The sequence below is a fragment of the Nyctereutes procyonoides genome, unplaced genomic scaffold, assembly GCF_905146905.1.
Source record: "Nyctereutes procyonoides isolate TBG_1078 unplaced genomic scaffold, NYPRO_anot_genome, whole genome shotgun sequence".
Taxonomy (NCBI): Eukaryota; Metazoa; Chordata; class Mammalia; order Carnivora; family Canidae; genus Nyctereutes; species Nyctereutes procyonoides.
In genome coordinates, this window is record NW_026575046.1 from 59015463 (window position 1) to 59084720 (window position 69258).

Genomic DNA, 69258 nt, shown 5'->3' on the forward strand with positions numbered 1-69258 from the left:
CGCAGAGGACGCAGGAAGGAGACCCAGAGGAGCGCCAAGCCGAGCGGGAGCGGATTGATGAGGCCGGGGCGGCCCGGGGCTCCCGCAGGCTCCGGGGGGCGGGGCCCGGGAGGGGCGGGGCCCGCGAGGGGCGGGGCCCGCGAGCCGCCGCGAGCGCCGACGAGCCCCGCTTCTCCGCTCGCCCCGCCCCGCTGCTCCATATTCAATAAGGCAGCCAATGGGAGGCGAGGACGGCGCCGAAGGGGGCGGGGCCTCCGTGGACCCCGCCCCGGGAGCGGCCGCCGGAGGGGTCAGCACTGAGGCAGATAGCGGATCCCGGCGGGGCGGGGCGGGGCGGGGCGGGGGCGGGCGGGCGGGCGGAGGGGGCGGGCCCAAAAGTTTCCTGCCCAACTTTCGCTGCCTCCTTCCTCCGCCCGCGCGCGCCCCGGCTGCAGTCGGGGGAGGCGGCGGCGGCGGCGGCGGCTGCGGGCGGCGCGCGGGGCGCAGGCACCGGCGATCAGCGGCGGGGCTCGGGCGGCGGGCAGTGGGCGCAGCTCCCCGGTGCCCGCCCCTCCGCTGCGGGGGGGGGGGGCGCGAGCGGGCGGCCGGGGAGGGGCCGGCACCGCCGCCGCAAAATGAGCCTGCTGTCGGCCATCGACACGAGCGCCGCTTCGGTGTACCAGCCCGCGCAGCTGCTCAACTGGGTCTACCTGTCGCTGCAGGACACGCACCAGGCGAGCGCCTTCGATGCCTTTCGGCCCGAGCCGCCCGCCGGCGCCGCGCCCCCAGAGCTGGCCTTCGGGAAGGGCCGCCCGGAGCAGCTGGGCTCGCCCCTGCACTCGAGCTATCTCAACAGCTTCTTCCAGCTGCAGCGCGGAGAGGTGGGTGCCCCCGCGCGCCCCCGCCCTCCGGCCACCGCGCCGGGCCTCCCCCTCTCCGCCCCGCTGTCCCCGGCCCGGCCCGGCCCGGCCCGGCTCCGTGGTGCCCGGCCCTGCTTGGCTTGGCCCTGCTCGGCTCTGCCAAACTCGCCGCCCGATGTCCCCGGGGCGCCGGGAGCGCGTCACCTCCCGGCTGAGCGCGGCGGCGAGCAGCTCGGGCGCAGGCGGGGCCCTCTTGCTCCTTCTCCCGGCCCGGGGCGCCCAGCTGGAAGCCCCGCTGGTGGGGGGAGCCCCGCTGGGTGGGGGGCTCCGGATTCTCTCCAGACAGCTGGGGCGCGGCCGGGGCGGGGAGCCCCTTCCAAGTGTCCTTCCCACGCCCAACCCCATCCCCCCCTTGGCCAGGGCTCGCTGGGACCGGGAGTGCAGACTCTGCTCCGGAGCTCCTCAGCAGGGGCCTAAAATCTTTTCTCCTGCGACCTCGGGGGAGGCTGACCCGAAGGGCACCCTGGAGAGCAGGGCTTTTCCTGCTGTTCCTGCACAGGGACCCCCAGATACATCCTCCAGCTGCGTGCCCTCCCCCAGCCACATAGGAAGTGGTTTTTGAGGGCTTGACCCCACAGACTGCGCTGTCCCCCCGCCCCCCCCCCCCCCCCCCCCGCCCTCCCAGCCTGGAAGGAAATGAAAGGGAAATCCTCTTGAGCTCTTGGGAGGGGGGCTAGCCCGGGGGAGAGCTTTCAGCTGCCCAGTGCCTTCTCCAGAAACCTGGGCTGGCTGCTTTGCAAAGTCTGCCTGTTGGGTGGATTTGGTTACAAAGTGGAAGGGGCAGCGCGCATCTCCGCCAGCCAGATAAATACACAGATTGCCAGGACCTCCCAGCCCCTTCGCAGAGGTCTTCTCCAGAGCTTTCCTAGATACCACTCCTCTCCCCTTTCAGCTGGACGACTCCTCCTCCTCCTCCTCCTCCTCCTCCTCCTCCTCCTCCTCCTCCACTCCTGCCTCTTTTGGGAATTACAGATACCCTTCTGTGGCCTTCACTCATCCATCTTCTGGCCGCTCTCCCTGCAAAAGTGCAGGGGGATGGGGTGGAGGAGAGGACACCCTCGAGGGCTCCTTTTTCTTCTTGACCTGAGCCCAGCAGTTAGTTTGAGGAGAGTCAGAGTTCTGAATGGGTCCGGGAGAAGGGCCTGTGTACCTGTGAGTGTGCTAGGGACGAGAGGGGGAGGCAGAGGGTCTCCCTCTCTGGTCCCATAATGTGTTCCTCTCTGCCAGTACTGACGAGGGGCAACGTGGGCATATAAAGCACTGGCCTGAGGCCTCAAGGCGGGCCAGTACCCGGCCAACTGAGAGGAGGACTGGCTGACCTGTGCTGGGCCAGTTGGGCAGAGTGGAGGGCAGTGAGCCTGCAGGGCCACCCCTTGGTGCCAGGCGAAAGTATTTGTATACCACAGCTCTTTGTAAACTGTAAAGCACTCTCTCCACGGGAGGCATTATTCTTGGCTGGAAATCTTTCTTTCTTACACGAGACCCTGCCGCCTCTCTTCAGGGAACCGGCTTCAGTGACCAGTGACTTCGGAGGACAGTTTGCGAGTGCCTGGGTCTTTTACATTGTAATCGTGCCGAACATTTGTTGAGTTCCTTGTGGCCGCTTAGGGAATCAGGGACAGGCCAGTGGGGGCCCCAGATCAGAAGACAGACAAGATGATACGATGTGAGTGGGAGGTGATTTCACGGGGCGCTGTGGGAATCCCCAAGACGGTGACCGTGACCTGTATGAGCCCTCCCCTCTCACGGGTCAAGTGGGGGGTCCCTCATCAGCCTCTACTGGCCTCCCCCACTGCTCTGACCCTATGGTGGCCTTCTTCCCCGAATGTGGGACCCTGCTGAGAGGCATGGGAGTTTAGGGCCATTCACAGTCTTCTCCAGGAGTCGGATGTGCCCTCTCTTGGAGATGTCTGACAATCCAGGATCCCAGCTGGTTCTCTGGGAAACCTGTCTCCCATCACTACTGCTGACCCCAGTTACCCCGCGAAGAGGTGTGTTCCCTCTCTGGAACCACTGTGGAAGGAGCTGTTAAAGCTCTGCAGAGCAATGGTAGAAAAGTCTCTTATGACCTGAGTTGGGGGGAACCCCCTTCCCTGTCTCCATCTGGGCCTCAGATCACATATTCGTCGAATTTAGTCTCTGCTGCCCCTTAAGGTGTTATGTATGGGCCTGGGATTTGAGAGATACGCACACAGACAGGCTGCACTGGGGGAGCTAAGAGGGGCTCCTCGGATGCTCACAGGCCAGTAGTGGCTTCCTTGGAGGGGCTGGAGGGCTGCGCCTGCCGACTTCCCAAAGGCTTTCTTGGCTTTAGACCCACTCACTCTCACCCCTCACCCGCTTCGCCTCCTAAACCCTCTTGGAGCCCCCGCCGTGCTCCTGGGCTTTCCTGCGTCCAGGGCTTAGCCAGTGACCTAATATGTCTCCAAAATAGCAACTGGCTAAGAAGGCGTGAAAAAATGCCCCCCACCTGAATGCCACCAAGGGGCTGGTTGGAGAGGCAGCAAATCATATGTGGGCCGGAGGGGACTCGACGAAGGGACCCAGGGACTCAGGAGCATCGCCATTCTGTGCAAGGCCTGGCAGGCCTGGTGGCAGTGCCTGCGGATGTGACTTGCATGCTGACCGCTGACCACGGCCTGTCTGCACCAGTTCGTGTGCCAAGAGCCCACCCCCTCCCGCACCACCCCCGGGCTGCTCCCACCACAATAGCAAAACACCATGAATGCAGCTGGGATTTGGGCGGGGGGGTTGAGGACATGGGGCCACAGAAGCCCATTGTGCCCCTGGAACCTCAGCTCTGGAAGCTGAAGATAAGCCAAGGGTTCTGAGTGGAACACTGGCCCTGGGAGCAGAGGGAGATGCAGAGTTCGTGGGCAAGGGCAGGAGCGAGCACCACGAGGTGTCTTGGATGCTGGTGGGGGCTATTCAGCTTGTCCGCATGTGGTAAGGGTGCCAGGCCAGAGCAGGCACAGACACTTTGCGCCGTTTCTGCAAAGGCCTCGGTCTAGTGTATGGGCCCTGGGAGCTTCAGTTTCACCCCTGATCCGTGGCGACAACTCTGTGTCTTTGGAGAGAAACTCCTGGGGCTCTTGGCTGAGCCCCTCTTCTGTCCCTGTAGGTACCCAAGGAAGGCTGTTCTTGGGGTAGGGGTCTTCCCTGCCGAGTTTAGCTTGGAATTTAAATTCACAGCAGCGTGGGGGCGGTGGGACTCCACCTCCAGAAAGGGAGAGGTACCCCTCTTGGTCGAGCATTAGCTCTTGGGCCTCTGAGAGAACCCCAGAACCCCTCCTGGGTTGTGCCTGTGCTCCCTCAAGAGGAGATAGGGCTGTCCTGCTCCAGGTCAGAGTCCCAGGGCAGCCGTTATCTTACCCTCTTCCTCCAGGGGGAGACGGATGTGGCCCTGTAGTCCAGTGATGGCTTATGGAGGTTGGGGGAAGGGCTTTGGGTCAAATATGTTTGGAAAGCAGAAGACCATCCTTCCCTTGGAGAAACACAATGCCCCCAGCGAAGGCTCTGAGCAGGCCTGCAGCATGCAACCTTTCTTCAACCCAGCGTTTCCATCAGTATTTGACCCAGAGAGCGTTGTGGGCATAGAGCATTTGACAGTGTGGATCTGAACACCTCCAGGCCCAGGGACTGCTCCGTTGAGGCACACCTCTTCCTACCCTTGGGAGGGTCTTCAAGGGGCTGTTAACCCAGGCCCTCTCCCCAGCCACCCCTCGTCCCCGCCTTGTCCTAGCGCCATCACCTGCAGTGCTGAAGACCCTCTCCCCTCCACTGCCCAGGTGTGTCCCCTGGAGGTTGAGAACAGCAGCAGGGGTGTCACAAGGCTCTGTGCACAGGGCTTCAGCCCTTCTGCAGACAGGGCTGTTAGACCCTTAGAGGAGCCACTAAGGTGTCCTGCTTTAAAGGGCCCCGAGGTCTTGACAGTCTTCTGAAGGTTTTGTATGTCACCTGTGCCATCCCCAGGTGTAGATGAGCCCAAGCTGCCTGGCCAGGGTGGATGTGCAGAGTAAAGCCATGTATCTGTGTGAGAGTAGAGGTGTGCCTCAATGGGGCAGGGAGTCGGCTTCTGGGGCTGGAGTTCGTTCCTAGCAACTTTTGGGGTCTGTGCAGGTGTGGGAGGGGGCAGCGCCAGGTCCTAGGAGGAAGGGCATTCCAGCCCGTAGAGCTTGGGAGGCTGCCCGGCTCCCTCGGCCAGCCCTGGGAAGCCGAGCTCTGACTCAGGCAAGGAGGACCGTCATCCGAGGGCCTGTAGGCTGAGGTGGCCCGGTCCTCCCTCCATCAAATTAAGTTGACTGGGCAGGCCTGGACTCAGAAGGGAGGCCGCAGCCTGTGGACCTTCTGAGTCAGGTGGGAGGGGGAAAGCAGGCAGGATTCGTAATTTGTAATTAGCAACGGCAGAGAGCCAGGCTCCGTCGGCACCCAAAGGGGCGCCTTGCAGAGAAGACGGCCCTGACTCGCAGTCCCTTCCTCCTGGGTGGTGCTTTATCCTGCCATCTCCCATTTTACAGAAGAGAAAACAGGCCTGGCGAGTCACCCAGCAAGTCAGGGGCAGAGCTACATCTGGAACTCTTCCACACTCCGACTGCAGTTGGCTCTGTGGCTCCTCATGCTGGCTCTCACCTGGATCATTCTCTGGGCCCCGGGGCAGGGCAGGCCATCCCCAGGGACGTTCTGTGGAGCTGCGATGTCTCTGATCTCAGATCTTTTGAGGAGTGGTGGGCATTGGCGCATTGATCGCAGGTACCAGGTGTCCTGCTGTGTCCCTGTTCCAGCCACTCCCTAGGAACCTGGCATGGGGCTCCAAGGGATGCAAGTCCAAGGATGGCCTGGCTTGGGAGAGTCCAAGGATGGGAGCTGAGCACGTGCTGGCACTCTCGTCTCATACCGTAGCCTGCGTGCAGCGTCCCCACTGTCCAGGCTCTTCAGGAGGGGGATGATACAGCCCGGGCACCAGTGGCATGACCAGGGCTCCAGCCTGGGTCTCAGGAGGCTTGGTCTGTGCTGTGTGGGTGTGGGCCTGGGCATGGTGGCATGTAATCATTTATCCTGTCCTCCTCTGGCCATACCGTGAAGCTTCATGAAGACACAGCTTTGCAGTCGCCGTTGCTTCTACATCAACGCTCTTGCCTGCCCTCAACAACTGGCAGAGGCCAACTTCTTTCTGGCACAAGAGGCTCCCCCTTCTCTGAGAGGCTTTCCCCAGCTGCCATGGGGGAGCACACCTCCCTCGAGCGTCCGTGGCCCATGGAGGAAGGCTGTGCATGCTTCTGGTGAAGCGTGTCATAGCAATTGCTGTTGCTGAGGAATGTACGCTCTCTGTGTGTGTGTGTGTGTGTGTGTGTGTGTGTGTGTCGACAGCTATGTGGTCAGCACACCGAGAGTGGAAATCCTGCCTTTTTCCACCTGCAAGTCCCAGCTGCTGTTGCTTGGGCAGTGCCTGGGCCTTACGAGGTGCTCAGCGACTACGTGGACGGGGGGGATGGCTGACTTGACTGCCCCGTCTCCTCCCGTCTTGCTTCTCCGGGGTTGTGACTCCACGAATGCTCTCCCCAGGCTCGTACCCCATTTCCTGTTTCATCTCGCAGGAGGAATGTGTGTGGATTGCTTGATTGTTTGGGAGATAGTAAAGCCCCATCCCTAGAGGTGTCCCAGCAGAGACTTAGGTGCGCTCATGGTTCTTGAGCGTCTTTGGTTAGGGACCTCTTTGAGAATCTGAAGACTGCGAGAGTTCTCCTCCGCGCTCATGCACAGAGCACAGGCAGACGTGCCCACACAGACACACGCCTTTACACGCGACTTCCAGGGGCTCATGGCACCCCTTGCATCAACAGCAGAGCCCAAGCTGAGGCCCCCTGCTACAGGGGCTGCAAACCTCAGGGGTACCCCCGTAGTGGCTGAGTATTAGAGTCCCTTTCAGCCCTCAGATTGTCAAACTCATGCTTTCTGCTTTCATTCAACAACCACATCCTAGAGGTGAGAGGCAAGCGGTCCCCAGTGCTGTGCTCTACCTGGGCAGAGGGCATCTGGCCGTACAGTGTGAGCACCTGTCGGGTGAGCGGTGAGCTGGGTGGGAGCAGGAGGGATGGAGTCCAGGGGGAGGGTCTCGCTGGGTCTTCTCTGCTGTGTCCCGGTGCCACCCAGCTCCTCCTTCTCCAGGTCTGGTCCCATTTCTCCCCACCTCCTGCTATCAAAAGGACTGCTTGTTTAGGGTGCAGTCTTTCACTGAGCTCTGGCTGCATGCAGGGAATTGTGTTTGGCCCCCGTGGGTGAATGGGCCTCCAGGAGGCCGTGGCGCCCCTGGGGGTCTTGGGCCAGGGGTTGCTGCCTCTGGCTACGGTTCGCCCTGCCACCTTCCGGGACCCCGGAAACAGGAGCAAAGCTGGGCTCTGACCACATCTTTAGTTGAGGTGTGAGTTCACTTTCCCATCAGCCAACTCCCTGCCCAGCCAATAGGTTGTCTCCTTCTCTCCCTGAGGGCAGCACACATCCACCTGTTCCTGTGTGTGTGTGTGTGTGTGTGTGTGTGTGTGTGTGTGTGACTCTGGGCTGGAGCCCCAGACAGACCCGAGGGGTATAAGAAGTGCAGATCCCCTTGGAGAAGGGGTGGAGTCATTTGTGAAATGAATGGTTTCTTGTCTTAAAGAGAGGGGTGTGGGTGTGTGGTGTGCACATGTGCGCGCGCGTGTCTGTGTGTATGGAGGGGGGCGTGGGGCGACTTTTTGGGATAAGAAAGCAGTTGTCCAGCTGATGAAAGAAGAGTTGGGGACTAGGATCAGAGATCCCCGCCGCCTCCCCTGCCTTCAGGGCCATCTCTGGCCTGGGGGGCGGGGGCAGGATGCCACCTTTGCTCCGGCCACGCGTCCTCGGATGCTCCCCTTCTCGTGGCCTTGCCCACTGCCGTGTCCTTCCCTGCGGGTGTGCTTCCATCTCTGCTGGCTGTCCCTCCTCTCTTCTCGGCCCTGGTCTTCCTCCCCAGGGGAAGCCTCTCTGCACTTGCCCTGACTCCTGTCTGTCCCCTGCCTGCTGTGCCCTCTTACTGTCTGGGAGGGGCACGGAGGCAGGGCAGCATGGCAGGCTGAGTCAGCCCTGGAATCTCTGCCTCCACACTCTGGGTCCCTTGCAGAACCCCCAGCCCGAGGGCCCAGACCCCTCACCCGGCCCAGACAAGGTGGGGGCTCATCTTGCCAGGGCCGGGGGGCTTGGCATTTATGAAGTCACAGGCCCCAGGAGGCTGGTCCGCACCTGATGTTTTCCTCTGGCTCTTTACTATAGGAGATGCCAAGACTTGGAGGCCCTGGGGAGCTGAGATATAACAGGCCGACTGACCAGGGTGCGACTCTCTCCTTAGGCACATGCTGGCTGTTTTATCTTGGGCAAGTTACTCAGCCTCTCTGAGCCTCAGCTTTCAGGTCTATGAAATGGAGCCAATAATGCCCATCCAGATAGTGTTCTTGTAGGTAAAAGAAAACCAAGAAAGGGAAAGGATCCAGTCAAGTCTATGACACAGGCAGGATCAGAATAGATTTCAGCGTCTTCCCCTCTAACTTTCCCCGGCAGTCAAGCCAGAGCCTTGGAGAAGTTCCAGCCATGGGCAGGCGACGGATGCTCTGTCCCCCAGATATTGTACAAGGACCCCACACTTCCTGCTAGCTTCTGGGAGGATGGGGGAGGGAGAGATGGTCTCTTCAGGCTGTTGTTTTGTTCCCAGTGGCTTCCACCCACCCCAGTAGTGGGGCTGCCCTCAACCAGTGCCCAGAGCAGCTTAATCTGCGGTGAGGGTTCCTATTGACTCAGTCCATGGCAACTCAGAGACTCTCCAACCTAAATCTTTAAGATGTTAGGGCGTTCATTACCTTGTCTGTCTCAGGGTTACCAGGCCTTTCCCCGCCTGTGATTATCTGCACCCAGGACAGTGGCAGGTGTGAGAGTGGCAGGTCTGGGCTCTGGGGGTGATGGAACGTCGCAACATCTTTGCCTTTGTCCAGCTTGTGGGGGAAATGAAGAGACTGCAGAGCTCCTTCAGTCAAGGGCAGCAGTGTCACGGGTGATCCCCACCCAGCCTAGCCCCGATGCACAGGGCTCTGACTGTGACATCCAGGAGGCCCCTGGAGGTGGCAGGGACACCTGAGGCCAGAGGGGCCTCCGGAGCACCTGAGTCTGTGCTTCTCCCACTGCCCCTTGGAGCCAGAGGCCTGGGTCAGAGGAAAGGGTGGGTTCGAGGCCACACCACTAGAGTTATAACCAGATTGGGAGCCAGGTACTGGAGGAGGTAGGATGGACACAGAGGGGATCCTGGGGTTGGGGGCAGCAGGCACAGAACTAGAGGGGGAAAAGCAGGTGCCCCGTGGGACACCAGGAGGAGCAACGTGGCTATTTGGGACTCAGGAGCAGACTGATGAAGGGCCTCACCCTCCAGCTCTAGGCAGTAGGACTCGGAGCAGGTGGTGCCCGTGGTGACCAAGTGCCCTCTGCGTGGTGGGCTCTGGGGTGCTTTCAGTAGCTGGTGTCTGGACCTTCAGAAAGCAGGGATCATCAGTTTTGCCCTCCTTCCCTGTTTGCATTGTGTTGCATTTCGCAGATGGGAAGCCCACGAGGCCAGGCCTTCCTCCGCAGCCAGAGGGGGGGCACTGCGTGTCCTGGCCCCTGCTCTGTCCAGTTCCCACAGGCCGTGGAGAGGGCTGAGAGGCAACTTGCCTTTCACCTCTATGGCTGGAGCTCCTCAGGGCTTCGGAGAGGAAACAGCTTGCTGCCCCACCCGCCCCTTTAGCCAGCTGGCAAGCGGGACCTGTGGTCCTCGGGCCTGGCTGCATGCCCTGGTCTGTGCCCCGGGCCTCTCTGGGCCTCAGTTTCTCCATCTGGACCGTGCGAGTGGTTGGGTCAGCTGTTTGCTCCGTCCTTTCATCCTGAATCGGGGCTAGGGGAAGGGAGCTGGGGCGGCCAGGAGGGACAGGCCGGAGCACTCTAGGGAGGGAGAGGCGGTGAAGGGGAGAGCTCTGACCTAGCTTCCCTGACCCGGAGCTGCCTGCACCACAGAAGCTGTGACCCTCCTGGGGTGGGGGGTGCGGGGGTCGGGCTGCCAGGGAGAGGACAAGCCGCTCAGAGGCCTCTGGAGGCCCAGGGATGCCTGAGGGGTCTCCCGTGGGCAGTGCAGTGTGGCCACAAGATGGGGGAGAGGCTGTTCAGGGTGTAATTAATGCGCTTTTTGGCACCCACTAGACTTCCCCTTCCTCTTGACAGTTTGCTGCCAAAACAGTCCCGATTCCTGTGAACTTGCTTAAATCTTATCCAGAAAAAAGAAAAAAAAGAAAAGAAAAGAGAAAGAAACAAGCAAAAAGAAAGAACGGGGGGGAAAAAATGAAGAGGGTTGTTATTTGTGAAATTGCATTTCCCAGCCATGAGGGTGAGTCACACCATTTGGAGCTTGGAGTTTCTTGTTTGGATGAACTTTTCTCTGGGAGGCTGTCCTCCCTCAGGCCAGTTTGGGTGGGGAGAGGCCTCCAGTCAAGCTAAGGAGAGACCTCGGTGGTTGGAAAGTCCAGGTGCTCCCAAGGCCAGGTAGGGCTGGGCCAGTCTGGACAGACTGCTCCTGGGAGCTTTAAATTGCAGATCCGGGCTGGGGGGGGTTGAGAGGGGAGGAGATTGGAGGGAGCGGGGGAGGGTTAGTGTTTCATGGGGAGAGGGTTTCAGTTTGGGACGATGAAAAAGCCCTGGAAGCGGGTGGTGGTGATGGTTACACAGTAACGGGAATGTATTTCACGACACAGAACTGGACCCTTAAAAAAAAATAAACTATTAAAATGGTTGATCTTATGTGACGTATTTCTTACCACAATAAAACTGTAGGTTCCAGGCTCTTGGTCCCAGGTGACTGCTTGGGTAGGTCTGAGGTTGGGCCTAGAAAACTGTCTTTGTTAGAAGTTTCTCAAGTCATTTGATACAAGTTTGAACATAGTTGCCTCATCTGTAAAATGGGGACAGTGACTCATAGGGGTTGGGACGAGCATCAGCTCTCTTCACGCGTGTGCAGTTTCTAGTGCCCAGGACATCGTAAGTGCGCGGTAGATGCGACTGGTGTCATTGAATCCCATTGCCATTGGACCCCTCCACACGCCCCCGAGGGTTGGCCAGCATCGGCTCGCACGCCTCCGGGGATGGGGGACCCTCTGCCCGTCGGGGTGGACCACTCTGTCTTGGCTCATCCGTGAGCTGGAGAATCACCCTCACCCTGAATGCAGGCTGGTGTCGGACTTTCCACTGGTGCTGGCTTTCATGGTAGCACTGGGCACTGGTAGAGCAGAGATGGTCAGCAGGAGGCCTCGAGTTTTGCGCCCAGATGTCATGGGCTGACTGTGTGTGTGGCCTGGGCTGCCCTGGACGTGTGTCTGTGTCTTTTTTTTTTTTTTTTTCTTTTTTTCCCCCAGATCCTAGGATCTAGTCTCCACCTATAGGAGAGGGAACAGAGGCCCAGAGAGGGAAAGGATGGGCCACAGGCCACATAGCAGGGTGTCCAGGCAGTCGGAAGAGTGTGGCCCCCAGATGGTGAGGGCTGTGTCCTCTAGGAGGGAATGCCAGACCCCCAGAGAGGGAACAAGTGGGGCGGCTGAGGTGTGTGAGGGGTGCGCTGCTCTCTGCCCCCCTCCCTCCCTGCCCACACTGGGGACACGGAAAGGACTGTGCCCGCTCTGAGCCTCCATCTGCCCTACCTTCGTAAGGGACCCAAGGCAACTTCCTCGTGGTGGGGGAGCTCTCTTCCCCTCGTGGCCTGGGGACTTCCAGGAACAAGGCCGCCTCCCCATGAGAGCCAAGGCTCCCCAGGGTCTATGGTTCACCCCCCGCGTCCTTGAGTGCCTGCGCTGGGACCAGAGGATGCCCAGGCCCCATGCCCAGGTTTGTCATTGGCCCTCCTGGAGAAGCTGCCTCCTGACAGCCTTGGCCTTGCACCAGGAAAAGGCGACCATGGCTGTCCCCTGCCAGCCTCCCCACAGGCCCCACCTTTGCTAAATTCCAGTTGGGCCTGGCCGCCCAGAGCCCGTGACTCCTATAAATAGAGGCTGTATGCACCAGGAGGGGGCCTGGGCCGCGTCTGCTTTGAAGCCAGGCAAGACATCTGGTTCCTGTCAACTGGAGGTGGGAGACGTGGGGGAGGTGGGCCACTTCCGCCCGGGCTCCCCCAGGGCAGACCCGGGTGGCCTCGGGCTCCCCGCATGCGGCGTGCGCAGGCCTCGAGCCACAGGACACCGCGCGGAGCCCCGAGCCTCAGTCTTCTCTCCTGTACAATGGAAACAAAACTCCAAGCCGATGCGCCTCTTTCTTGTAAGATGGGGAAACTGAGTCAGGAGATAACGTGACCTCACTGTAGCCTCCCCCTGGAAACCCTAGAGGTAGCTGACATGGCTCCTGTTTCCCGGATGGGGCCGTGGCCCGGAGAGGGAATGGGCTCGCCCTTGGAGGTGGGGTGTGAACTGAGCAGGCGGGAATTCCCGGGTGTGCTGTGCACGCGTGTGCCCGAGGGCGTTTCCTGGGGGAGCCCTCACGCCTGTGTCCCCCGCAGGCGCTGAGCAGCAGCGTGTACAAGAGCGCCTCGCCCTACGGCTCCCTCAACAACATCGCCGATGGCCTCAGCTCCCTCACCGAGCACTTCTCGGACCTGACCCTCACCTCGGAGACCCGCAAGCCCAGCAAGCGCCCCCCCCCCAACTACCTGTGCCACCTGTGCTTCAACAAAGGACACTACATCAAGGACTGTCCCCAGGTAAGGCAGCCGCCTTCTCTGGGTGGAAGGCGTGCGACGGCCCCCGCCCCAGGGCCCCTGCCACGAGCACGTGGCCGCGTGGCCCCCTGGCCTCCACGTCTTTGTCCCTCTGGTATTTCCGAGGCTGGCTGGTGGGGATGGGACGGAGCCCCAGCTTGGGGCTGCGCTGGCTAGTGAGGGGCCCTGGGCGAGGGGCCCCCAGCCCAGGTTCGGGGCCCTCACATCTCCACCAGCCTTCTGCGGGGTGGGTCCTGTTACAGTGGGGCAGGATGGGGGCCAGCGGCCTCCTCGCAGCTCTCCCGAGAGAGACCCCATCTCCTCACACTCACAGGGAAGGAATGCGGGCTCTGGGCCAGGAATCCAATGTGCACCCCCTCCCCCAGACCCCACCTCTCCCTCCTCTGTGGCAGTGCTTGCTCGGTCTCCTGCCTGTGAGGGAGGAGGGGAGAGGGCCTTGCCCCTGACTTTGTGCCCCCAGCGTAGGTCTGGGTGGAGGCCTGAGGCGCCGCAGGCCGGGCATCTCTCTTGGGGTGGGAAGGGGGCCCCGTCTCCCACCCAGTGCTTCGTTCTGACGGGGTGGGGCTCCTGGGGGCAGATCCCCTCACTCGGAGATAACCCCTGACTCTGACAGATGTGGCCTTGGGATCCTGGGGAGAGAGGTTAGGGCTGTTTGAAGTACAGTACAAGATGATCGGGGATTCTTTTTCCTGTTATTTTTTCATATTTTCTGATGTTTTTATAATGTGTATTTTTACTTTTATTTTACGTATGTAATGGAAATGGGATCCTGGAAACTCAGAAAATCCATGTAGTCGTACCCTCCAGATGTTACAATCCCAGGGTGCGGTTGGGTGGGGCTGGGTGCCTCCGGGCCAATGGAAGGCCGAGATGTGCTCGTTGCTCATTGCTCTTCTCAGAGCTGGCTGTGCCATGCCGCAGGTCCTCCTCGCTGCATGAAGTGTGGCCAGGCACAGCTGCATCAGTGTCGCCTGGGAGCGTGTTAGAAATGCAGAATCTTAGGCCCAACCCATGACTGTGTTTTAGTAAAAGTCCCAGTGATTTGAGTATACCGGTGATCTCAGCCTCCCGCCACCCTCGGTCAAGAGAAGCCCGCCCCCGCCCCTGAATGCGGGAGCTGGCCCGCTGGAAGCCGTCCTCCAGACCCACACCCCAGTGGGCCACGTCTGCCCTCGGTGTAGGTGCCCGGAGATCTCAGCACAGAGAAAGGCCCCCAGCCCCCAGGGGTTCTCTGAGTGGGATGAGAACCAAACAGGCAGCTAAGCATCTGGTTGGTCCTCAAGGATGTGCCCCTGGCCCACCCAGGCAGCAGCCCCTTGTACCATCCCCGGCTGAGCCCCCGCGAGGGGACTCTCAGTCATCTACCATACCTTGGAAACGTCCCTTGTCATCTCCTGCCTGTCGCTTGTGGGAGTCAGGTACTCGCACAGGCCCATTGAGCCAGTCCGGGGAGGAGCTGGAATTTTAACCCTGGCTGGCAGGTGACACTCAGACACCCGCAGTGGCTCTGGAGGCTCCGAGGAGGTGTACCCATGCCGAGTGGGCAGCCTGGGAAAGCCTCCAGGAAAAGGAGGGCTTGAGTGGGCTTGGCAGGTTGCTGGAAGAAGGGTGGCCAGTCTCCGGAGGCAAAGGAGGATGAGGCAGAGGAGGAGGGGTGGTGAGGGTGAGTGTGTGAGTGTGCACGTCTGGTCAGCCCTCTCTCCAGAAGGGGTCAGAGCTCTTTTAAATGTGGGGGCAGAGGGTCCCTGACCTCAGTGCCTCTCAATTTCCACCATGGTGCAAACCTCGGTTCTTCCTTTATGTGGATTCCATAGCGGGTTCACTTGTGCCGAGCTCTTCACTCTGCTGCAGAAGGAACACCAGCCCCGTTTACAGGTGAAGACACAGAGTCTCAGAGAGCTGAGTGCTGGCGAGAGGGAGGAATGTCTGTGACCCAGGCTTGGGACTTCAGTGCCCTTTGCATTCTTGAGCATCCATACCAGTCCAGGCTGAGACGCCCATGGCCGGTGGGGCCTCAGTTTACCTCTGAAGCTGGTAGAGGCCCTCTTCCAGCTCCACTGCAAACCTGATTCTATCAGAGACTCCTGTGGGCCCAAGGGCCACCCTCCACCTTTCATGAGGGTTTCATCATCTGTAAAACTAACACATAGAATTTATTGTGAGGATTCAAAGAAGTAATGCATGGAAAGTGCTTAGCACGGTGTCTGGCATACAGTAAGCACTCAATAAATGTTGGCTAGCATTATTTTTTTTTTCTCCCTTGGGTAACAGTGGAGAGTGTGCCTATTTGGTGAGGTACTAGGCATTTTGGCAGGCTGGAACGTAATTAGATGTTCCCCACCCCTCACCTGACCCCGAGCTCCAGGGGCAGGTGCTGGCCTAGCTTCATCTCTGTACCCCGCATGCTGGCTCAAGATACGGCACACAGCGGGTGCTCCGTATAAAGTTTTCTGGAATGAAGGAATGGACAGACAGGGCTTTTATAAGCCATGGAAACCTCTGTTTCAAATGAAATATGAGTTCAACATATATGATAGTTAAAAGTAGAGAGGGAGGGACGCCTGGGTGGCTCAGCAGTTGAGCATCTGCCTCCGGCTCAGGGCATGATCCTGGACTCTCGGGATCTAGTCCCACATCGGGCTTCCCACATGGAGCCTGCTTCTCCTCCCACTGCCTATGTCTCTCTGCCTCTGTCTGTATCTCTCATGAATAACTAAATAAAAGCTTTAAAAAGAAAAGTGGAGAGGGAATGCTTGTTTTGAGATATAATTCACAGAACACGTGATCAACCCATTTGAAGTGTGTAAGTCAGTGATTTTCGGTATATTCTCAGAGCCACTCAACCATTACCTCAGTCAACTATAGAACATTTTTAAAAAAGATTTTATTTAGTTAAGTAATCTCTACACCCAATGTAGAGGCTTGAACTCATGACCCCAAGATCAGGAGTCACATGCTTTACCAACTCGGCCAACCAATTGGTGCCCCAATTGTAGAACATTTTTATCACCTCAGAGAGAAACCTCATACTCTAGCTATCACCACCCCCTGGCTCCCCAACCCCTAGCAACCAATAATCTACTTTCTATCTCTATAGATTTGCCTATTCTGGACATCTCGTATAGACAGAACCATATAACACGTGGTCTTTTGTCCCTGGGTTCTTTTTTTAATATATTTTTTAATTTTTATTTATTTATGATAGTCACACACAGAGAGAGAGAGAGAGGCAGAGACACAGGCAGAGGGAGAAGCAGGCTCCATGCACCGGGAGCCCGACGTGGGATTCGATCCCGGGTCTCCAGGATCGCGCCCCGGGCCAAAGGCAGGCGCTAAACCGCTGCGCCACCCAGAGATCCCGTCCCTGGGTTCTTTTATTTAGCATATTGCTTTCAAGGTTCATCCATGTACAAGGTAGCATTTAATCGGTTCCATGATTTGGGAAGTGTTCCATCCTGTTCTATGTCCTGGAAGAGTTTGTGAAGAATTAATAATTCTTCTTTGAATATTTGATAGAATTCACCCATGAGGCCATCTGTACTTGGGCTTCCCTTTGTGGGGTAGATTTCTAAAATTATGAATTCAGTCTCTTTTTGTGTTAGAGGTCTATTTGGATTTTCCGTTTCTTCTTGGGTCAGTTTCTGTCGTTTGTGTATTTGTAGAATTTGTCTGTTTCATCTAAATTGTCAAATTTATTGGCATGCCGTTGTTCCTAATATTCTCATAATCCTTGTCATTTCAGTAAGGTTGGTTATAATGCCCCCCTCCTTTATTTCTGATTCTTGTAATTTGAATCTTCGCTCTTCTTTTTCGTGGTCAGTCTAGCTAACGGTTTGTCAGTTACGTAGAACTTTTCAAAGAACCAACTTTTGGTTTAGTTGATCTCTTGCACCCGTTTTTGGTTCTCCATTACGTTAGTTTCCACTCTAATCTTTTAAAAAAAATTGTGGTAAAACATGTGCAACATGAAGTTTACCATTTCAACTATTCTTACATGTACAATGTAGTGGCATTAAGTACAGTTGACTCTTGAACTACATTGGTTTGAACTATGTGGGTCCACTTGTGCACAGATTTTTTTTTTCAGTACAATAACTATTTTCTTTATGATTTTCAAAATAACATTCTCCCTTTTCTAGCAAACTTTATTATATAGAGCATAGAATACATGTAATATACAAAATATGGGTTACTTGACTATTTTTGTTATGGGTAAGGGTATTAGTAGTTAAGTTTTGGGGGAGGCAAGAGTTATACACACAGATTTTTGACTGCTCTTGGTGGGGGTTGGTACCTCAACCCCCATATGGTTCAAGAGCCAACTCTACATTCACATTGCAGGGCAACCATCACCATCATCCATCCATGAAACTCTCTTTATTTTGTGAAACTCTTTACCCATTAGGCAATAACCCCCTCTCTTTCCCTTCCCTAGCACCTGGCAACTACCATTCTACTTCCTGTTGCTATGAATTTCACTCCTCTAGGGACCTCATATAAGTGGAATCACACAGGATTTGTTGTTTTGTGTTGGCTTATCTCACTTGACATGTCCTCAAGGTTCATTCATGTTGTAACAAGTTTCAATTTTTCCTTTCTTTTTTTAAGGCTGAATAATATTCCAGAGAGTGTGTGTATGTGTGAGTGTGTGTAGACCACATGTTGTTTATCTTTGTCCATCAGTGGACAACTGGATTGCTTCCACCTTCTTGGTGTTGTGAATACTGCTGTTAGGAACATGGGTGTGCAGATAACTCTTTGAGTCTTTCTTCCAGTTCTTCATTCTCATCTTTTATTATTTACTTCCTTCAGCTTGTTTTAGGTTTAGGTTTGTTTGCCGTTTTTCATCCAGTTTCTTGAGATGGAAAGTTAGGTCACCTATTTTACATCTTTCTTCTAGAGGTATAAACTTTCCTCTGAGCTGCATCCCATAATCCTGTATGTTGTATCTTCCTTTTTCATTCATCAGAGTATTTTCTGATTTCCCTGATGACTTCTTCTGTGACCCACTGGTTATTGAGGAGTGTGTTGTTTAATATCCACAATTTTGCGAGTTTCCCAAATATCTTTTTTTTTTAATATTTTATTATTTATTCATGAGAGACACACACACAGAGAGGCAGAGACAGAGGCAGAGGGAGAAGCATGCTTCCAACAGGGAGCCTGATCCCAGGACTCTGGGATCATGATCTGAGCCGAAGGCAGATACTCAACCACTGAGTTGCCCGGGCATCCCTCCCAAATATCTTTTTTTTTAAATTACTTTTTTTCCAAATATCTTTTAAAAATGATTTCTCCTTGGGGCACCTGGGTGGCTCAGTCAGTTAAGTATCTGCCTTCGGCTCAGGTCATGATCTCAGGGTCCTGGGATCAAGCCCCACATCAGGCTCGCTGCTTGCTCACTGGGGAGTCTGCTTCTCTCTCTCCCTCTGCCACTTCCCCTGCTCGTGTGCTCGCGCTCTCTCTCTCTTTCTCTCTCTCTCTTTGTCAAATAAATAAGTCAAATCTTTTTTTTTTTTTTAATGAGTTCTCCCTTTATTCCATTGTGGTCAGCGAACATACTTTGTATTATTTTGGTGCTTCTAAATTTGTTGTGGTTTGTTTCATAGCATTTGGGCTCTCATCGAGAATGGTTCATGGGCACTTGAGAAGAGTGAATTATGCTGTTGGTGGTTGGAGTGTTCCATAGGGTCTGTTAGGTCTAGTTGGCATACGGTGTGGTTCATGTCTTCTGTGCCCTTGGTAATGTCCTGCCCTGTTCTCGTAACCATTACCATAAGTGTGGGAGTGTTGAAATCTCTATTATTGTTCAATTAACTATTTCTTTACTTCAATTCTCCCAGTTTTTGCTGCATGTATTTTGACGCTCCTTTGTCAGCGACATCTATGTTTATACTTGTTGTATTTTCTGGTAACTTGATCCTTTTATTGTTCTAAGTGTCCCTGTTTATCTCTAATAACAGTTTTGGTTTTAAAGTCTAATTTCCTTGTGGTTACTATGTACGTAAAAGATCTTTATCTTTTTACTTTCAATCTGTTCATATCTTTAGATCGAAATCGTGTTTCCTCTAGACAGCATATAGTTGGATCTTAGTTTGCCTTTTATTCACTCTGACAATCCCTGCCTTTTGCTTGGATTGTTTGATCCATTCATAGTATTGATAATGCTATTGTTAATGCTCTTCTGGTATATGTGATTATTGATATAGTTGGATTTAGGTCTGCTGTTTTACAAATTATTCATGTCTCTTTTGTTCCCCTGTTTGTCCTGCACTGATTTCTTTTTCATTAAAGGATACTTTTCTAATGTGACATTTTGATTTCTTTAATGATTTTTTTAAGCTATTAGTAGCTGCTCTGGGACTTGTTTTACATATCTTAACATATAAGATCTATTTCAAATTTATACTAACTTAATTCCAATGAGATATAGAAATGTGACTCCTTTATAGCTTGATTCTCTTTTCCTGATTTTTGTGGCATTATTGTTAGACATGTTACATCTATGTATGTCGCAAATTCAACAATACTTGTTATAATCATTACTTTATAAAATTTTATGTGTCTCAGAGAAGCTGGAAGAAGAAAAGAGAGCAATCTACATCATTGCTTTTTGCATTTTAGCCCTTATTTCCAGTTTCTAGCTATCTTCATTTGTTCCCATGAACTCAAGTTACCACCTGGAGTCATTTCCTTAGCCCAAGACAGATAGGCTTCCACTTGACTCCTCTGTGCTATTATTGGTAAATGTCTTACATTTCCAAATGTTATTGGACAGGCAGTACAGTTATATACATGTTGTTTTATCCATTTTCTTTTCTTTTTTCTTTCTTTATATTTTAAAAGATTTTATTTGGGGCAGCCCCGGTGGCGCAGCGGTTTGGCGCCGCCTGCAGCCTGGGGTGTGATCCTGGAGACCTGGAATCAAGTCCCACATCGGGCTCCCTGCATGGAGCCTGCTTCTCCCTCTGCCTGTGTCTCTGCCTCTGTCTCTGTGTCTATGAATAAATAAATAAAATCTTAAAATAAATAAATAAAAGATTTTATTTATTTATAAATAAATAAGCAGGGAGCCCAATGCCAGTATCGATCCCAGGATCCCGGGATCATGACCTGAGCTAAAGGCAGACATTTCACTGACTGAGTCACCCAAGTGCCCCCCATTTGCTTTTTAAATCAGAGAAGAAAGAACAAACCCATGATTTTATGCTGTCTTTTATAATTACATAACCTCCTTATCAGAGCTTCTTGTATCTTCCTGTGTATTTGCATTACACCTGGGTTCACTTGCTTTCAGCCTGAAGAACTTCCTTTAGTAATTCTTGAAAGGTTGGTGTGCCAGCAATGAATCCTGTGTTTTTGTTTATCTGGGGATGTCTTTATCTCACTTTGATTTCTTAAAGATAGCTTTGCAAGTTATAGAATTCTTGGCTGACAGTTTTTCCCCCTCCCTTGAGCACACTGAATGTTACCCTACTGCCCTCTGGCTTCATAACTTCTGATGAGAAGTCAGTTGTTAATATTATTGGAATTCCATTGGGAATGCTGTATTATTTTTCTCTTGCTGTTTTCAACATTTTCTCCTTGTGACTTTCAGCAGTTTTACTACCACACGTCTATTTGTGGATCTCTTTGTGTCTCTCCTACTTGGACTTGGTTGAGCTGCTTGGATGTGTTGACTAAGGTTTTTCATTGGATTTGGGAGTTTTCAGCCATTATTTCTTCAAATGCTTTTTCTACTCCTTTCTCCCCTCTCCTTTTATGGAATGATTTTTGAGTGGTCTAAGTGCTTTTAAAATCTTAAATGGTCTAGGCTGGAAGCAGAATGTGTGGAACCCTAGGCAGCTCTGCCTAGGGCCTGAAGCTACTGTGAGGCTCTGGGCTCTGAGTGAGGTCGCAGTGAAAGTGTGGTTAAAGCATTCACTGCTGATAGCCTGGGTGGTGGTGCACAGGAACCAGGAGATACTTTGTGGCCCCCAGTGCAGTCAAGAAAGCCGAGGTGGGTTGGGGCTGCCAGGTTTAGTGGCAGCAAAAATCCCAACTGGCTATGAGAGAGGCATGATTGCTATCTGTTGGGCCCACCTGCAGAGTTGCCTGTGCACTTCATGTTGGCCTCTACACCTCAGCATGGCAGGCTGTGAAGACCTGAGTAGCAGCATTTTGCTCTGAGCCAGCTGCACTTGAGCCTGCACGGGTGTGAGTGGTGGTGGTGGGGGTTTGGCTCAGTGCCACTTCTGTGCTCAGGAGAGAGCAGGGCCCAGGACACACTACAGAGTGCAGGAGCCTGGTACTCTGTTAACTGATGTTTTTTCCAACCTTAAGGGTAGAGAGAGGTGTCCAGAGTTCAGCCATCGGACTGATGGGGCTTCTCATAACTCCTAGGGGCAGTGCAAGGGGGATTGGGTACTACAGGAAGACTGGGAGCCCCCTGAAGCAGATGCAGAAGGTGCTGGAAACCAATTACCAATGATGCTGAAGGGCAGCCCCTCTTTGTGGGGTGAGGCTGTGCTGGGTCAGGGTCCATCTTCAGCCAGTGTCAGCACTGGCTCTAGAAAGTCCAGGAGTTAAGAACATCTATGATTCAGTTCTTGAAAAACCTGCCTCTGTGGCTGTTTCCACACTTTGCCAGGCCTTCAGCTCCAGGGTAGTAATAATATTAACAACAATGATACTGGGATGCCTGGGAGGCTCAGCAGTAGATCATCTGCCTTTGGCTCAGGGTGTGATCCTGGGTTCCTGGGATTGAGTCCCGCATTGGGCTCCCTGTAGGGAGCCTGCTTTTCCCTCTGCCCGTGTCTCTGCCTCTCTCTGTGTCTCTTATGAATAAATAAATAAAATCTTAAAAAAAAAAACCAACAGTGATACTAGTCTGTACATGCTGAGTTGACCACTGAGCTAGGTGTGAAATATGCATTAACTCATTTAGTTTTCTGAAAAGCTCTATCAGGTCAATTCCCAGATCATAAAACTGAAGCCCAGAGAAGTGAAGTGACTTGCCTAGGATCATGTAACTAGAAAAAAGCAAAGATGGAATTAAAATGTAGGTTTTCCTCATTCTAAAGCCCATGCTTTTTATTTATTTTATTTATTTTTTAGAGTGGGGAGGGCCAGAAGGAAAGGGAGAGAGAATCTCAAGCAGACTCTTTGCTGAGCACGGAGCCTGACTTGGGGCTTGATCACACGGCCCTGAGATTAAGAATTGAGCTGAAATCAAGAGTCAGATGCTCAACTGGCTGAGCCACCCAGGCCCCCCACAGAGCCCATGTTTTGTTAATTAGATTCTCTGATCTGCCGTAGCATCCAGGCTTTGATCTTCACTGTCCTTCTCAGAAAGTCAGGGTTCTTTCTTTATTTATTCATTTAAAAAATGTTTTTAAGATTTTATTTAAATTGAAGTTAGTTCACATATAGTATATTATTAGTTTTAAGAAAATCAGGGTTCTTTAAAAAAGATGGGTTATTGGCAATGAAGAGGGACAAGGACCATATGAGTGGAGTCTATAACAGGCCTGGCCTGGCCAGGTTGTTGTGTCTGGAAGATTGCACCACTGGCCTGGCCCCGGGGTGTCTGCAGCCCCCAGTGCAGTCAAGAAGGCTGGGGCGGTTGGGGCTGCCAACTCTGGCGGCAGCAAAAATCCCAGCTGGCTAAGAGAGAGGCATGGTTGCTATCTGCTGGGCCCACCTGCAGGGTTACCTGGGCACCTCCTCTTGGCTTCTGCACCCCCATGTGGCGGGCTGTGATGACCCGAGTGGCAGCGTTTTGCTCTGAGCCAGCTGTACTTGAACCTGCATGGGTGTGGGTGTTGGTGGTGGGGGCTTGGTTTGGTGCCACCTCTGTGCCCAGGACACATGATCTGTCCAGGACAGAGCTGAGCCCAGGACATGCTATAACCGCCCAGGCCTTTCTGAGTTCCTACTATGTGCCAGGCTGGTGCTAGATAAGGCCCTATCCCTGACCTCGGTGGGATAGACAGAAACACTGCTGGCTGTTCAGGGTGACCAGTGCTACAGTTGAGGCTTGCAGGGAAGGACCAGCTCAGTCTGGGACTTTGTGTGAAGCCTCCCGGAGGAGGAGTCTAGAACTGGGGTGGGGAAGGCTTCCAAGCAAGCGTGTAAATAACGGGGGTTTGCTTTCCGGGAAGCGCGAGCCCTTGGCTGTGGCTGGCGCACTGGGTGCCTGCGGGGAGGAGAGGGAGGTGTGGCCACAGCAGGTGGTGAAGGGCCTGCGTGCCAAGCTGCACAAACTTGGACTTTATCTGGAGGGCAGGGGGAAGCCATCCAAGGGTTTAGGTGACATGCTCCGATTGGCATTTTGAAAGCTCACACTGGTGGCAGGTTGGAGGCCAGGCTAGAGGAGGCAAGACAGCAAATAAAACCAGTCCAGTAACATGGACGGATGATAAGGCCAGATATTAGGCAAGGAGGGGTGAGCAAAGGTTGGAGGTGAGGGGACAAATTCCAGACACTGTAAGAAAGTACTACCCATGGGGCATGGTGACCACTCTGGGCCACCCTTCCTCATCTCCAGAATGTATCTGTGGTTTGGGGTCAGCACAGGACTCCCCATCCTGATGGCCCACTCAGCATCTCTGTCTGGAGGAGGCTGGGGCGTGGATGAGGGGGGGACGTCCAGGACCCAGCGTCCTTGCCCTCAGCCCTCTGTCCCCCCTTCCTGGCGGTCAGACCCAGCCGCACTCAGCCTGACAGCCTCCATCAGGCCCTGAGCTGGGAGCAGAAATCCTCCAGGCTCTCAGGCTCCAGCAGTCCCAGGACGTTCTCTGTGGTGGTGGCGGGGACGCTGCTTATGTCTTTGAGGGAGGTCTGAGGGGTGTTATCACCTGTGCGTCCGGTGTCCAGTGAAGGACCGGGCACTGTGAGGGGGCAGGGGAGGGCCTGAGCCCAGGGGAGCTGCCGTTCCTGAGTCAGCATGCCCAGGGCTGCTAATGAAATCCAGATGTCAGACAGAAAACAATCATCGCCCCCACCCATCTGGCAGCTCGGGTTACTTGGAGATTGCAAAAGAAGAAGAAAAATAGAGTGGGGAGAGAATCGATCCTAGAACAGCTGAAACCTTAGAGGCGCGACGTAAATAGTTTTGGGGTCTTGCTCAGGCAAGGGACAAGAGGCCAGGGGAGAGCAGAGGCTGGCCCAGGCCTCCCTGCTCCCCGACCCTGATCTCGGCAGCCCCTGGACCCCAGCCCTTGGACGGCTCCCCAGGCCAGAGCAGGCTGGGCCCCGGGGGGCTGTGAAGGAGGCAGGGAGGGCTGTGGCCACCAGCGCCTGTCCGATCCCTACCTGGGGTTTCCAGCACCCCCCATGCCAGCCCTGACCTGGGGTTCCTCTGGAGCCAGAGGGACTGGAGCCTGGGGAGGGGACGGGCGGAGAGGGACTGAGGGTCCGCAGGATTTTCCCTGCAGGAGCCTGGGCTCAGGACCATTGATTCGTTCAGAGCCATCAGTGTGCTGGTGTGGAAACCGAGGCTTTCTCATAGCACCGGGCTAGGACTACATGTTGCGGGATATCAGTAGAGTAGGAAGGAAGAAAGGAGGGGAGAAGAAGGGAGGGAGGGAGGAAAGGCAAACAGCGTCATTATGGGACTCCAGCGAGGAAGGGCTGGCCCGGGACTGGTGGCCTGTGTGTGTATAAGGTAGTTTTGCAGGGGTTGCTCCGGGCCCAGGGGCTGGCCTCGGGGCCCAGGGGCTTGGGCCGTGGTGTTCCCCTGCTTGGCACAGGACCGGAAATGTCTCAAGTGCTCGGGGAATGTTAGCCAGGATGGGTGTTGATGGGGTGGGGGTGCGGGGGACGGTGTCAGGGCCTCCCGATTGGCATAGGTGCCGGTGCCGGTGATGGAGAAGGACCCCAGGCCCGGTGCGGCAGCCTCTTCTGAGACTCCTTCCGCGGGGCGTGGTAGTTCTAAGCACAGACCCTGACGCCGGCCCTCCGGGGTGCGACCCCCCCCCCCCGGAATATCCCAGCTTCGTGTCTCTGGGCCTCAGTTTCTTCCTATGTAAGACAAAGATGATGGGCTGTTGTGAGGCTAATGAGCTATTTTATCTGTAGGGCTTAACAGAGAGCCTGGTACCTCATACACACGCGAAGTGTCAGCTGCTGTGATTGCCTGAATGACCATCACTACCGTTAGGCTTCAGGCTGTTTGAGGACACCCCAGAGGTCTGAGAAGTGCTGCAGGGCTGTGGGCTTATCAGAGGGGCCCGGCCCTCCCATCCCATCCTGGTGCCCCAGAGGGGGCTGCCTCTGGGATGGGCCTTAGAGGGGCCGAGGGACAGTCACAGCCTTGGGATGAGGGCTGGGACAGGTTCTTAGGACTTTGGGTCATCTGGGTTTGTTTGACGGGCAGGAAGTCAGGGACTGGGTCCCAGGGGCTCCATTTTGCCCAAGTGGGTGCTCCAGAAGGAGGACTCTGGGGCATGGCTGGAGGATGCCCTGTGCCCCTGTGGGCTGTCCGCTCTGGCCCTGGGACAGGCCAGTGGGAGCAGCTGCGGGGGGTGGGGATGGAGGGGCAGGTGCAGGGCGTGGGGGCTCCCTGGGCAGCCGCTTGTGCATCCTTCCTGCGGTCCGGGCCTGGCAGGAAAGAGTCCTAGAGGGCCAGTTTCACATCCTCAGCTGCCAGTTCTCCTTTTAAGTGGACCACAGATGGTGACTCGGAGCCCCCGGCAGTCAAGTTGGCCTTACCTTCTCGATCTCTGCCCCTGGGCCCTGAGGGACACAGATGTTGGCAGAACTGGGGGGCCAGGACCCATCCCCGGTCCTTGAACCGCCTGCAAGCTCTAGTGGATGGAGGGCTGAAGCCAAGCCGTTGCATCCTTGGGCTGAATAGCTCCCCAGTGTCGCTTCCTTCAGGGAGCCTTCTCTGATCTCTCCTATTCCCCAAGCCCCAAAGGGACTGTTTTCCTCTGAACACCTGAAGGACTCCATTCACTCACTCATTAATTCCTCACTTACCCATGGCCTCCCGTGTGCCAGGCCCCTGGCCTCCCCCTCCCAGACAGTTGTGCTCCTCTGGGAGGAGCTTAGAACCATGGAAGGTTCTGACGGCATCATCCCTTCACCCCCTCGACCTCACTGAGGACCGGATGGTGCAGGGTAGTGGAATCTCACAGCGCTGGGCTCAGTCCGCACTGTACCCCTATCCCAGCTGCGCGTCCTGGTACCCGTCTCACCGCATCACCCGGGTATCTGTAAAATGGGCTCACCCGCCTTGGAGGGTGTTGTTGGGAAATGTGTGGGCCATGCAACTGCTACAGAGCTTGGCATCGCACAGCGTTGGGTGAATGGCAGCACTTGTTAGTCCTGCACTTTGCATTGCTGGGCCTCCCCAGCCCTGTCTGTCAGTTTGTAAAGAGCCTGGCTTCACACGGTTGGCGTGAGACACAATCTGGGATGCAACAGGCACGGAATGTTCCTCTTTCCTTTGCCTGGCTCCACCCCTGCCCGGCCTTAACCACACACACAGGTGCACAATGCACCTGCACGTACACATGCACACCTGGGACTCTCAGCCTCTGCCTTGGCTCATGCCATCCACCTCCCGCCCTGCCCTTCCCTCATCTCTTCCCTCTGCGCCCTTTCAGAGCCCCGCTGGACCCCTCTCCCTCAGGCACCTTCCCCAGCCGTCCTAGCCTGAACCATCTCCTCTCTGAACCCCACTTCTCATAACCAGCACCCCACTTCCCATAACCAGCACCCCAGCCCACACCTTCCATGGCTTCTCACCTGCAGTGCCTCCCCATCTGGTCCCCAGAGGACAGACAGGGCCCCTCCTGCTGTGGGCTCTGCTGTGCCCCAGTCCTGGAACGTGGCCCCCAGTGAGGCCCCCAGTGTAGTTCTCACCATTTGAGTTCTGAGCCTTCCCACACCCCAGGACTCCGCCTGTGCGGTGCCCGTGCCCGGTAATCCTCTCTCATTCAGCCCAAATGCGTCCTCTCCTGTGGAGCATCCTCTGTACCCTTCCGTGCCCCCTGCCTTGCTGCTTCCCTGCCCTGCTGAGCCCTCCTAGCCCTGCTGATGCTCACACCACCCTCTCTCCTACTTCCTGGGGGCCTGGCTGCAGAGGGGGCACACACGGGCTTTGAGGGCAGAAGACCCAAGCTCTTGTCCTGGTCCTGCTTCTCAGTCAGCCATTCAGCTTTGGCCGAGCCTGTCCTGCCCGTGAGCCCCCACACTGCCTATGCCTCTGAAGAGGGGTCAGCCAGGAAGCCCGTGTCAGGACCTGTGTGAGATCCAGAGGTGGTGAGGCAGGCAAATGTGCTTTGAAAACTATAAAGTTGTGCCATGTGCTCCACCACCCGGCCAGCAGCCAAGTGCAGCTCGCAGAATGTTTGCCTGAATGACTAGAGGGTATGTGGGCTTCTGGGGTGGCGGCGGGGGAGGGTGTCAGCCTGGGGGCTGCCCTGGTGCCTGCCCTCTTCTGTGCCTGGGTCTTGGAGATATATTTGTGGTGGCAGCAGCGTCCCTCCCTACCTCATCTGGGGTGGCGCCCAGGGACAAGCCTGTGTGGGGCCCTCCTGCCTCCCGTGGTTTTGTCTATGGAAGGGGGTGGCCCAGCCTCTGGGTTTGGGGACTGGATACCACTGACCTGGCCTGCCTTTGAAAGCTGGACTCTCCCCCCACCATGTTGAAGGTTGGGCTGCAGGGAAATCAGAGGGGGGATGGAGAGGGGCGGGGGACAGGAGACCTGAGCACTCCCTCCCGCCTGGCTTACAGAGCCCCTCCATCCCTGGCTGATGGAATTCTCGCTCTAGCCTGGGGTCTTTCTGCAGTCTGCCTACCTTCTCTCTCTTCATCCCTCCCCCTACTTCCTTTCTTCCTTCTTTTGTTTCATAACAGCAGCACAGAGAGGTTAAGTAACTTGTGTCACAGCTGGTGAGGATCAGGCCAGGTCGGCCCCATTCCAGGGCCCAGCCTTTCCCACTGCCCCTGTCTGCCCACAAGAATGATCTGTCCACTAGGACACAGGGTGCACCTGCTGTGCTCTGACAGGCAGAGATCTGGCTGTGGGAGAAGGAGCTCCCCAGTCCTTGCCCCAGGCTTTCCTTGCTGCCTTGCATCCCGGCGCTTCCCTGGCCCTGGCTGTGGAGGGAGGTTTTGTGTGGGAGCCCTCAGGTTGGGTGACGGTGAGGAGGGGGATGTGTTTCCAAGGTGGTGAGCATGATGACAGGACTAAAAGCTGACAGAAGCCAAGTCCCTCTGCCCCTTGCTGGGGGGAGCATGAAGCTCAGCTGGGGGTCCCCTCTTCCCACAGGCCTTTGGGACTCTCCCCATTCATCAGTGACTCCCTCCTTTGTGCTCCCAGAGTCCTCACACAAAGGGCTTAGTATTTTGTGTTCTGATTATAATCTGGGGCAGGTGGGCCCAGGAAGTCCTGGTACACAGTGGGTGCTCAGCCAATGTGAGCTACTTCTCCGCTTCAACACCGGGCACCTGTGTCTGCACCTGCTGTGAGCTGGGGCCATCACATGGGGGGGCGACTAAGCACTGTGGCTGCACGTGTGGGGAGCATTCACTATGTCCAGGTGCTGCTTTAAGCACTTTGCATGTGTTGTTGGCTCATCCGCTTCCTGCCATAGCCTTCTAGGCTGGAGATCTCTCTTCTCTATTGTGCAGGGAGGGTAAGTGACTTGCCCAGGGTCACACAGCACAGAGGCAGTTCCAGGCAGTCTTGCTTCAGAGGCTGAGCTGCCATAAATTTATGATAAAGGAAGGAAGAAATGAATAAGACTCAGCTGGAATGTGGGGAAGGCAGGGAGCTACCGTAGGCTGAGCACCCTCCGTGTGCCAGGGACCGTGCTGATCATCAGCTGATCCTTGCACATCATCAGCGTCCTCAGAGACATCAAGGAATTCCCCTAGGGTCACACGGGAGCCAAGAACATAGCTCAGATTTGAGCCCAAGGAGCATAGCTCTGCAGCTCAGCCCACCGGGAGCTGGATCAGTAGCCAGTATGGTTCAGCGAGAGGCCCGAGGGCAGAGGACCTGACTTCAACCCCCAGGCCCACACAGTTGCATGGTAGGCAGGACAGGGAGATCACTGGGTGAGGCCGCTCATTGCTAAGGTGTGTGGTTCTCACCAACCACGGGAGGAGGATTTTGGAGGAGGGAGCACAGCCAGGTGCATGACCTTGAACAAGCCCCTGGCCCTTGCTCTACCTCAGTTTCCCCTTCTGTGCTACAATATGCATCCCATCTGCCCTTCAGAGCCTACAGGGCTGGTACGCACTGCAAGCCAAGGTGAGCAAACATAAGGGGTTCTTAGGAATAAAGATATTTTATTCATGAGCATCTACAGGCTTGCTTCTCAAAGTGTGGTCCATGGACCAGCAGCAGCATCACCAGGAACTTGCTAGAAATGCAGAACCTCGGGCCCTCCCGCCAGACTTGCTGAATCGGAACTGGCATTGTCACGATCTTCTGGATGACTATTGGGCACGGTACCGTTCGATCTAAGGAATACCTGGGCTCCCACTTCCCCATTTCAGAGGCTGCCTCTTGGGCCCCCTGTCCATAGCCCGATAGGGATTCTTGGGTGGAAATCCCCATCTCATTTTAGGAAACACGCTGGCCCAGCGGGGCTCGTGCCTCTGATGCAAACACATCAGGCTCAGTGGGAATGGGTGGAGGCTCTGACAGCCCCTGTGGCTTTGGCAGCCCCTGATGAGGCCACCCCTCATTTCTTTGGAAGTGCAGCCCCCATGTGAGTCAGCAAGGCTGGCCAGACCTGCAACAAGGGGCAGGGATGGCGGCGTCCTCAGTCGGGGTGCAGAAGGGCCGGGGATTTCCTTTGAGCTAGGGAAGGGCATCTGTGCCCAGAGAGTCTCCGTCGTCATGCAGAAGGGCGAGGGGCTGCAACAGTGGCTGGAAGGGCTCGGTTGGACTTAAGAAGGAACATACTGACTGTGAATGAGCCAGCAAAGGATGTCGAGGGCTCCCATCCCCTTAGATGTGTGGCCGGGCTGCGAGAGGTCGAGGGGCAGAGCTGGGAGGGATTTCCAGAGCTTCTCTGTCCAGCTTTTCTGCCTTAAGACCGTGTTGACATAGGCTGGGAGATTTGTCTAAGGCCACAGAGCAGGCTAGTGACAGCGAGGACACCTGACTCCCCCTGCCTGGGGCACTCATTTCCTCATTACAGGCCTCTCTGGAGGCTGAGGATTGACTTCAGTGACCTTTGTTCGCAGTGTCCCTCCAGCCACCCTTTGAGACAGTGTGGGGGGCTTTGAGCGTGCGGGGGGGGGGGGGTGGGTGGGAGGGGCTGGCTTTGTGAGGCAGGCAGCCTCCAGGTATCTGTCTCTGTCCCGGTCCATTTGGTCCCCAGGACCACTGGGAACACCCCCGGAGCAGGGGGGCTGTGAGGTAGACCTGGCCAGTTGGGAACAGGGCTCTCACAGACAAAAGGGTCCAGGTGGAGGAAGCAGGTGAAGGCCAAGGGGCTTGTCCTTGATATAGGGACCACTGCTGTGTGTCCTTGGACCAGTTACGAGTCGTCTGCTCTCCTATCTGCGGCCTGGAAGAGAGGTGGGCCAGATGCGTGATTCTCCACTGGAGCGTCACATGAGGATACCTAGAGAATTGTTTAAAAATATGCTGCTGGAAATTCTGATTCCGTACATCTGGGGTAGGCCTGCCCGTGGCATTTTCTCAGCTCCCCAGGTGGCTCTGGTGTGTAGGTTATAGCAAAAGCACCTTTGCCCAGGTGTGAAGTGGGTGGTGGGGGGAGGGCTCAGGCAGGTGCCGGGCAAGGGCCTCTGCAGGTGAGCAAACCGTCGTCTTCCTTCCGGGGTCCTGGGAATGCAGGATGGCAAGGTTCCATGAAACTCGGAAAGGAACATTCCAGGGGTCCCCCCTCTAATAGTGTGATGCTCAATCCCAGATTTCTTAGATCACCTGATGACAAAGCGTTACTGTTCTGTGGACGTAGGCTTCCAGGTGGATGATTCTGACACCTGGTTGTTCTGAATCATATGATCGGAAGAGTCTGGGGTCCTAGAAGCGATCATTCCATATCTGAACTGTGCGATTCTGCATGCGTCCATGCTTTCCTGTGTTTCAACCTGTGGTTATTATTGTCCTTTAAAATGAAGATCCCCCCCCCCACCCCCTGCCACATCTCTGATTCTAATACGTTATTAGACTGACTTTCAACGATCCTAAGAATCCAAGCTATTATGGTGCTAACATTTAAAAAAAATTCTAAATTCAGCAACTCTGTGATCTGTCATTTCATCCAGGCAGTTGGCCGCCAGGGCCGAGAGCCTGGCCTTTGTCTTCCCAAGACAAGGTGGTGATTGTGCGAGCTTGGACTCGTGCCCCCTCCCCTGCTTGGCCTGGACGGCCTCTCTTGGGGAAAAGAGTGGGGGTGGGGAGAGCAGAGACCCCACAGAGCTCTCTGTGCTCCGGCTCTGGCTCTGTCGGTAGAGGAGCGGCGGGCAGGGCGAGCACGGGGGTGTGTCTGACCACACAGCGGAAGGGCAGTGGGCTACGCGTGTAGCAGCATCTCTTGCTCGCCTCGTGCATTGGCCCCATCCCAAAACCGAGCTGTCATTTCCCACAGTGTCAGCGGTGGCTCAGACAACAGAGTCTATCCCATTCAAAGCACCCAAACACATGCGTGCACACACCCTGATTCCAGATGGGAAAACAGAGGCCCAGAAGGAGGAGGTGAATTGTCCAGTAGAGCTGGTGCCTGGGCCCTGGACTTCTCTAAGGGTCCAGCCACTGCTAGGCGCCTTCCAGCCAGTCCTTCTTAGGTCTTGCTTTCTGCACAGAACCATGCACCTTCTATAGGACCAAGCCACCTCTTGGGCCGCTCTGAGGTGATGGGGACCAGCCCAGCAATTCAGGATTACACGTTTATGGCCTGTCGCATGGCGGTTTTCACCAGGCCTAGGAGTGGCTCTCCCTGCCCTATGTGAGCTCCCCTGACCATTTCCTGCCTGCCAGACCACACGGCCTTCCGTGACACAGCCCCAGGACTGGTGCTGGTCTGTGCCGGGGCACGTCAGGCTCAGAGACCAGGAGGCAGAGGCTGGGTGGGCAGCAGTGGGGCGTGGGGTGGGCGTACTCACTGTGTCACCTCGAGAAAGTCCCTCCTCCTCTCTGGGCCTTTCCACACTGGAGACCAGTGGATCCTCACTGAGAATTTTTTTGGGGGGGGAGGGGGCGCAGTTAGAGGATTCTACACAGGAAACCCTGACAGGCTGGGACGGGGCGGAGGCCAGCCTCCTCCATGGCCAGCTCCACACACGCAGTGCTGAGCCCGGCTCCGGCCCGTTCCTCGTGTTTGCTGAAGGAGACTGGGACTGGGCTTATTTATATTCACTGGTGGGGGCAGGGTAATTTGGGATTTCAGACACTTTCCTGGGTTTGCTACAAGATTGGCAAGATAGGGAAGAAAGCACAGAGGCCGTGGCCATCTGAGCTTTGAGGCAAGCGTCCCTGTCACGATGGTGCACCCTGCTCGTTACTGGGTCCCGACTCTGTGCCAAGCACTTTGTATCCGTAAGCTCATTAAATCTTCTGGGCTCCCCACCCGAAATGTGTCATTCTTCCCTCCTGGAGCGACGGGAAACCGAGGCTCAGAGAGGTTCAGCTCCTTCCCCACCCGCTTCCAGCCAGTCACGGCAGAGGCAGGACACAGGGGTCGGAGCCACACGGCCAGCGCCCTCTTGCACTTCGGGCCTGGCTGGCTCATGAGCTTAGACAGTGGCCACCTCCTCACGCCACCAGGGAGCAGAAAGCTGTTTTCCAGAACAGGGAAGGCGTGGTTGCCATTTACCTTCCTTTAGGATGGCGCTGTCAGCTTTCCGTGCCGTCGTGTCATTTGGAGAATCCCAGAGCGGCCTGTGGCTGCACCTACTCCTCAACCCACCGAAGCTTCCAGAAATGCATATACAGCAGGGGGCCCTGTGCAGCCCCACGCTCGGCGCCCCCGCATGGAGCTCTGAGTGTGCACACTGGCATGTCCACCCCTTGCCGATACGCTCGTGCACACGCTTGCACGGGGTCTCACGCTGCTGCCAAGCCCCGGGAGCTGCGAGCTTGACAGGCGGCTTGGCAGACCGATCTCTCTCTGGGTCCTGGAGCAGCTCTAAGGGCCGCTGCTGCCCTCTTGACCATTTGCTTCTCTGCCGGCTGACTTAACTTGGAGCTGGCAGGTCGTCTTAAGGTGTGTGCCCTTGGGACATTGTGTGCAAGTCGGTCCCCGTGGGGGTTGCACATGCGCATCTGCAGACTTGTGGCCGCGCAGCGCCCAGCTTGGTGCACAACCTCAATGCCCCTTGGTGGGTTGAACTTTGCCACAGGCCTTCCACGTGCCAGGATCTCCTGGGTGGTTCCTTCCGCTCCTGCCATTCTGGCCTTTGTGGCTGCCGGGGGTAAGAGGAGAGTAGGACAGGGGGTCCAGGAGTGGTGAGGAGTGTGTGCAGGTGAGCTCCAGGGCCCGGGATGCTGGGCTTCTGGGGGGCTGGCCTTGGGTCCCTGTCCCGAGTCACTGCCCTGCTGCTGTCCCAGGCGTGCCCTCCTGGTGACAGGGCCAGAGTCAGTCAGGTTGAGCGACCCTGTCCTGAGGCATGGAGGCTCCCTGGGCTTGAGAGGCCGTCTCAGGGAGCACGGCAGGGTCCTGGCCGCGGGACACAGCCTCTGTTGGAAGTGGCCGCTGTCCTCCCTCCCCGTCTGTTTGCTTCAGACGGTCCCCAGCACCAGACCCGGTCTGGGAGTCTGCACCCCGCCCTGCCCCTCACAGGCTGCCACGATCATCACCTGCTGTGTGCACCTTTCCCTCTGGACTCCAGCCCTTTCACTTCCTCCCGGGTCTTCTCCCTTTTCGGACTCCTCGCCTCTCACTGACTTCTCCTGGGCTCGAAGAATCCATTGTTCTGGGGCCTAGCAGGCAACTCGGAGCAGTGGGAGCACCTCGGCCCGAGTTCTTGCGGCCTGGCGGTTTCTGCATGGCCCTTCTCGCAGGGAGCCTGTTTGCTCGCCAGCAGGGGAGCGTGTGTGTGTGTGTGTGTGTGTGTGTGTGTGTGTGTGATGACAGCAGCACGGCGCAGTAGCCAGTCCCACCTCCACGTCAGCTCTGGGGTGGACCCTGCCCCAGGGGCGTCTTACACAGGCTCAGGTAACAGGTGTCCAGGCAGCTCTGAAGGGCAGGCCTCTCTCTGGGAAAGAGCCTGGACAGACAGTTGTCACAAGGCTGTCCCGTCTACCACCGTTGCCTGCTGCCCAGTGACGGCCACGGCCAGTCCCCCCTCCGTCTATCGCTGCCAGCCACAGGCCCTGCTGTCACTCTCCCTCGACCACCAGGAAAGAGGGGGGTCCCTCTGACCCCCATAGCTATGCAGCATGATGGATGCCACCCAACCTCAGAGTTGTTCTGGACTCCTGCCTCTCCCTCCTCAGGACCAGCCTGAGTCTGGGGGACCCTGTCTGGCTGTCACCTCCCCCCCGCCCGCTGCTCCTCCCCAGACCATACCAGCAGGTCCTCCCTCTCTGGCGCTGGCCTCCTCAGGCGCAGCTGGAGACCTTCCTGAAATGCCGAGCTAATCTTACCCCCCAACCCCGCCCCACTGCCCGATTTCAAGCCCTTCCCTGGTGCCCCGTGGCTCCCGGATGACCATCCGACGCTGCAGGGCCGTCCCGGGAGCCTGTGTGGTCTGGCTCCCCGGAAGCTCCCTGTGCTTCCTGCCACCCAGCCCCTTCCAGGAGAGCGAGCCTGTCCCCGCTGCCCTTGGTCTTCAGCTGGCCCTTCCTGCTCTCCGTGGCCTCCTCCCCAGCCTCCTGGTCCTGTGCTCTCGAAACACAGGCTCTGCCGTCTAGAGCACATCTCTCAGTATGCAGATCACCGTTCGAGGGTGTGACTCTTCCCAGGTAATTTGGCAGGTGTTTCTTGAGCGTCTGGTGTGCGCCAGGTGCGGTTCCCAGGCCTGGGGACCTTCCGTGGGGAGCAAAAGGACACGAGGGGACCCAGGCCTGGGAACCTTCCGTGGGGAGCAAAAGGACACGAGGGGAGTGCAGCTCACACCTCTGTGGCGTGACAGGCAGTAAAGAGGTAGATACAAGCGCAGGTGCTCCGGGGGCAGGTTGGCCTCAGCTGGGGTTTCGGGGACAGCTCCTGGGGACAGAGGGAGCGAGGAGCCTGCGATAGGAGAGGTCTGCGGGAAGGGCGGTCCTGGCGGAGGGAACAGTAGGAACGAGGCCCTGAGGTGCTGGCCCTGTTGGAGGAAGAGCCGGAAGGCCAGTGCGGCCCTCCTGGCGGCCCCAGCTCACAGGGCGGGCTGCTGGGGAGGAGAGGGCTGAGGCACGGGGTGAGCAAGCCCCCTGCGCTGCTCTCACCTCCCCCCCAGCTGAGCAGCCTTCCTCTGGGGGACATAGATGGGCGCTTGTCTCGGGAGCCCCCTCCCCTCCCCCTGCCCCTCGGAACACTCGCAGTGGGGACAGGAAGTGTCGGCCCTCGCCTCCCAGCTGCCCGGGTGGGATGCCACCGAGCGGGCCGGCCTGCCCAAGGAGGGACAGAGCCCCTATTGAGCTCAGTCTCTGGCCCAGCGGAGACAATAGCCACACTGAGGACCAGGAGCATCAGCCGGCAGGCGCGTCCAGGAAGTCTCCAGGCTGCTGCCTGCGCCCCCTCCCCGCCCCGGCCTCCCCAGCCCCCTCTGACTTTTTTCCTCTAGCTACTTTTTTCAGGCTGGTAGTCAGGTCCAAAATGGTCACTTTGTCCTTCCCCTCCTCCCCAGAGGCTTCCTCCGCTGTGCCAGACCCGTGCTGGGCCCCAGGATCGGAGAAGAATCTACACGGTCTCTCCCCCTGGGTGGGTGGAGGGGGGTGGTGAAGACGAGGCAACAGACGCAGAGCTGAGGGGGGCACCCTGTGTGCCTCCTGGGGAGATGCACAAAGCGCCGTGGCCCGCAGTCGGCAAGGTGGTACCTGCACAGGGAGGGCTGGTGGGGAAGGCTTCCTGGAGGAGGCGTCGTAGTTCTAAAGAGCTCCTGCACCCAGCGTCGTGTTGTGAAGGCCTGACAGCCGTTTGGCGCAGGCAGGGCAGGACTAGCTCTGTTATGGGCCCAGAGGTGGAGGGAAGGATGGTGTCTGCCTCACGGCAAGCCGGAGCCCATGCGGGGCCTCGAACCCTGGCTGCTTCTCCAGCCTGTGCGGCCCACCTGCAGAGCAGCTGCACCTCAGGGGACAAGGCTGGGAATACCAGCACGGGTCATATGTGCCGTCAGCCCCAGCCCACGGGCACAGCGAGGCGGGCACCCCCCCAAGCACACAGTCCTCGCCTGGAGAGTCCTCCTCTGCGAGCAGGCCTGGCCTTCCGGGCTCTGTTCCCTCCTCTCACTGCCACAGGGAGACGGCGGCCCGGGCAGGGAGGGGGCTGGTCGCAGGTCACAGGGCACGCTGGTGGCGACATGCTGAGACGAGGGTGAAGGCTTCCGTGGTGAGGCTTCAGAGCTGGGACAGGCCCCGGGCGTGGCCCCCCTCCGTGAAGAGGAGACCCCGCCGGGCCGGGGTGGCACCTCATTGTCTCAGAAATACAACTATTTGAATGAGATGCTTATTTTTTCCCTTCCCACCTGACCGTAGGCTCCTGGGGGCCGGGGTTCTGGGCGTCTCGTAAGCCACCCTGCTCCAGCACCTCGTGGCTACTTGGCACTCAGTACATGAAGTGTTGGGGGCGTGAGCGGAAGACTCTGTGGCGGGAGGGGTAGATGCACACAGTGACCGTCCTCAATCCCTCCCCCACTCCAGGGCTGGTTGTCTGGCCACCCCCTGGCCCACAGAGGACAAGTGGGACCCCCGGGGACCCCCCAGCCCCCAAGCTGGTCACGTACATCGTGCCAGGACATGGTAAGCACCCAGCCGAGTCGAGGTAGTATTTGAGCTTCCTGTGGGGAAACTGAGGCCCAGAGAGCCACCACAGTGAGCTGACAGGGGAGTCTTGCAAACCGGGCAGGGAGCTGAATCAGAATCTCCTGACCTGTGGGCACGCAGCCTGGCCACCAGCCCCCACCTCTGTGGCTCAGGGACCGACCTCTCCCGATGGCCGGGCCCCTGGGAGCTGTGTGGCAGTGCCAAGGCAAACAGCGGCGGTGGCGGTGGGGGCCGGAGGAGCCTGGAGGTCCTGAGTTCCTCTGCTCCCCTGAACAGGCAGGGCCAGAGCCCCACGCAGCCAGGCCCCCTGCTCCCTTCATTGTTCCCCGTGATAGTTTCCAGATGCCGAGGAGTTACAGGTTTGGGGCTGAGCCAGGAGAGCCAGGCCAGCCCTCCCCCAGCACCCTGCCGCCACCTCCACCCCGCCGCCGGTCCTGCTTCCAGAGAGATGGCCCTGCCTCCCACCGCAGGCTCTTGTCCCGCTCCAGCCGGGCAGTGTCCCCGTCCTGCCGTCAGCCATCTCCATTCCCGGTCTGGACCCTGACTTCCCGTACGGCTTGGGCTGGTCTTCCGTGTGCCTCAGTTTCCAGAGCTATAGAATGGGCACGTGGGGAGGGGGACAGGGTAGAGAAGACAGCATCTGATGGCCGCTCCCTTCTCTAACACTGTTATCAGTGTCATCTAGAGCAGTGGTTCCCAAAGTGGGTCCCGCAACTGACAGCATCAGCGCCACGAGGAACTTGTTAGGGATGCGGATTCTCAGGCCCAGACCTATTGATTCCAAAGGTCTAGGGATGGGAGCAGCAGCCTATGTTATAGTGAACCTGCCTCCCCCCTCACCTGCCGCCGCCCAGATGGTTCTGAAGCAGACTCGAGCCTCAGAGACAACCTGTGCTCTAGAATTACGAGCGCGGGCGCCCAGAGTCGGGGGAATGGAATGCAGACTTCTCAGCTGTGTGGCTCTGGAAATGAGCCTTAGTTCCCTGGTAAGGAAAATGGATCGATACACCTGCCCCTGTGCTGGTCAAATGGGACAGTCAGCGCCGGTCAGCCTGGTTCCCAGTCTTCTGGCAGAGACGCTCCTCGAGGGCCAGTCCCTCTGTCTGGCTCATGCCACCACGTCAGCACTTTGAAGGATCTGGCTCAGAACCCCAGCAGAGGGGCCCATGCACAGGTTGCGGGGCCCTGGTGCCGCCTGGGGGGGCTGTGGCCCAGAGCGACGAGATGAGCCCCCCGGGGTGCAGCGATCAGAAGGGTCCTTGCAGGCAGGGTGGGCAAGGAAGGGGTCCAGGGGGAAGCTTGCACTGGATCGGGTTGGGAGACGAGGTGTTCCAGGTGGGAAGACTGGTGTGCACGGTGGCGATGTGAGAATGAACCACAGCCGGCCCCCCACGCCGCCTTCAGGAACGGTACACGCGCTCCTTCCTCCCTTCTCAGGGCACCGGAGGGCCATCGTCTTGTGGAGCTGCCCACGGACAGGGGCAAGGACACCCCCAAGGCCCACCCCACTAAAATCAGAGTGGAGGCCATCTCTGGGAGGCGTGTGGTGCTGTGGGAGTCAGCCAGGCCTGGGTTTGGATCTGCTGCCTCCTGGCTGTGTGACCTCGGGCAAACCTCCCCGTCTCTCTGTGCCTTGGATTCCTCATCTGTAGGGGGCAGAGCGAAGATGGGATGGTTGGTGGAGGTGACGCTGCCCATAGGCGGGAGCTGTGAGGGTGTTACAGCTGGGACCTGGGGCCCCGGGAGGGGAAGGGAGCATGTGGGGGCATAAAGCAGAGCTCCTCCAGAGCCACGCTGCGCTGAGCACTCTTGCCTCCGGGGACCGTGGGGAAGGGATGGTTTTGCAGACTTTCCGCCGCCCTGGGTGAGGAAGCAGGGTCCGTCGCAGTCTGGGCTACAGGGGGTGAGAAATGGGGGCTTGCGGCCTCCCTGTGAACCTTGGGGGAAGTAACATAAGAGCGGCTCTTCCTCTGCTAGGCCTCCTCCCTGAAGGGGAAGAGCGCAGGTAGGCTTGTGCCTTGCAGCGCCCATTAGAGGCACAGGTACGCATGCCTGCGCACACACGTACACTCGTGCCCACGTGCACACCCACCCTCCTGCCCGCAGCCCATTCTCTCTGCTTTCTGACACCTTCTGACGCCGTGGAACCAGGGAAAAGCTGGGAGATACCTGGGCAGGCCCACAGGAGCCTCTTAACCTCTGCTGTGCCCGTCACGGCTGCACAGGTGGCCGTGAATGCGGTCTATGGCCTTTGGGGCCTCACTTGGCAGTGAGGAAATTGGACAATGGCCAACAAGCCTGGAGTTCAAAGCCTGCCTTTCACTTGCTGGGTGGCCCTGGACAGGTGACCAAGCCTCTCTGGACGTCCGTTTCCTCATCGAGAAACGGGGCCACGATGAAGCGACCGCGGGTCGGGTGCGTGGCGGGCGCCGGCATGCAGTGGACTCTCGGCACACGCCTCTCCTGTCTGCGGTGGCCGCGGTGTCCCGAGCGACTCCAGCTCCAGCACCCACCTGCTGGGTGTTCTCAGGGGTGGGCGGTTTGCTTCTCTTTCTACCCCTCAGTGGCCAGATGAGGAGATGGAGGCCCAGAGAGAGGAGGGATGGTGTGAGGACCCAGCCGAGGCTGGAGGTGGGCCCCGCAGCCTCCCTCCAGGCAGCCGTGGGAGCCCCAGGCCTGGCTTCTGCCACAGTGGCCCTAAACTGCTGACTTCAGCGTTTCACCGGCCACGGCAGATCAGATTTCTTTTCTGGCTCTCGGCCACCCTCCACACCCTTCCCCCATCGCTATTTTGAGCTGAGGTCCCCTGTCACCTCCTCCCAGGGCTGTGGACCTCGTACCAAAGCCTCATCCCAGGTGAAGACCGGCCCCTGGCATCCTACCACCTTCCCATCCCCCAGCAGCACCCCTGGGCTTAGCGCAGAGCCTTCCTCCAGCAGGTGGGGCTGGGCCAGCCACATCTGACCTGGGCTGGCATGGGACGGCTTCAGATTCGGAGCTGGGGACCAGCCTGAGGAAGTGCTGCTGCCGGCCTGAGGTGGCCCTCCAGAGTGGTCAGGGTGGCCCAGGCGGGGCGTCCTGCCAGGGGAAGGGCCCAGTGTGTCCTCAGCCCAGGCCCGCACACTTCACCCATCATGGGCCCTGCGCCTGCCAGTGTCCCCGTCAGTGGCACGTGTGCTCTGGGCCCCACCCAGGGTGCCCCGGGAGGGGGGGAACGGGGGATACGGAGGGCTCCGCTGTCCACGGCCCACTTACAGACGAGCGGGAATGGTTAAATTCGGGACGAGATCTCTGGCCTGCTGGACCATCCCTGGCATGCTGGAGGCAGGGTCAGGGCGGGACATGACCCACAGCCAAGCGAGTGGGGCCGACCACAAGGGCCCCTGGGAGTGTAGGGAGCCGGAGCCTTCTCTGGGGGAGGCAGTGGGAGGGCCCTCGGCTAGGGCAGGAGCCTGCGGCTCAGAAGCCTCAGAAGCCGGGATGAGCACCTCCAGGAAGGCAGTGACCTGCCTGGGATCTGGATCGGGATCAGGATTGAGGAGGCCAGAGGGCGTGGCCTCGGAGCCTGGCCGCAAGGGATATGGGGGCACGCAGCAGGTAGACAAACCTTTGGGGCTTTGGGGCATGGGGAACAGCGTGAGCAAAGCCCTGGGGTGGGCGTGGGGGGCGAGGAGGAAGACGCAGCATTTGCAGAAAATGATTTTGTGGACGTTGAGCGCAGGTCTTGTAGGAGGGAGTAGCTGCCACTATGGTTAGGAGATCCTCAGGGCCCCGGGGCGGAAAGGCCCCCCCCCCCCCAAAGCCTTAGGTGTTTTTGCATCAGTCCTGCAGGGGGATGGGGGGGTGTCAAAGCTCCCCAGGGGGAGACGGCCCAGCTGAACCCAGGCTGTGGCTGCTGCAGGAGAGGGGGCGCAGTCAGAAGAAGGGGCTCGCGGGCAGCCGGGCCACCCATACAGGGCTGGCGAGGAGCCCCAGACACACCCTGACCCCATAGCTACGGGCAGCCCGCAGGGCGGCCGTGAATCTTCCATCTATCTCCTCCGGCGGCCGCGGGCTGGGCCGCGGTTCTCTCCGCAGTCACACGGGAGGAAAATCCAGACCTTTTGCAGTCGCTCTGATTCGGATGTTTTTCACCCTCCGGACCGGCCCCTCTTCCCCTCCCCACCCCCGAGCTCCGATCGCGGGTTTGCTGGTGGAGGGACGCCAGGGGCAGGAAGCAGATAACCCAGGGAGTGGTTGTTCATGTGATTAAAAAGCCTTTGCTTTCCAAAAAGTTTAGCTCCAAAGTGCTTCACGCTGCCCCGCCTCGGGGTGGGGCTCGGGGCTCAGGGTTTCTGCGCCTGTGGGGCTGGGAGCTGGAGCGTGTGGGGGCGCAGGGGGCCTCGGGCTCCGCTCTCCCTTGAAGTGGCCTCGTCCTGTCACTGTCACTGCCCGGTCCTCCCCTCCAGACCCTTGGCTCCCCCCCCCCGCCCCGCCCCGTCCCTATTCCCGCCGCCTCTGCCTCCCTCGCCCTGCCTCTCTCTGCGCCCCCCACGCCTGCCTTCTCCTCTCCGTGGCCCGTCCCTCCTCTCTCCACCCCCGCCCGTGCCCCCTCCCCAGGCTTTTCCTGAGACCTTTTCCTGGCACTGTGAAAGCTTCCATTGTTCCTCGGCACTTTGACAAACCCTAGTGTTGTGGAATCGGAATTGGGATGGCATTTTTGCGGCGGCAGCTCGGGGCTGGGAACGGGGCGGGAGGGGTGACAGGAGGCATGGCTTTCTGGGCCCCTGCTGGGCTGCGGCAGGAACCCAGAGGCGGGGAGGGGGCCGGGACGCCCGTGCGCAGACAAGGGGGCCCTTGAGGCTCCAGAGGAAGCCCAGGGTGGCCTCTCCGGCGTCCTTCCTCCCTCCCAGCAGCCTGCGGGCCGCACGGCCCAGCCCACCTGTCCCTCTGATCCTCCTTCCTCTGGGGCCTCCTTCGCTGGGCCTGCAGCTGCCCGGACCCGGCCGCCGAGGCTGGGGCGGCCCTCCTGCCTGCCTCCACGGGCCCTGTGTGTGGACACGTGAGTGCGGGGGTCTTCGGAGAAGTGTGGGTCTCAGAGTCTGGGCCCACTGCCTCCGGGGCACAGTCCTGCCCCCTCCCGGGCCTCGACTCCTGTGTCCGTCATTAGGGTGAAGAGTGCTGATTTTGTGCGGCTGTTGCATCGATTAGAGGCAATCCCGAGTGTCACACCCTAGCTCCGTGCCTGTCACCTGGGAGGGAGAAGCGTAGCCTCTGCCTGAGGATGCAGAGTGTTTCTACAGGTGTGCGTCCCACTTGGGCCGGAGCCTGGGAGTGTGTGGTTGACGACGTCCGTGACCAGGTGCGGGCTGCAGTCGGAGAAGGAAGGGTCACAGGGCTGACCCCTCTGGAAGGCCCCACCGTGAGAACGTTCCTCATCCATCTCTCTGGAATGTTCCACAGGGCCCGGTGCAGAGTAGATGCTCAATAACCCGTAGTTGAATGAGTAATTGAGGAGGTGCCAGGGCTTGGAGTCAGATGTGGGGTCGTGTTCTGAGGAACAGGCTTGTGCTCTAGTTTTCTCACAGCCACGTCATGGGGAGGCAGTGCATGACGAGGACGTGTTGCTTCGGGGCTAGCACACCGGGTTCCAGCCTCGACTCCGTGGCTGTGGGGCCCGGCCCCGGTTGCTTGCCTTCTCTGGGCCACCGTTTGCTCTTCCGTCAAATGGAGACGCTGTGGTTGGGAAGCGGCTGGCACGGAGTAGATGCTCATGAAACATCGGTGTCTGTGCTCCTCCAGGACAACCCCCTGACCCGCGGGTGAGGAAAGTGGTGATGAGCCTGGGAGAACCAGGGCCCAAACGCGGGCTGCGGGCCCTATTCAGCCCCTATTCAGCCCACATCGGCCAGGCTGGGGACAGCAGCTGGGAGGGCAAAAGGGTAGGCCTGAGGAAGAGGGGCTGGAGAGATGAGGATCCAGAAGAGGGGCAGTGCCTCTTCTGGGGAGGACCCCCAGCATCCAGAAAGAGTCCCCAGAACCCTCTTGAGGTCTCCAGGAAGGGCCAGCAAAGCTGCACAAAGGGCCCTGGGACTATGACGCGGCCACCCCTGCCTCCGCGTGGAAACGTGTCTTGCACCCCTGAGACCCACCCAGGGCTCTTCCTCTCTCGACTCTGGGCCAGGAGCACCTCAGGCACCGGCCGCAGGAGAGCACGCATACAGGGTGGGACAGGGAGCCACAAGGAGCCCATCTGTTCCTTATTTCCTCCCCCTGCTCCTCCTGGCTACGGCCCTCGCCTCTCAGCTGGACGCACCGTGGGCCGGCCTAGTGCTACGCCGCACAGAGCGGGGCGTGTGTGGGGCTGCCAGGCACACATTGACTTACAGACCTCAGGGAGGAAAGTGACCCCGCCCAGCAGTCGGTGCCACCCTCATTCTGGAGATGCAGAACCTGAGGCCCAGAGAGGGGAAAGGATGCCCCCCGTCGCAGGCCACCCAGCAGGCCAGGACCCGTGACAGTAGCAGCCGAGTCCCGTTTCTCCCTGTCCTAGCAGGGCGGGTTCTGTATCTCTGTGCAATCCCAGCACGTGGCTGGGCATGGAGAGAGTGGGCTTGAGTCTGATGGCTTGGGTTCACATGCAGACTCTCCGATGTGCTGGCAGTGTGGCCTTGGGCAAGTCGTCGTAACCTCTTCATGCCTCAGTGTTTGAGGCTGAGACCGGGGACAGATTAGGCTTGGCTCACAGGATGCTGGTGGGAGCCCGGAGGGGGGCGGTTACTCTGTCGCACGCAGAGCTTGGCTGGCCACAGGCTGCTCTCCTAGGCGGGCAGGGGTGGTACGGCCAGGGCGGGGGCGAGGCCTGCGGCCGGGGCACAGCCGGAGCCCCATCCCCAGAGAGCGAGTGGAGGCTGTGCCTCCTGGGGCAGAGCCTGGCGCTGGAGTCCCGACGTGCAGGGGGCACGGCCTCGGCAGTCCCACCCCGCTGCCCTCTCCCAGGCAGGGTCCCCGGGACCCGCCGCCGCCAGCCACCAAAGGCAACGATGTCCCCGCCCTGCAAAAGGGCCTCAATCTCAAGGGGGTGAAGACGAGAGCAAGCTTCACCATCTGGGCTTACTCGCTCTGGGTGGGACTCCAGGGAGACTGGCCGAGTGACCAGCCGGGCTCTATGTCATGTGACAGGTGTGGGTATTGCCCAGCTGACCTCAAAAGTGGAGGGAGCGGATGGGATGGAGGAGGTGGGGAGTCGGCTCCGTGGCTGGGGCAGGGCAGCTCTAGGACACGGGCCCGCAGAGCCAGGGTCGGCCAGTGTCCAGCATGCAGGCCCCAGGGCCGCACCTGGAGGGGGCGGGAGGCGCCGAGCTGCCATCCCCACGGGGTTGCCATCACCTTGGGAGAGCATAGGGCGCCCCCTCGTGGGCAGGAGCGGCTGGCAGGCCAAGGAGTCCCGTCAGAGTCCCCCCCTACTCCCTGAGGACAACTCAGTAATTAGAATAGAGAATTGGGGGGCACCCCGGGGGGCTCAGCAGTTGAACCTCTGCCTTCGGCCCAGGGCGTGACCCCGGGGTCCCGGGATCGAGTCCTGCATCAGGCTCCCCGCACGGAGCCTGCTTCTCCCTCTGTGTGTGTGTGTGTGTGTGTGTCTTTCTCTCTCTGTCTCTCATGAATAAATAAATAAAATCTTAAAAAGAAAAAAAGAATAGAGAATCCTGTCTGCTGGAGGCAACCTCCCGACACTTCTGTTTTCCTGTGAGCCCTTTGCGTGCCCACTTTTCCTTTTCAGTTTCACTCTGGGGAGCGGTCTATATCCTGTCACTGGTCCGGCTTTCTTTATAAACATTTTCCAAAACTCTTAAAAAAAAAAAACCCTTCTCATAAGTATTTCAATGCTTTGCTGTCGTTCATCCGAGGGCTGTAGAGTCACAGAGGGAACCAGAGCATCGGTGTTGAACATTTAGCCCATTCGAGTTCTGCACGTCGTAAACTGCCCTGGGATGAACATTCTGGAACACCCTCCTGGGTCCACGTCTCTGGTCATTGTCTTAGGACGGTTGCCCAGAAATGGATTTGCTGGGGGAATGGACATTTCTAAAAGTTTGAAGGCTTGTTGCCAGTTGTGCTGTGAGAATCCAGTAGGAAGTACACCTGTTGGGCCCCACTCCCAGCCAGTGTCTGAGAGGTGCCCCCTCCGCACCCACTGGTCGGTCTTCACCAGCAAGAAGGGTTGGGGCGCTACACAGGTGGAAGTGCCCAGGGTAACCTGGTCCAACTGCCTGGCCAAGAAAGGTCCCCTCGGCAGCCCCCCTGATAGTTGTTTACCCGGCCCCCTGCTTGCATGCCCCCAGGGACAGGGAGCTCACCACCTTACCATCCATTGTAAGAAATCTCATGAGCTGTTGGGGAAAAAAAAACCACACAGAGCTGTTCTGAGGAAGCGCCCAGATAGTGTCAGCATCGTCCACATCTCTTCCCCAAAGGCTGGCTTGCCTGGATGGCTCCTCCCACAGCCCACCCAGCTTTGCTCTCGCTGCTCCTTGTCCCGGGTCCCCCTTCCACCTCTGCTGCAGCCACTGCTGCCCACTTCCCAGGCTGCCCTCCGCAGGGGTCCTAGCCTTGGCCTGGAGGTCAGAGGCTCCAACCCCGCCTCCCAGCTCAGTCCCTGGTCTGCTGTGTGTCCTCGGGCAAGTCGCCTTGCCTCTCCGGCCCCCAGAGGGCCTGTGTGTGCGAGGAGGGGTGGTGTCTGAGCGCCAGTGAGCGTAGCCCGGGCTGCTGGCTGATGCGATTCCCCAGAGGGGTACGTGGCAGGGGCCCGGGTCAAGAGAGCAGGTCAGGCCTGGCATCCTTCCCAGCCAGGGCGGGTGGTGGCCCCTAGAGCCGTCGGCAGTCAGGCAGTCAGCGTCTGTTTCATGTTGGAGTTTATGAGAAGAGGCCGGCCTTTCTGGGAGGAGGCAGAGGGAAAGTGTGGGGGGTAGAGAAGCCTTTGTTCCGTCAGAAATTCCTCCTCCCTTTGGCCCTGCCCTCCTCTGTAAGCATAAACAGTGTTGGAATAAAGTCCTTCCAGGAAGCGCCTCCTCGCTGCTGAGCCAAGAGCTGCCCGCTGCCTTTCCCTCTGCACCCACTGCCTCTTCACCCCCGCCCTGCCCTCCCTGTCTCCCTTCTGCCCCAAGGAGGGCAGAGCCACCAGGCTGGGCTGAGCGGAGGGACTGGGGGCTTTCTCCTCCTGAGCCCAGGCCTCAGCTTCGTGGTGGGCACATACTTAGGGGTGAGGGGCAGCAAAGGCAAGCCAAGCGGAGCCTTGCGGAAAAGCCCGCCGGGCCTAGTCCTGCTCCTCGCACGCTGGAAGCTCTTTGTCAAGTGCGGCCCCTTCCCCGTACCTCCATTTGACCATCTGTTAGGTGGCTGAGGATATTCCTTGCCCCAGGGGTTATGGGAAGCGTTGAGTGGCAGCCCGACAGACTGTGGAGCCCTGCGCACAGGTGGCGCCTCATAAGCGTCCTGCCCTCTTTGCCCTGCCCTTTGTTCTTCCCAGCAGCACCTGCAGAGCTCCCGTGGCCGTCCTCTATCTTTCTTGGTTTCTCTCTGAAAATTCCAGAAGGTGAAGACACCTAAGGCAGTCCCTTTGTGGCTTGCCACCTCCCCTGCCAACCGGGGAGAGCGGGCCCACTCTATGCTGCGGAGCTTTCCTCCTGTGATTGGCCTGGTCTCAGCCCCAGCCTCTGCCTCACCCCGGATGCAGCTGCTCCCAGCTCCGGCAGAGAATCCTACGGAAGTTGGCTGGTGGTCGGTGAGCACTTGTCCAGGCACCACGCTGACGCCGTCATGTGCGTGAATGCATCCCATCCTTCCAGCAGCCCCGGGAGGCCGGCCCTTACCGCCACGCGAGGCTTCCTGATGAGGAAACCAAGGCTCAGAGAGATTGGGTGGCTTACGGAGGAGCCCCCGATAGTCCAGGCAGAGGCAGAAGGCCATCACCGGCATCTGGCCTTGAGCCCCGTGGTATGAGCCGTGGCCCGTGCAGCGGGGTGTCCGAGTGGGGCCCTCCCAGGGTGCTGAGGACATGTGGTCCCGCAGAAGGCAGGAGCCCCTGTCCCTGGGCCTGCCCCGCCGTTCACACTCCCTGACAGACACCTCCAGAATGGCTGGTTTTCCAATTACACGGCGTGGTGGCACTTCCCGACCCTCCCCCACTCCCTCCGGTCATCGGTCATCAGCCTGCTTCTGTCCTTGGTGCACGCTCGGTGTCATCTGTTCCCCTGTGAGTTTCCTTTCCATTTCTGAAGCGGAGCTTCTTTGGGAACCAAACCGTCAGCCCCGGCCCAGTCCCCACCCTTGACTCTGCTGAGTGCCGCCTGCCCTTTGCACGGGCTGCAGGGCCTGTCCTTTGTGAACCAAGAGGCCTGTGGAACCAGATCGCAGCGTGGGCCTGGCTGGCGATGGCCCCTACGTGTCCCCCCTTCAGTCAAGGAGTCAAGCCCTGCCATGGCGGAGGCACCCCATGCCTACCTGTCATTCCCCTTTTAAACGTAGGTGGCTTTACGCATGGAGACACAGGGGAGAGAGTTTCCAAAGTACTTCTTTCAGGATCGCTGAGGAGGGGAGGCTACAGAAACTAAGGTTGCTGAGAAGGGGTGCGTTCCAGGCCCCAGGTAGGACAGGAGGTGCCAGGAGGGGTCAGAGGGCGCGCTTCACACCCACTAACTTGCAACCAGCAGAGCTCGAATTGCCTTCAGAGGCATGAGACAGCCCCCCCACTGCAATTTGGAGCCTGGACGCTGACCGCACCCCGAGTGCTCCCCTTGGCACAGCCAGCCTCCCCCGCAGACCTGCCAGTGCCGAGAGCCAGCCCTGCCTCAGAGTTCGGACTGAACCTCCTCCCCGCCATATCACGGCTGCCAGGGAGGCCAGTAGGGATCCAAAAGACATTAGGCAGCAGGCCCAAGAGGCCGGGGCAATATTGTTGTCACTTTCTAAATTAGATTTACATGCTCAGCGCATATGTCCCCTTTCGGTGTTTTGCCTTGAAATTCCAGCAGGCCGTCACCAAGTGGTGGTACCGGCCCCTGGGACTAAGAGACACGGTTCGCAAAGGAAGCAGTTACCATTTTATATGCTGCTGTTGCTCTGCGTTAGTAAGTCATGGTAATAACTAACATTGCTCGTTTACTTTCATGTATTGGGCACTGTTCTAAGGGTTTCCCACATGTCAGCTCGGTTAATCCTCAGAACAGCCTTATATGGTAGTCCCCGTCCCTATCCTTGGGAAGTCACTTGCCCAAGATCACGAAGCTAGGATTTGGACCTAGAGTCTGTGCGCTTAACCTTCACGCACTACTTGCTAAATGGGCGATTATCCAGAGAAACATTACTGTGGAAACAGGTCACCCCGGAGCCCAGAGCTTCTTAAACAGGACGTAATGGCTCATGGATGCCCTGGGGCTCGTCAAGATGCAGATTGTGATTCGGTAGCTCTAAGGTGGAGCCCAAGAGTCTGCCTTTCTCGCAAGCTCCCAGGGGATGCCGCTGACGCCCGTCTAGAACCCACACTTGGAATAGTCCGGCGTGGAACCTGCATGTGAGCCTGTCTCGGGCCCAAAGCCTGCAAGCGCCAAGTAGGTGACGTAAATGCAGGGAGCAGCTGGTCAGCATCGAGATGACGCTCCCGAGCCTCAGCTGACGGTCATCGCTAAGATTCTGGACCAAGGTGGTCATATTTCTTTGTGAAATCTTCCGTTTTCAAATACCGGGGTAATGAATCCGATTTTACAAAACACCCTGCAGCTTGCGCAGGCGTGTTCGTAGCAGCGTATTATCCATAACGGCCAAAAATCAGAAACCACCCAAATGCCTGTCGTCTGATGAATGAGAAAATAAAGTATGGCGAATCCCTACAATGGGATATTATTTGGCGACAAAAGGGAATAAAGTACTGATAGGTTCTCCCACCTGGATGGACGTTAAAAGTACTACGCTGAGTGAAAGAAGCCAGGCACAGGAGGACAATTATTGTATGATTTATTTTTTTAAAAAAAGATTTATTTATGATAGACATAGAGAGAGAGGCAGAGACACAGGCAGAGGGAGAAGCAGGCTCCATGCTGGGAGCCTGATGTGGGACTCGATCCCGGGACTCCAGGATCGTGCCCTGGGCCAAAGGCAGGCGCTAAACTGCTGAGCCACCCAGGGATCCCCTGTACGATTTCTCTTAATGGACTGCTTAGAACGGGGAAATCTGCAGTAGGGTGAGAGGGTGGAGGTAGTCTGTCCAGGGACTGTTAACGGATACAGGGTTTCTTTCGGGGGAGGGACAAAATGTTCTAAAATTAGCTTGTAGTGATGGTTGTAAAGCTCTGTGGGTATATTAAAACCCACCGTAAACCTTATCTGGTTGAAATGTTGGGGGTGTGAGAGTCCTTATCTCACTAAACTGCTTAAAACAAAAACAGAAGACACCAAGCAGGAGAGAACTAGTCTCTTTAATAGATAAAGCGCAGTGGCAAATCAACAAGAAAAATAACAAACCCCAGCAGGGAAAAAAGATTGCGGAGGACACACAGCAACACTTAGCAAAGGAAACGCGACTGTTCTCAAATGCATGCGCAATTCTCTGTTGTTTGTAATGAAAGATGTCCAGGTCCAAGGCACTGGGAGAAGATTTTCTCCCTGTCAGACTGGAGACGGTGGAAACTTCCGGAGAGGAGACGGGACAGGAAGTCGATACCCCTGCGGCCGGGTGGCGCGGGGGCGAGTGCCAACTTGTCGTGACCTTTAAAAATTAAAAGTGCGACCTTTAAAAATTAAAAGTGCACGTACCCGTTGGCTCTGCAGTTTTGCTTCTGAGAATTTATCCCACCTGTGTCCGCTCAAATGTGCAAGATGTCACACACACACACACACACACACACACACACACACACACACAATCATTCGTTGTAGGATCGTCTGTAATAGCAGCCGAAGGGTGGAACAACCCAGAGGCTCCGTGGTGGCACCTGGCAAATGCTGTGGGTCTGTGTGTCATGATGTGGGGCAAGATGTACCATCACGTCTCTTATAATAGTAACATGCCTGAGATCGACGGTTGAGTAAAATGGGGAAGGCATAGACCCGAGTGTGTGATGCGCCCCTCCACGAGGGACAGGGATGCGTGTGCACCCGCGTCTTTGTTAGTGCAGAGCCTGCCCCGGCGGGTGTAAAGGACAGGAGCACGGCCTCCAGGCTGGGAGCCAGGGGCCAGGAGACGCCTCTTCGCTGCTGTACAGCGGGTGGCCTACGTGTGGCCGTGCTGCCTCGCCAACTACCCTGGAAGCCACACCACCGTGTGGGCCAAAGTGCACCTGTGTGCAGGTGCGTGCGACCCCTAGCTGCCTTTTTATGACGTGAGGCAGAGAAGTAATTCCTGGCCACCGTCCCGTACTTTGCTCCCTGAAACCTAGAAAAGAGGTGTGCCATCCACCACCTCCCCTCTTCTCTGTCTCCCTGTGTGGGTCTCCCAGGCTCAGGATTCCTGTGCGTGCTCGGGGTGGGGGCCCTGGTGTTCCCTGGGTGGGGATGGATGGCACCTGCACGTGGGATGTGGAGGCCAATGGGAGGACCGGGGGGATCCCGTACGGGCATCGTTTTGGCCTGGTAGACCCCAATGCCCTGTGTTTTGCTTCCTGTTCTCTAGGCACGCCCCAAAGGCGAGGGTCTGACCCCATACCAGGGCAAAAAGCGCTGTTTCGGCGAGTACAAGTGTCCCAAGTGCAAGAGAAAATGGATGAGCGGGAACTCTTGGGCCAACATGGGGCAGGAGTGCATTAAGTGCCACATCAACGTGTACCCTCACAAGCAGGTGAGCTGGGCGGGGGGCTGGAGGGCGGGGGGCGCAGTGGCTGGCAGGGCGCTCCGAAGGGCCTCGGTTTACTCCTGTGTGTGACGAGGATGAGACCAGATCTCTCCAGGTTGGCCCTTTGTTGGTCTCCTCTGAAATGGGAGTGGGAGAGGGAAGGAGGGAGGTTAAAGGCGCGAGGCCAGCAAGTCCCTGAGACCGCAGACCCAGGCGAGTCCTGAAACGAACAACCTGGGCTTCCTGCTGCGGCGTGAGTGGGGATGTGGGGGCAGCAGGGCGCCGCGGAGAATGCGTGTCTTGTTCATTTGCTTGTCCCGTTGGCTCATATACACAAGACAGCCCAAGTGTGCCAGGCAGTGTGCACAGGGCTGGTGGCCATGCTGGAGGATGGCGGGGGTGGATGTGGTAAGGCAGCTCATCCCAGGCTGCAAAGAGGAGGCCCGTTTACTCTGGGACCTGAGGGCTGGGAGGAAACTAGACCTATCACAAGTGGGGGACAGCCAGTAGGTGCAAATGTCCTGTGGCCTTACGGATTTGAGTGCTCAAGGCCCAATCCTCCGGGAAGGATCAGGAGAGCAGAGCAAGAGGAACAGGGTGGGAAGCTGAATGGGGGGCTTACCAGAGCCTTTGGGGCCACTCAAAACCCACAAGCAACAGAGCCTTCAGCTTTATTTTGAGATGATAATTCTGGTGGATGCAGACATTAGTGTTGGTGGGGCTGGTTGATCAAAGGTGAGCAGACCAGTGGGAAAGTCATGGCTGTGGTCCTGTGCATGCTGCAAAGAGGTAGCCTTGGACCTGGGTCGGACACCAGTATCACCGGGTTGGATGTGGCAGGCAAGGAGGTCAGGAATCCAGGAGAACAGTCACACCTGAGCGGATGGAGGTGCGCTTACTGAGGCGGGCAGCCCGGGCTGGGGGCAGGGCCTGGGGAGACCCAGGCGTCCCGGATAAAAGCAAGAGTTCTGATACAAGTGTTATGTTTGAGGCGTGCCTGAAAATGTAAGTCGAGTTGTCCAGAAGGCAGTTGGAGGTGTCACGTTGAAGCTCACCTGAGATGTCAAGGTGGCTCCTACATCCTTGGGGATCATTGACCTAAAGGTATTTAGGGTGAGGATGAGGTTTCCTACAGCACGTAGACAAAGTGAATACAGCATTTCCCCAGACTGAGTGTTGCCAAATCCCAGCACTGAGGGTCAGAGGGAGGAGAGGGATCCATCCGGGAGGACAGCAGGGTGCAGAGTCCTGGAGGTCGGGGGGCGCCGTTCAAGGGGACAGGTGCGGCTGGTGCAGAGGTGTCAGCATCACTGCCATGGAGGAGTGCCCTTGAGATTTCGCAACAGGGAGGTGGCCCTCAAACTTCATGGGGCACCACTGTGGCGTGGAGATCCTGTTGAACTAGAGCTGGGGTCTGAGAGGCAGGAAGCCGATGCCCCCAGGTCAGGCGTGAGGGCTGAGTGCAGGTGTGACTCACAGCAGACCTGTGCCTGGGGCCGTGGCCAAGCAGCCGGGATGGGGGATGAAGGCGTTTGTTGGGCTGGGCAGTAGCGGGAACACCGCCACTGCCCCCTCTCTCGAGGGGACCTGACTGTAGACAGAAGCAGAGGAATGGGGTGGTCGTGGCGGTAGGGCAGGTGGCGTCGAGGCTGGTACTACGCAGATGGGAAGGCCAGGAGCGAGCTAGAGGCAAATGAGAGGGATCCAGAAGGAAGCAAAAGGCTGATGATATAGGGACTGCGGGACGATGCCTTACTGTGGGCTCAGGAGGGAGGGATGTGGCGGGTAGTTAGAGACGTTGGGGGCCCAGGAGGGAGGACGTGGCAGATAGGGAAGCTGGGGACTCTGATGGTGCAGGGAAGAGGGGCTTCCCTTCCAAGGCTCTTCTCAGAGAAATGGGACAGGAGGTTTCCAACTATGAGGAGGGGTGTGGTGGCCCCCGGGGAAGGACGAGGGAGGGAGCCGTCCTCCTAGAGAAATCTAGCAGCATCCCAGGCCCCAGTCTCCTGTCTCAGTATAGAGAACAGGTTTTTTTTTTTTTTTTTTTTTTTAAGATTTTATTTATTCATGAGAGAGAGACAGGCAGAGGGAGAAGCAGGCTCCATGCAGGGAGCCCGACATGGGACTCGATCCCGGGTCTCCAAGATCAGGCCCTGGGCTGAAGGCAGGGGCTAAACCGCTGAGCCACCTGGGCTGCCCGAGAACAGGTTTCTGAAGATCAAGTCCAGGGTGTGGCCCGAGGGTGCAGTGGGAGGGGTCACGCTGATGACATAATGAAGGCACTGAGGAGCCAGAAGCTAAGTCACCAAGAGGGATAGCAGGGGGGCGGAGGAGGCAGGACGGGAAGGGAGGGGGGCTTCGGGGGCTTCGGGGATCTTGGGGAAGGCTCCCCCTGAAGCACTGATGCTGGCTGAGCTCTGATGGGGGTGGTGCGGGGGCTGGGAGGGAGCAGCCCAGGGGGAGGGAACAGCATGTGCAAAGTGGGGAGGACAGGGTCAGGTAGCAGGCCCTGGGGGAGTGGCGGGGTGAGGCAGAGGTTGGAGGCGTGGCCGAGAATTTGGTCTTCATCCCACTCGGGCACACAGGGGAGCCGGCTGATTCTCGTGCGTGAAACATTTGGTGGTTTTGTGCCCCTCGTGCTGGCTGGCCTCGCTGTCTCTGTTCACAGACCCCCCCCCCCCAAGGCTCTCTGTGGTTCCCATCAGCCACACTGTGACACGTGGACAAGTGGCCTCCAAGCTGGCCGTGGAGGTCAGGTGACCGGGGGTCTCCTCAGTGGTGGGCCCGGGTCCACATCCTAATGGCATCGAGGCCCGATGGGTGGGCCTGGTGTTTTAGGAGCACATCTGGGGTCCGGGGTAGGCAGTTTAAGGGACACATGGTGTCCTGGGTCCTGATTCCCTGGCAATTCCTGAGGAGGTCTGAGACCCCACAGTCCAAAAACACGTGTCCCACCATGTCTGAGTAGGAGCACAGCCCCTTCGGGGTTGCAGTCTGCTGGGCACGGCACGGGCAGGGCCGCTCAGAGGGGCCGTTCCTTCTCCCACCGGACACGCTTCGTGGAGAGCTTCTCCAGAGCCAGCTGCGTGTCGGTGCTGGAGGAGGACCAGGCTCCAGGGCTGCCGGGCCTTTCAGGGTCTTCTCCAACTGCAGACACAGGGTTCGGTCAGGGTTAGCAGCTGGCATTTAGGGGAACTCCTGCGGGCTGCCGTTTGCTGAGCCCCGACACACCCCACATGTGTACTCTGTCCCCAGACTGGGTGTGCTGTTCATCCCCGTCCCACGGGGAGAAAGAGCGGGGCCTTGGGAAGCCACGCGGAGTTGAACTTGCACCTGTGTTTGGAGACAGTCCGTTGGAGTATGGGGAGCCCAGGCAGGCGTCCGTACACATCCCCGCTCGGCCATATCGGCCACGGGTGTCCCAGAGCTCCCCCCGCCCCGGGGAGGAAGAGGAGGCAAGGCCGCAGGTGGATCCCCATGGTGATGGGAGAGGGCAAGATTGGAAAAATTATGCCAGTACTTAATACCTGTCATCCTCTCAGCTACCCTATAGGGTCAGCTCTGTTGTCTTCCCATTGTACAGAGGGGGAAACTGAGGCAAGCAGCATAAGGAACTTCTCCAAAGTCAGTAGAGAAGCTTGGATTCATGAGGAAGGATCAAGTTTGGGGCCAAAGGGGGAGGGAGACAGGGAGGCCAGGTCACGTGGGGGATGGGGGAGGGGAGTTGGTAAGGCCCCCTTTCCTGCGGAGGCTCAGATGTACGGGGGGCTTGGCTGTGTGCTGGGGGCTGCACGGCTCGGGCCTTCTCCATGCTCACAGCCTCTGCAACCCAGGCAGAGAGGCAGGGCCCAGCCCACAGGCCTGAGGCCAGGACACCTGCCCCCTCGCAGGGGCTCCGGCCTCCTGGACGCCTGCCCCTATTCCGCGCTCGCGTCCGGCTCCCACGAGGAGGCCCACGCTGGGCTCGTACCACCGCCCCCAGGCAGGCAGTGGTCTCACCGGCCTTGTCAGCTGCGTCCTGCAAAAGTCGATCTGAACACCGCCTCCCTGGCCCCCTGTGCCCCACACGCGCAATCCGATGGTCGGGCTCAGCCCCTGGGTGGGTTCCCAGTCCCGGAGGAGCTTCCAAGAACACATGGCTCTGCTCTTCCTGTCTCCCGGTCCGCCCTACTGCGCGCAGCTGGAATACTACGGCCCAGAGAGAGGAAGGGCTTGAGCAGGACCCCTCAGCCCGGCAGTGGTAAGGGGGCCATAGTTTCCCACCACCCCGCACCCCCATCTCCTCTCCTGGACTCCACGTGCTTCTCACCTGGGTCTTCTCCCTCAGGGAGATTATAGGTGAGGTGGGAACGGGGCACCCCCACCCTACTCCCTGGCAATCAGGGGCCTTTGAAGAACTGAGAGGAGGACTTGGAGTCTCTGTCCCCAGCGCCCTGTGGCGGAGAGGGGCCGCTTTATTTCTCCCACCCCACCCCCCAAGCTCTGACCTGTGTAGCATCCATCCCCCGAGAGCCCTCCACTCCCCCCTGCTCCCTCCCCCGCCACATCTGTTTCCCGTCAGGCTCCAGCTGCAGCTCCCCTGCTCCCCAGGAGAAGAAAACACCAAAAGGCTCTGCCTCCCTGCTGGGGGTGGGGACGGCCCAGGCTGATCCATCCCAGCAGCTGGATATTTTCCCTCCTTGGAGGGTCAGCGGATCCCGGACCCACCCACAGTGGGCAGGGGCCTGGATAGGGCCATGGCCAAGGAGGAGGGACGGTGTAGCTGGCTCCCTGGCCCCCAGCCTGCCCCCGGTCCCCCATCATGCTAACAGTAGCAGCAACAGTGTGGGATCAATACTGGCCGACCTCTGCCCGGGTAACTTGGCATGTGTTATCGGATTTATCCTTCATAACCACTTTTCATAGAAGAGAAATGAGGCACAGAGAGGTTAAATAACTTCTAGAGGCCGCACAGCCTTGCAGAGCTCTTTATGGCTATAAAGGGCTGTAACAAGTCCTGGCATTTACTTCCCTCTCCATCATGCACATGCTGCACGTTAGGAAGCTCCTGCCCAGGTTACGGAATTGAGGTTCCAGAGGGGAAAGCTCTTACGGCTGGTCTCCCTGCCCAGGGGCTGCGGGTGGCCATCCTGGGTATCTGGGAGAGCAGGTCGGGGGCCTCCCTAGGCCTTCCAGCTTGGAATCGAGGCTGCACCTTTCAGTGCCCGTTTCCCTGCTGGTGACCCTCGCCCACGAGTGACCATGATGAGCAACACGAATAGCTTTTATCTGCTCTGCCCTGCTCTTTCTCTTCTCCCAGTTGTAGTCACGACCCCGTGAGAAAAGTGTTGTCAGACGTCCCCTTTTGCAGATGGGGGGATGGAGGATGGGAGGGACCAGGTGGCTTGCCCGAGGTCGCATGGCTTGGAGGCCGTTCAAGCCCACATCCCACACAAACCTGAACTCTTTCTCCTCTCCCCTGGCCAGGAAAGCCGGTCATCTCAAAGCCTCTTGGGACAAGGCCGAGGCTCCTGTCCTTTCTGCACGCCGTCTCTCTGTGGCTTTAGGGAGTACAGAGATGGGTTTTATGACCCTTGGAGCTGCCCCTCCCTGGTCTCTGTGCTCACCTCCAGGAGCTCTGTGGCTCTTCCATTTCCCCACCTGCCCTGAGTGTCAGCTGCAGGCCAGGTAGTGCATGATGGGTCAGAAAAGCCAGTGCGCTACTTTTGAGAAGTCTGCCGTGTGCCCAGGGCTCCCTCCAGGACCATCTGTGGTAGGTCACTGACCCCTGGGGCTCCCTGGCCCCACAGCAGCCTGCGGTTCCTGCCTCCCCCTTCCCCAACCTTCAGCATGTGGGTCCCAGCTGTCCCCGACTGGCTTCCTTTGAGTCCCCCCAGATCCATGCAGGGGACCCTTCTGCAGGTGGGCGTTCTGAGCCGGGGCTTCGGCTGCCAGCCAAGAAACCATGTGCTTCAGGAGGTGTGCCTAATAGCCTCCATAAATTTTCCAGAGCAACAAGTCTTTGCTGGCTTTTGAGAGCCAGGATGGGAGGGAGAGTGGGAGCAGGAAGCTCCTGTGTCCCAGAAGTGTTCTCGTGCACGCCTAACACTGCCTGGTTCACAAACATCTAGTCATCTGATTCCTCCCACTGCCCCGCAAATGAGGTGTCATGATGGCCCACTATACAGGTGTGGAAACTGAGGCCCCCTGAGGTCACTTAGGGAGTGAGTGGCATCACAGGTCAGGCAAGTCACCTCCCTTCTCTGGGCCTCTGTTTCCCTGTTAGGAAACCGTGAGGTTCCGCTCATGTGGTCACTCGGTGGGCAGGGCAAGCCCTGGGACAAGGGGCACTGGCTGCTGACCTCACAGAGCCGAGGCTCGTTTACCCCAAGCCCGAAGCCTGGGAATGACAATAGGGAAGAGGCGCTGGGTGAGCCACAGGTCGGGAGATGGGGGCTTGCGTCTTCCCTGCTCTGGGCCTTGGTCGCCTCGCCTGGGTGCTGTCCGGGCACCCCCGGCCTGCCTCTGTTCTGGGCTTTTGTGAGCTGCTGGGGTGGCTGCTCTGAGAGTCCTGGGGGAAGGAGGGCAAAGTGGCGCGAAGACGGCTGGTGTCCGGGAGCCCCTCCCCCGGCCCAGCCCTGGGCCCCCCAGCTGTGCACCTGCCACAGGCCAGAGGTGGGAAGGGCCCGGGCCCCTAGGGAGACCACCTCTGTGACTCCGGGCTCTGTCTCCGCGACCCCCACCCCGTCTGTCTGGTGCTCTCTCTGTGCCTCGCTCTGCATCTGGCTTACTGTCCCCGCTTCTCTCTGTGTTTCTACCTTTCTCCCCACCACCCCCTTCCTCTCTGCAGAGACCCCTGGAGAAGCCCGACGGCCTGGATGTGTCCGACCAGAGCAAGGAGCATCCCCAGCACCTTTGTGAGAAGTGCAAGGTGCTGGGTTACTACTGCCGCCGGGTGCAGTGAGCCGCCCGCCCGCCCGCCCACCCACTGGAGGAGACGCCCCTCCCCGTGTCTCTCCAAGGTGCCAAGTGTCCTCGTGCGCGTGGGGGCAGCCTCGCAGCCTTACGTGCCCGGGCAGGGCTGTCTTAGGTTCTTGTCTCGTGTGTGTCGACAAACAGTGTTACGGACGTGGCTGCCCCCCGCAGAAAGCCAGGTCTCTGGGACTCTCTGCAGGTGGGCCTGAGGTTGGGGGTGGAGGGGACAAGGTGAGCAGAGGGCAGCACACAGGACCCTGTAAAGTCCTTGGTGTCCCCTGCCACCGTCTTCCTCTGAGACTCCCTTTGGGGTGAGCAGCCTTGTGTTGGCCACAAGTGCACTAAATGTACTGTGAATCCCAAAGCCTGCAGGGGACTGTCGCCCCAAGACGAGTCAGGCCTCCTTCTCTGCCCGGAACCTTCCTGTTTGCCCTGTGCACAAAGCCACTCTCAGAGTGCCCTAGGTTTCTGTCCTGTTTGAGTCAGCAGTCCTGGCGGGTTGACACCTGTTCTAGCAGCTGCTGGGGAGCAGGATCTCTGCCCCCTGCCCGCCGTGAGCCCCAGACCCCACTGCCTGTGCCATCGTTAGCTTCGCCGACCCTAGACCCAGAGGGCAGGGACTGGGAGGCGCTGAATGTCAGACAGCGTTCCACGGTGGGACCCGGGGCCCATCAGACGACACCCTTCGCCCCCCGACCCCCCCACGCACACACCTTTCCCTCTCGGGATTGGATTTTGTGCTCGGATTTCATCAGGCCCATTCCCTGTCTTTCTCCTTCACCTCCGCCCACACTGGGGTCCCCCCACCCCGACTAAGGCCGTGGGGCTGGGCGAGGAAGGCACTCTGGCAGGACAGACATGGGCCCCGTGGGCCAGAGACCTAGGTTCCGGTGCTGGCCTGGCTGCTGTACGCTTCGAAGCCTCCAGAAGGCCGTCCCACCTCCGGGCCTCAGCGTGGCCACTGGCTAAGTGGGAGCAGCTCTGGAGGGTGCAGGCCCACTTCAGCCCCCATGTTGTGGGATTCCCGTGGCGCCCTGTTTGGACAGGCCACACTGCACACCGTCATCCCGTCGGTCACTGAGGACAGAGCCAAGGGGTGCTGGTCCTCCCCAGTCACTGCCTGTAACCCCGCCCTGCCCGGTGCCACCCACCCCTGCAAAAATGAGGGATCCCCCCCTCACATAGGGCAACCCCGACGTAAGCTACACCACCTCTTGTTTCTAAAATGGGGACAACGATTTCCTACCTCCCAAGGGAGCGGGGAGACCCTGCACAAGTCACGTGGGTCCGGGAGACCCTGTCCCAGCCCCGAGGATCACGCTCGCCTCTCTCCTCTCTCCCCCGCCAGCAGCCCTAGGTTTATTGTCCCATGGTCCTTCCTTCCTCCTGGGGAGAGGGAGAGAGCCGGCTGTCGGGACTGGGTCACTTGATTCTGCCCCAACCTCATGCCTCTGTGGGGGGGGGGGAGTTAGACCATGAAATGGACCTGAATTCAGTGTTTACCACGGCTCAAGGTCACCCAGCTGGGGCCGTCGCCTTTTGTTTTCAAATGAAAATGCTGTGTCGGACTGAGGAGTTACCGTGAAGTGTTAACCTGGTCCCGGAGCAAGTTGAAGAGATGGAGGGAGTGCGTTTGCAGGGGGCGGGGGGGGGGGCGGGGGGCGGTGCAGGGGAGACTTCAGGGGGCCCTGCCCTCTGAGCACTAGACAAGGAGCCCGAGCCCCACGGCCGCCTCCGCGCAGCCCACGGGAGCAGAATGCCCATGCCCAGCAACCGGCTCCCCCCCGGGAGTGCCCCCGAGGAATCCCTCCCAGCTGTCCCCTGCCCCCCCTCTGTCCTGGCCCCGGGCTCTCTGTCCCCGGGAAGCTGTCACTGTCCGTCATCCTAGCGCGGCTAACAGTGGTGCCTGCGGGGGTGGGGTGGGGGTGGGGGGTGGGCAGTGTGCTGGTCTCTGCCCTGAGGACCAGGACCCAGAAGCTGGGGGCAGGGGGTGGGGTGGGGATGGGGGGGGAACACCTTGGCCCCAGGGGGCCCAGAGCCTGCCAACTGTACTGCAGGAGCGGGAGCAGCCCAGACCCTACAAAGAACCCAGGCTCCAACCTGCTGGAGGCGAGCGGCCTTCCGCCGGCCAGTGGGAAATGGGATAGCACCCCAAGGTCTGTCCAGCCGGTGGCCTCGGCCGTGGGCGCCGTGGGGGCCGGGCCCTCCTGCCCTGGGGACCGCCCCGTGCACCCCACTCCCGTGGGCTCGGGCTGGATCGCGGGGAGCTGTCCGTGGGCAGCAGGAGGCCCTGCCGCCAGGCCGGGGACCGTGGTGATGCGGTGCTCAGGGGCCCCGAGAGCCCAGGAGACAAGAAGGCATGTGGCTTGTGTTCAAAAGGGACAATCGCCTGCAGTTAGTGGATCTAGCGATCTAGTTGAGAGATAACAGTGTTTAACCCATAAGAAGTATTCGATAGTTCTACTTGTGAATTTGTATTTATTTTGAGTTATACTTGACACAGAATTCCTTTTTCTTTTTTTTTTAAAAGAAAAATACTATGTGTGTATTTTGAAGAAAAAAAAATCATAGATGTTAAAATTTCTTCTGGTTACCAATTTTTCTCACAACACTGAATTTGTTACCTTCTCCCGAAAAAAATCTTCACAGTGATTTTTGTCTGTATATATTTGAGGGCCTTTTTTTCTTAAAAAAGAAAAGAAAAGAAAAAGAAAAATATAATTGCTTGATTTTTGAGGCTAAAACACAAAAAGAGAGGCATTTTCAAAACTTGGGAGCTTTCAGGAGGGCAATAGAATATCAAATGAAGATTTCTGGAAGTATTTTGCAAACCTTCTGGTCAAGCTGCAAGAATATATTTATGGTGAGAACTTTTCTCTTTTCTCCTGTTGTTGGTTTCTTTTGTTTGTTTCGTTTTTGTTTTTGTTTTGATTTTTTTTTTTACTATGCTTTGATCTGTAAAAAGTATGCAACGGAACTACATTAAGAAGGAAATATTGTCTACATAGAATATTATATGAAGTTGGTACATAATTCTGATGAGGAAAAAAAATCTTTGCGATTCTTTAAGCCATATTGTTGTTATTCTGTGTTGTTTTCCTTGGATGAAAATATCAGTATTAAGTAGCCAAGCATATTATTCAAGTGCTTAGACTTATTAATATGTCCGTGTCCTGTATTTATACGTATGTGTATTTTGGAAAGTATTGCTTTTTTTTTTTTTAAGGGAAGCTATTATTAGATACATAGCAGAAGAAGGGAATAGTGATCCCTTTGAGCCTCTTCAGCTGAGGGTAACAAACACAGCATTGTAATCCATTCTCTTGCACCTTCTTATTATTATCTTGTTATTATGGTTATTAACTTTGCGTGGGGTGGGCAGGGAGTGGGCCGGCCGAAGAAGGGGCACAGCAGTGTTACACAGCCAGCGTGTGAGGACGGTCCGGCCCCTGCCTGGTTGGCCAGCTCCGAAGGTGACCTCCTTGGCCTGGTGGAGGGCCCCGGTCAGCAGAGCCCGGGAGGGAAGAGGAAGCGGGAGGCAGAGTTCTCCACGTCCCTCTTTGGAGCTTTGCCATCTGAGCCACGCCTCTGGGCCCCAGGCTGTTTGAACTTGGATTCGTCAACCAGAGCCCTTACACCTGCCCTCCAACATCTACTAGACTTGAATCTACTCTAAATGAATATTTAATCCAACATCACTACATGGTAGCCCAGTGCAACAAGTAATCCTGGAGAGTGGGAGGCCTTCCGGCCTTCGGGGAGGTGGCTGAGCCGTCGCCCAAGGGCTGGCAGCAGGAGGGCTCGTCGCCATCTGTCACCAGCCTCGCCGTTGGACCTCCTCCACTCCCACGTGGCGCCCCTGTCCGTGTCTGTATCTGTTCATATGTGTGTGTCCAGCTAAAAAGACAAACGAGAACCCGTGGGCCCGGCTTGGAGGGTGCATGGAGAGAGAAGGCTCCCGCCCCTCCGAAGGGCTGCCCTCGGGATGGCATTCCGTTGTGTGCCTTATTCCTGGAAAACCTGTATACAGCTTGCCTATAGCAATATAGCCTTTTCATGCTGTATTAAAAGAACTTCTAAAAGCAAGAGAGGCTCGTGGGTTTCCTTGTTTGCACAGAGCATCAGTGGGGGGAGCTGGGAGTTTTCGCAGACGCGCGAGGCCAGGCAGGGTGGGAAGGACCCCTCGAGCTGCCTATCTCCTGCCCCGAGGCTGGATCATCTTGTCCTTGCTGTGCTGCCTCCATGCCATCGATGTGCCTCCTCCCGGCCCCTCTGCCCCCAAGTGGACACTCTCCAGAGTCAGGGCCCTCCCCAACGTGGGCCCCAGACTGGGCAAGATTGTCGGCACATTAGGTCACATGTTAGCTCAGCAGTGGGACTCCCGGGTGACCATATATAGGAGTGAATCTTCCTTGGAGGCAGCAGGCCTGGGCCCCACCGCCGTGGCCACACTTGGCCCTCTTGCCAAGACCAGGATTTGGGCCCCAGACACTGGGCATCACACAATGAGCAATCTGAAGCATCCAGGCCTCCTGGGAAGTCCCCAGAAGGCAGAACAGAGGGTCTCTCTTCTGAACAAGCCAGGGGTGAGGCCGGGCTGTCACGACATGGGGTTCTTGCTGACAGCCACGGACAGGAAGCCATGGCTCTTAAGAAGCCACCTACACACGGGCCGAGGGGGGCCGTGGGGGGGTGGCTTCAGCCCAGGGCCAGCGCTCTGGTCATTCTCAACCTTGCTGTTCACCAGAATCCCTGTGGGAGCTGTGGCCCCACCCCGGAGATGCGCGAGAAATTGGCCTGCATCCCCAGGTTTTTAAAGCACCCAGTCTAGGGATCCCTGGGTGGCGCAGTGGTTTGGCGCCTGCCTTTGGCCCAGGGCGCGATCCTGGAGACCCAGGATCGGATCCCGCGTCGGGCTCCCGGTGCATGGAGCCTGCTTCTGTCTCTGCCTGTGTCTCTGCCTCTCTCTCTCTCATTCTGTGTGACTATCATAAATAAATAAAAAAATTAAAAAAAAATAAAGCACCCAGTCTAATGTACAAGGTTGAGAAATGCCAGGCTTTGAAATGGTCCCTCATGGTCCCGTGGGGCCAGTGGTGATGTCAGGAGGGAGGCCGGTGGGCAGGGGCTCCAGCAAAAAGTGTGGGTCCTTAGGATCAGGGATCGCTGTTGGGGAGGGCGGGGTGGGGAACTGGCAGGAACAGAGATTCCCTGACTTCAGAAGCAGGGAACGGCTCCCCCTGTGTTATCTGGAGTGGACAGTGGATCCCCGAAGCCCCCAAGCTCTTTCCTGCCTGTTGGCGCATTCAGCCCCGGATGCCCCACTCAGGGTAAGTGAGGTGGCCTGGGAGGGCCAGAGTCAGCCTGAAGTGGCAGGTGGGTGTCCATGCAGCCGGGCAGGTGGGCGGAGAGGGGACACAGCCCCACGACCGTCGGAGGAGAGGATTCTCGCCTAGGGGTGCCTGTTTGGCAGCACCCTCCCAGGGCTGTACACAACCGAGGACCAGAGCCGTGCCCGTGTGCCCACGGCCCCCCACCCCTGCCTCTCCTGGCTGCCTGAGGCTGAGCAGCGCCCCCCCCGAGCCCCGGCTTCCCCAGGGATGGTGCAAGGGAGGAGGCCCCATAAGCCCAAGGCCCGGTGTGCACCTTGGCACCCGGGGGCCCCGGGCCTGTGGAGCTCCTGCTCCCACTGTCTGTGACTCGGGCGGAAGGCGCCCCCCACCCAGGACCCCCGAGGTCCCTTGGCCCCCACGGCAGGCGTCCCGGAGCCCTGCCGGGCGCTGGGGCTGGCGCCTCCCAAGGAACCCGGGCTATCTGCCCCCGTGGGTCAGCGGGCGGGCGCCCATGGGTTTGTTGTGTTTTGTTTTCCGTGGAAGGAAAACAAACCCAAGGCAAACACAGCCTGCGTTTCGACATCTCCCGGGGCTGTGGAAACCCCTAATTCCCCTGGACAGGAAGGGCTTCCGGTGAGGCTGACCGGCCCGTCCAGGGGCAGCTGGTGCAAGGCCCGGGAGCGCGCGGCCACCTCGGAGGGCTGTCGGGGGCCAGAGGGGTGGCCCAGCGCCAGGCGGGGACCCACTGCCACTCACACCCCCACCATTTCTGTCCGGGCCACGCTGAGGCCCCAGAGAGGGAGGCTCTGCCCGAGGTCACCCACGGCCCGGTGGCAGTGGCAGGCTTTGAATCCTGAGTTCTTGGTCCCGGTGCAGGGCTGCGGGGCTGAGCCCAAGGCAGCACCTGCACCCCGGCCTTGGGCCTCCTCCGTGCCTGCTCCAGACCCAGGGGAGGGAGGCCGGGAGGGTGCCCCACCGCCGCGCCTTCCCATCCCAGCACCTCACCCGCCGGGAGCCCGAGGACGGCCTCGTGCGACCCGTCCAGGCCCCAGCACCGCTGTCTTCCCACAGCGTGTGACCCGGGGGCGCCCGGGGGGCTCAGCGGTTGAGGTCTGCCTTCCGCCCAGGGCGTGACCCCAGGGCCCCGGGATCGAGTCCCGCATCAGGCTCCCCGCACCGAGCCTGCTTCTGCCTCTGCCCGTGTCTCTGCCTCTCTCTCTCTCTCTGTGTGTGTCTTATGAATAAAAAAAAAAAAAAAAAGAATGGGTGCCATGGGGTGTCAGCATCATCGTCTGCACGCGGGGGGCAATCGAGCCGCACTTGCAGGGGCCGGGCCACACGGGTGTCCCCAGCAGTCCTGGCAGGAGCCGCGCGGGGGCAGGGTGCACGTGGCAGGTAGAGGAATGGCAGCCCAGGCAGGGATGATGCCCCAAACTGGCAGCAGGGTCCCCTGCGCCCTCCTAGCCCGCGCTCTGTACTGCTTCTGGTCCTGACCAGAGGCCCCAGGAGACTCCCTCGGGCCGGTCTGCTCCCTGAGGGCCGCCGAGCCCCACCATCGGCTGGGGATCGGGCCCTGCCTGCCTGCAGACACCCGCCCCCCTCTCCCCCTGGCCCGGGAACCCCACCCCAAGCCCCCACCCCGAGGCCTCTGGGGGAGCGGATAGGGCAGGAGGAGCCGGGATGAGGGGGGCGGCCCGCGGGGGAGGGGGGACCGCGGCCTCCAGACTCCGGCATCTGGCTGTTCCCCGGGACTCTGTCCAGAGCCAGGAACAGTCTGTCCTCAGGCACAGAGGCCCCGCTAAACACACCCGCTCTGTCCGGAGCCGTGTGCGGCCTGGCGCTCACCTCGCCCCGTCTCCCACCCGTGGGCTCACATCCACCCGGGGAGCCCTGGGACGCTCTCTCCAGCCAGAACGGCGCCACTGCGGTGTCTGCGAGCAGGGGGTCCCCAGGGTGGCCCCTCTCCCTGACCCCTCTTACCCAAGGGCCACTTTTAAGGAGGAGGCTCCAGCCCAGAGGACAGTGGGCTCCGTGGGAACCATCCTCTTCCCCATGCATCCCTCACCGCGAGCGGGAACCCTTGGGAAGGCGGGAGAAGCCAAGCCCTGACCCTTGGCCCAACACAGTGAGCCACAGTCTGTCCTCGCAGCTCAAACAGTCGAGAGAGTCCATGTCTTGTGTGACGACAGCTTCGGGGGTGTGAAAACCATGTCCTCGTCCATTGGATACCAGGGGATTTATGGGCAAAGTGAGACAGCGCCTGCGCTCTGTTTTCCAATTACCTGGAATATAGGATGGGAGAGTGGCGAGGGTGGCTCCAGTGAGGACATGGGACGCTGGGGTCCGATGTCCCCCAGCCTCCACTCCTGGGCAGAATGTGCGCTCCAAGAGGAGCCAGGCAAAGGGCACGCCCTGAGGCGAAGTGTCTCTGCAGGGGTGGAGGTGGGGGGTGGCCCCCCAGACATGGCCTCACACGCCCCCAGCACCCTCCACGGTCCTCTAGACGGGTAGCCAGGGCCTCTCTGCATCTCCAGCCCCAGTGTGGCCTGGCACCCGGCAGGGTTCAATGTGGCATAAATGAGGAAATAAGATCGGGCCCACACCCATCGGGCCCTGGGCAGTGCCAGCCACTGACAACGTGTTGTCCCCGCACCGTCACGTTGGACCCTCCCAACACCTGCGGGGTGGGCGCTGGGATGAGTTACCATTTGACAGATGGGCCAGCTGGGGTTCAGGGAGGTTGAGTGGCCTGTCGGAGATCTGGTGACAGGAAAGAGAGTAGAGCTCCGCTCGGACCCCCGTCCCAGAAACATCTGCCCCCAGGCCTCTGTCGGGCTCTGGGGCCTACTCCCTGCGTCCTGCCGCTCGCTGCGTGCCCTCCTGGACAGCCCACCAGGCATCGGAGCAGGCCGGCCTGCCCTCAGCCCCCTCACACCTGCCCAGCCGGGCCCGCCAGCCTCTGTGCAGGAGCTCGGAGCCAACAAGCATGTCGCGCAGGCCCCGTGGGGTGACTGCAGGCCAGTGTGGCAGCCAGAGCGCAGGCCCAGCCCCATGAGCGCCCCCGACCTGCCATCCACCCCTGTCCTCTGCCCTGTCCCAGCGCCTGTACCTCCTCCTCCTGGACACGTGCTTTGCCTTCACCTCCCCAGAGCCGGTTCCCGGCCATGTCCTGCATGACGGTCCAGGAAGTGAAGGCTACGCTGTCCTGTCCTCTTGTGGTCCAAGCTGGGAGCCGAGCAGCAGTCCCCTCTACCTGTCTCTGAGGTGCCACGGCTCCCCCTCGGGTCCCTCCTTGAGGTTGGGGTCAGCCTCCACGGCCCCTCCACTCGCAGCTCCTGCAGCCCCTGCAGGCAATTTGGAGTCCAGGTGCGGGGCCGAGGCGTCGGCCAACCTCCCGTCTGGAGTTCCCCAACCTGGCAGGGATTTGGGGTGCGATGGCCTGGACCCTGGACCACGGCTCTCATCAGCTGTCATCCTAAGCAAGTCACCTCCCACTCTGTGCCCTGGTTTCCTCTCCTGTAAGCCGGGAATAAGGCCCGTCCGTGTCCCTGAGCGTCACCGCGATGATTAGAAGGAGGCAAAGTGTGTGGCTCCCAGGACAAGCTCAAGAGCTGCTAGCCGGGCCGGCCCCTGGGCCTGTGCCACCTGGGGAGTGGGGTCCCCATGACCCCCAACCCCGCCTCCTACCCGCTGAGCTCTGAGCCCTGACCAGGTGGCTGATGCAGAGCCCATGCCTCGCTTCTGGGAAGGGACTTGGATTTGTCGGCTCCCTGGGCCGTAGGCCACTCTCACCCCGCCCCAGGCACCCACACCCTGTTAGTTCACTTCGGACGGGGCTTCTGCCTCAGTTTCCTCCTTGGGCTGAGGCAAGAGACCTTCGCCTAGCAGGCATCTCGTCCTCCTTTCCCTTGGAACCTGACCCCAGCCCCGCACCACCATGGAGTCCGCCTCAACCCTGTGGCCAGGCTCTGTGCCCCCGGCGCCGCCGGCCCCCTCCAAAGCCCCCTCCAAAGCCCCCTCCCAAACCCTGCGCCCCGCGGGCCTCTTGCAGCAGCCGGCCGGTCCTCTGCTGCCCTCCCGTGGCGAAGTCTGAGAACAGCAACTTTATGCTGGGAAATTTTTTTTTTCCATCCCCAATTCCAGGTAAGTCCTGATGGTACCTGCACATGGCTAGGCCTCATGGTCTATGCACCTACAACAATGTTGGCAAGGGCTAATACCTGAGTTTGTCTCCTTTGATTATAAAACTAATGCCTGCAGGAGATGGCATGGGTGCCACCCAGAAAAATAGGAACTAGGATGTGAAAATACTCAGTGGCCCAACTTCCTCCACAGGTCACTACTGGCGGGTTTTTGGCCACATCATTCCATAGTCCTTTTGTTTGCATAAATCCGTGTGCATGTGATGTATACGCACACACACGCACACACACACACACACACACACACACTAGTGGGATTATACTGGACACGCAGTTCCGTAACCAGCTTTGTCTACATCATCACCTTTCCCTGTGAGCACACCGGCCAGCCTCATTTGTCTAAGGGCTGATTGTACTCCTTTGTTGAGTAATGTGTTTGTCATTGCCTTATAGAAGGATTCGATGCATTACTGTTTTGAAAAGTCGAACGTTTTTCCTTCTATAAGAAACAGTGCAGAGGATCATAGTGGGAGGGAGACAAAAGTGAATGGAAAGAAATTAGAGAGGGAGACAAACCATGAGAGACTGTTAACTCTGAGAAACACACCGAGGGTCCCTGGAGGGAGGGGAGAGGGAAGGGGGGGAGGATGGGGTAACTGGGTGACGGCATGAAGGAGGGCACGTGATGTGATGGGCACTGGGTGTTACACGCGACTAATAAATGAGTGACCACTCCACCTGAAACTAATGAGGTACTACATGTTGGCTAATTGAACTTAAATTTAAATAAATGGAAAGAAGAAATTTTAATCATTTTTCCTTTTTACAAAGTTTTAATTTAAATTCCAGTTAACATACAGTGTAATACGAGTTTCAGGGGTACAGTATAGTGACTCAGCACCTCCATACAATACACGTTGCTCATCACAAGTGCCCTCCTTGATCCCCATCACCTCTTTCCCTCATCCCCTCCCCCCTCCCCGCTGGTAACCATCAGTTTGTTTGCTATAGTTAGGAGTCTGTTTCTTGGTTCCTCCTTCTTTTTTTTTTTCCACTTTGTTCATTTGTTTTCTTAAATTCCACATATGAGTGAAATCATATGGTATTTGTCTTTTCTCTAATATTTTGCTTAGCATAATAGTCTCTAGCTCCATCCATGTCCTTGCAAATTGCAAAATCTTGTTCCTTTTTATGACTAATATTCATATATATATATAATGAACCATATCTTATTTATCCATTCATCAATTGTTGGACACTTGGACTGTTTCCATAGTTTGGCTACTGTAGATAATGCTGCTATAACCATCAGGGTGCAGGTATCTCTTTGAATTCATATTTTTGTATTTTTTGGGTAAATATCTAGTAGTGCAATTTCTGGGCCATAGAGTGGTTCTATTTTTAACTTTTTGAGAAACCTCGCTATTTTGCAGAGTGGCTGCACCAGTTTACCATCCCCCCAACAGTACAAGAGGGTTCCCCTTTCTCCACATCCTCACCAACACCTGTTGTGTCTTGTGTTGTTGATTCTAGCCATCCTGACAGGTGTGAGGTGAAATCTCATCATAGTTCTGATTTGCATTTCCCTGATGACGACCGATGAGTGATGTTGAGCATCTTATCATGTGTTTGTTGGCGACACATATGTCTTCTTTGGAAAAATGTCTTTTCGTGTCTTCTGCCCATTTTTTAACTGGATTACTCCATTTGGGGTGTTGAGTTTAATAAGTTCTTTGTATATTTTGCATACTAACTCTTTATCAGATATGTCATTTGCAAATATCTTCTCCTATCTTGTATAGGAGGTTGTATCTAGGTTTTGGTTTTCTTGATTGTTTCCTTCACTGTGCAGAAGCTTTATGATTTGATGTGATCCCAAGAGTTTATTTTTGCTTTTGTTTCCCTTGCCTCAGGAGACATATCTAGAAAGAATTCACTACAGCTGATGTCAAAGAAGTTACTGCCTGTGCTCTCTTCTAGGATTTTTATGGTTTCAGCTCTCACATTTGAGTCTTTAATCCATCTCCAGTTTATTTTTGTGTATGGTGCAAGAAAGTGGTTCAGTTTTCCCAACACCATTTGTTGAAAAGGCTCTTTTTCCCATTGGATAGCCTTTCCTGCTTTGTTGAAGATTAATTGAGCATATAGTTGTGGGTTCGTTTCTGGGTTTTCTATTCTGTTCCATTGGTCTATGTGTCCATTTTGGTGCCAGTATATTCCGTTTTGATTACTACGGCTTTATAATATACCTTGAAGTCCAGAATTTTGATGCCCCTAGCTTTTTTTCAAGGTTGCCCTGGCCTTTGGGGTCTTTTTGTGGTTCCATACAAATTTTAGAATTGTTATAGTTCTGTGGAAAATGCTATAGGTATTTTGATAGGGGTTGTTTGGGTAGTATAGACACTTTAACAACATTTGTTCTTCCAGGCCATGAGCATGGAATGTCTTTCCATTCCTTTGTGTCAT

At 57.9% G+C, this 69258-nt stretch overlaps 1 protein-coding gene across 1 annotated transcript; it reads left to right on the forward strand.

Annotated features, from left to right (window-relative positions):
• The first annotated feature begins 475 nt into the window (after positions 1–475).
• ZCCHC24 (zinc finger CCHC-type containing 24) lies at positions 476–59218 on the forward strand. The gene is made up of 4 exons (XM_055325310.1): positions 476–860; positions 12460–12660; positions 50205–50369; positions 57193–59218. The coding sequence occupies exons 1-4, from the start codon at positions 615–617 to the stop codon at positions 57304–57306; spliced, it is 726 nt and encodes a 241-aa protein (XP_055181285.1). The 5' UTR covers positions 476–614; the 3' UTR covers positions 57307–59218.
• Positions 59219–69258: the final 10040 nt, after the last annotated feature.

Coding starts and splice junctions, on each gene's coding strand:
- ZCCHC24 (XM_055325310.1), top strand. CDS start 615: ATGAGCCTGCTGTCGGCCATCGACACGAGCGCCGCTTCGGTGTACCAG. Junction 861..12,459: donor TCCAGCTGCAGCGCGGAGAG/GTGGGTGCCCCC, acceptor TGTCCCCCGCAG/GCGCTGAGCAGCAGCGTGTA. Junction 50,370..57,192: donor ACGTGTACCCTCACAAGCAG/GTGAGCTGGGCG, acceptor TCCTCTCTGCAG/AGACCCCTGGAGAAGCCCGA.